The 72,089-nt window shown below is 40.0% G+C and overlaps 1 protein-coding gene across 1 annotated transcript; it reads left to right on the top strand.

The window, feature by feature from the left end:
• The first annotated feature begins 29,646 nt into the window (after window positions 1-29,646).
• LOC108038478 lies at window positions 29,647-69,821 on the top strand. Its single transcript, XM_044461080.1, is given in 6 exon segments — window positions 29,647-29,909; window positions 31,180-31,464; window positions 56,709-56,839; window positions 63,879-64,152; window positions 64,155-65,839; window positions 66,916-69,821. Coding segments are annotated over 3 exon segments (3,912 nt in total). The 5' UTR covers window positions 29,647-29,909; window positions 31,180-31,464; window positions 56,709-56,839; window positions 63,879-63,980; the 3' UTR covers window positions 68,971-69,821.
• The last annotated feature ends 2,268 nt before the right edge of the window (window positions 69,822-72,089 follow it).

Raw genomic sequence — 72,089 nt, 5'->3', positions numbered from 1 at the left:
CCTTATGAAATTCGGCATGTCGGATTGATTAGCCAAATACAAAACCCATAGAAAATCCCAACTTCCTAACTTTACAAACACCAAAGTTATGGAATTTCCGATCGTTCAGTTATATGGCAGCTATAGGATATAGTCGGCCGATCCCGGCCGTTCCGACTTATATACTGCGTGCAAAGGAAAGAAGGGTGTGTGCAAAGTTTCAATTCGATATCTTTAAAACTGAGAGACTAGTTCGCGTAGAAACAGACAGACGGACAGACAGACGGACAGACAGACGGACAGACGGACAGACGGACAGACGGACAGACGGACATGGCTATATCAACTCAGGAGGTGATCCTGATCAAGAATATATATACTTTATAGGGTCGGAGATGTCTCCTTCACTGCGTTGCACACTTTTGACCAAAATTATAATACCCTCTGCAAGGGTATAATTAAACGAAAATCTGTTTTTATACCCTTGCAGAGGGTATTATAATTTTGGTCAAAAGTGTGCAACGCAGTGAAGGAGACATCTCCGACCCTATAAAGTATATATATTTCATGATCAGGATCACCTCCTGAGTTGATATAGCCATGTCCGTCTGTCCGTCTGTCCGTCTGTCCGTCTGTCCGTCTGTCCGTCTGTCCGTCTGTCCGTCTGTCTGTCCGTCTGTCTGTTTCTACGCGAACTAGTCTCTCAGTTTTAAAGATATCGAATTGAAACTTTGCACACACCCTTCTTTCCTTTGCACGCAGTATATAAGTCGGAACGGCCGGGATCGGCCGACTATATCCTATAGCTGCCATATAACTGATTGATCGGAAATGCCATAACTCTGCTGTTTGTTAGGTTAGGAAGTTGGGACTTTCTATGGGTTTTATATTTGGCCAATCAATCCGACGTACCAAATTTCATAAGGATCGGCCGACTATATCTTATAGCTGCCATATAACTGATTGATCGGAAATGCCATAACTTTGGTGTTTGTAAAGTTAGGAAGTTGGGATTTTCTATGGGTTTTATATTTGGCCAATCAATCCGACGTACCAAATTTCATAAGGATCGGCCGACTATATCTTATAGCTGCCATATAACTGATTGATCGGAAATGCCATAACTTTGGTGTTTGTAAAGTTAGGAAGTTGGGATTTTCTGTGGGTTTTATATTTGGCCAATCAATCCGACGTACCAAATTTCATAAGGATCGGCCGACTATATCTTATAGCTGCCATATAACTGATTGATCGGAAATGCCATAACTTTGGTGTTTGTAAAGTTAGGAAGTTGGGATTTTCTATGGGTTTTATATTTGGCCAATCAATCAGACGTACCAAATTTCATAAGGATCGGCCGACTATATCTTATAGCTGCCATATAACTGATTGATCGGAAATGCCATAACTTTGGTGTTTGTTAAGTTAGTAAGTTGGGATTTTCTATGGGTTTTATTTTTGCCTAATCAATCCGACATATCAAATTTCATAAGGATCGGCCGACTATATTCTATAACTGCCATATAACTGAACGATTGGAAATGCCATAACTTTAGTGTTTTTAAAGTTAGGAAATTGGGATTTTTTATGAGTATTAAGAATGCATTATGAATGATTTTGGAGAATATAATTTGCAGAATATTCTGCAAGGGTATTTCAACTTCGGCTCCGCCCGAAGTTAGCTTTCCTTTCTTGTTTTTTTATGTAAAGTTGAAAGTAAGTTAAAGATGAATGACCTATGACTTAGAGCTGGAAAAAAATTCAAAATGCGATAGCATAATAGTAATATTTGTTATGATAAATTATAAAATGGATAAAAATAACAAATACACACCGAACTGTTACATCTTAAAAATAATTGTTTTTCAATTTAATTAATTTTAAAAACGTATAAAAAAAGAAACAATATGTTTCTCAACGAATTCTGACAAAATCAGTATTAACTAACTTTCAATAATTTATGCCAACACAGTTATGTCAATAATACTTGGCCGAAATATTTTTGTAAAAAAAATTGATTATCTTAAAGATTTTTCAATTTTATAGATCGTACATAAAGATCTATAAATTTGAAAAACTTTTTGGTCTAATTAATCAATAATGATTTTTGATCTTATCGTTTCCATGACAGTTGACCACATAAGAAATATAACTATGCATTGCCAAACATCTCGAATTAGCCAAGTAACACGATCAAAATAGATCTACATCTATGGGATTTCTGCCTGCCGAGTGGATGACGAGCTCATGTGGCCCACGTGGAGCATTAAACATTATTCGGAATTGTTCCCGGAAAAATTGACAACGCACAGGGGGAAAAGGGGATGCACAGAAATAATTTCCTGGTAAAATCAACAAATTCCACAGTTATGTAGAATGCTTCAACTGATAATTGTTGTTTGAATTAACCGAAAAGTCACTGCATTCAACAGTACATGTTACATATAATATTAAATTACTTTACAGTAAAATCAATCAACATTATAAGGAAAAAATGCTTGAACCGAAATGATTTAGATGCAAACTTTGACCAATGTTTTCAGTGAGCGAATATTAGTACAACAAAAACTTTAAAATTACCGCAATTACACTAAAATATAGCGGTTTATTTATGTAATTCCATAGTTGTAGTAAAAGTGTGTGTGCACTTGTCTTTTAGCTAGTGTAAAGAAATCTAAAGACTTATATAATATTAATATAAATCATCCTGGGAAGTCTCTTTCCGGAGTCTGCCCTTTAGATATTCCTGTACGGCGTGCAATAACCAGTTGGAATTACAAATGTTAAAACTTTTTAAGTTCGCTTAAAATTATTAATAGTAAGTGTACAAAATAACACGTACAAGTAAGTGACCAATAATAGTTCAGTCGTCAAGGCAGTACAAAATGTATCAACGAAATACCCCAACCATTATTTTACACTAAGTTTATGTAAAAGTTTGTTGATTCAGCCAAAACTATTTTTTCCGTGTGGATTTTCGACATTCTGCTGAAGTGCAATTGCAGTCGGTTACGGATAGCACACTGAATACTACGGAACTTGCAGCCGCGGAATCCTTATCAGTGCAGCCCCCGAAAATTCGGCTCTTGAATGGTCATTTACTTAATGTTCCGCCTAATGGCCAAAAGTGGGGAGCTCCAGGGTCGAGGTCTTTAAGTAGGCCGGCAATCAAGACCCAAGTAGACGCACGTGCGACACTCCAAGCGACTCATTAGCCCCACCCCACACCTCAACCCCCACCCCCTCTCCATCCCCTCTCCATCCCCATCCCACCACCAGAACATCCAAGTCCAAGAACATCTGTGGGCTTCGTCGTCGGATCGGCTACTTCCGTTCCAATAATAATACTCGCATTGGTTTCATCCCGACGCGATTAAAAACAAAGAGCACACTTTCGGATCTGGTGCATCCCCAATCCCATCCAGGCAAAAAGAGTGGGTCTGGAATTGGGTCTGGGGTTGGGGTTGGGGCTCTACGCTCTGGGGTCGAACTAACAGCAAACAGCAAACAGCGAACAGCGAACAGCACATTGAAATACTTTGGCTCTAAGTGGTTTATTACGATAAGCGAGTTTCCCGAGAGCACTCACCGTCCGCGTTTCAATTACCATTGTCAATTCCGCTGGCACAGCCTGCGGCTGCTCGACCTCTCGATTTCTCGATTCCTCGACTGCCCGGATTGCTGGGGTGCTGGGTGCTGGGCACCCCAACCCATCCCATCCCATCCCATTCCGACTCCAATTCCGATTCCAATCCCAGTCAAGTGGCGCGCGGACTTTGCCCAACATGTGAGATGATTGCCATGATTGCGCCAGCCACAAGGATTATCCTGACAAAAAAGGGGGCCTAAAGCAAACAGAAGTAAGCAAACAGCCAATTGTTGATCTTTTTATTACAGTTTTTCAGCTGGCAAGTATTGTGGGTTCGAAAAAGTGCCAACGTAGAAAGGTAAATAATATCTACGACATGAGGTCAGTGGTTTTTCTAAAACCGTTATAGATTTATCTTTCTAATGATTTAATGACATGGGATTTGAATTTTTCGAGAACTTAGAAACTAATGTTTTTTAGCTTCAATAAAAATGAAATAATTTAATTTTAAGCAGCAAAGCAAGCTGTTAATTGTTGTTTTTAAGTTTTTATTTACCACCAATTTTCTAAGATTTTTTCATTGCAATTCAGTTATTCAGATGTTTTTAGAACCAATATCAACATTAAAAGAAGTTGTTGTTAGTAATATTTAACAAACATTTTTTTGAAAACACATTTTAAGTTTCTATCTCTACCAACTCGGAAGATCAAAAATTAAAATTATTAAAATAAAATATAAAGAATTAATTTACTAATAAAAGATTATTTAACTTAAGGGGGTAGGTATGCTTAATTCGCTGCAAAATCGGTATTTTTACGAATTTGTATTATAGTCGAATAGTCTCAGTAAAATTTTTGTTTTCCCGTGTGGTAATACAACATTTAAACAATATGTGTGAAAATTTGCATTCAAAAATATTGACAAGTGAGTGAGTAAGGTGGTTAGCGGTGTACATCGTAATTAATCACAGAATCATCTGAATTGAAACAAGAAAGGAAAGCTAACTTCGGGCGGAGCCGAAGTTGATATACCCTTGCAGAATACTCTGTAAATTATATTCTCCAAAATTATTCATATGATGCATTCTTAATACTCATAAAAAATCCCAACTTCCTAACTTTAAAAACACCAAAGTTATGGCATTTCCAATCGTTCAGTTATATGGCAGCTATAAGATATAGTCGGCCGATCCTTATGAAATTTGGTATGTCAGATTGATTGGCCAAAAATAAAACCCATAGAAAATCCCAACTTCTTAACTTTACAAACACCAAAGTTATGGCACTTCCGATCAATCAGTTATATGGCAGCTATAAGATATAGTCGGCCGATCCTTATGAAATTCGGTATGTCGGATTGATTGGCCAAAAATAAAACCCATAGAAAGTCCCAACTTCTTATCTTTAAAAACACCAAAGTTATGGCTTTTCCGATCGTTCAGTTATATGGCAGCTATATGATATAGTCGCACGATCCGGCTCGTTCCGACTTATATACTACCTGCAATAGAAAGACAACTTTTGGGAAAGTTTCGAGCAGATAGCTTCAAAACTGAGGGACTAGTTTGCGTAGAAACGGACGGACAGACGGACAGACGGACAGACTGACAGACGGACGGACAGACGGACGGACAGACGGACAGACGGACATGGCTAGATCGACTCTCCTGGTGATGCTGATCAAGAATATATATACTTTATAGGGTCGGAAATGTCTCCTTCACTGCGTTGCAAACTTTTGACTGAAATTATAATACCCTCTGCAAGGGTATAAAAATTAAATTGCATTATTCAAAGGACAAATTTCTCCAGGTAACGCTGTAGAGTTTTTATTTTTTAATTTTTTTAAAGGCACTTGAATGTCGATTTTCTTAAAAAAATACCAGTTATTTGTTGTTGTAAAAGGACCTAAGGAATTTAGTAAAGAAGTACTATACAACATTTTAGAACGATTCGTCCAGTAGGTTTTTCAGGATTGTGTACAAAGACTTAGAAAATTGCAACTTTTCAGCAGAGCGTTTTAAAGTTTGGACACCCAAAAATCGAATATAAAACGAGCTAACTTACTTACGTTCAACTGCCCATAACTTTGGACGTTTTTCTCGGATCAATATAAAATAAAATAAACACAATATTCTTGAAATCCATTCAGAAAAGAAATAGTAGTATAATATTAATAAAATTTAAAACGTATTTATGGAATCGTAGAAAACGATTATAGGTCTTTAACGATTTTAATACAAGCTTTTACTCTTCGAAAGTTGTTTTTTTATTGAAAACCAATGTCTTCGTTAAATTGAAAACATTTCTTGTTTCTTCGAGAATAAAGGCTTTACATTACTGCATAGGTCACATAAGGCAAGGCTCTCTGATTTTAATGTTTTCAAAAGTAATTAAATGCATGAACCTATGTGGTTGTTTTTTGTAAAGATTCGTGGCTCTTTAAAAAAAACACATTTTATGTATTCAGTACGATTTTGTCGCAATTATCAGAGTCTTTGCGCTGAACCTTGGCCTCTTGGCCTTTTTGGGTAGTTGTTAAGTTTGGCTTTGTGGTCTTTTATCATGGCAAAGTACTCCCAAAAGCCCGAGGCATTCAGATCAAGACAGGGGCAGCCGGAAAAGCAGAAAGCAACGCGAAGCACATTCGTCCTATAATCAGAAAAGCAGCGAGCGGTTAGCTGCGATGCGCTCGAGCGTGACTAAGTGCGCCTCCGATGCGGTCTCAATATGAGGTGCGAGTGGTTCTCGGGCTGGAACTGGAGACGGGGGAAGGGGGAAGGGGGAGGGGGCGAAGGGGGATGGAGCAGCAGCGGATTGTGAACTCGATGGCTCCACCTGCTCGCTGGCCGTTGCATTAATAGCGAAGCAATCAGGGCGTTGCAAAGCGAGCGCCAAGATCATAACGAACGGTTTGAATATAATATATTAACTGGACTCATAATGCCTAGTCGCCGTCTTGCCACAGCCACACTCGCGAATCGAATCAAGGGAACACCTACCTATGGGTATTTGCAACAGGCACAAGGACACTTTGACAACATTTAGACTCAATTAAAGCTATTTAAGCTATTCAAATAATCTTTAAATAGTGCCAGATTTCTAGTTAATGTAAGATAATAATATAAAAATAAAATAAGATAAGAATTCATTGACATTTCGGATACTTTGAGAACATTTCTATGTTTTTTGTTCGCCATTAGCATGACCTAATATCACAAGAACTCGTCAGCTTTAAAAACCCATGATCTGTGAACTGCCCAAACCATATACTCTTTTTTCACCATAATAATAAGCCAATTAACTAGATTTAAGTTTAAAGCAGGTGACATACAGTAATATATCCTTAGGTGAAAAAGTATATTATATTAAGTATACTGCCTGTCAAACAAGTTCTCGTTAATGATGTAATTAATTAAAGCTACAAATTGTACCCGCTCAGTTTGTGTTTTAAATCGAAAACGAAACGATTTCTGTGCAAAAGCAAGGTTGAGTCAAACCACCTCAACATGACATTTTAGGCCATTTTCAACGTTTTGGCCACGGGCCATGGGCTTCACTATTGGCTTGGCTATAAGTAGTTGGTTGTCAGTTGCAGAAGGCCTAAACCCCCCTTCCCACTTAGCCCCCCACCCTTCCCAAACACCCCCCGCAACAGCGCCCCTGTCACTCAGCGGCCAGTGCGATTTCGTAGCCGCAGTTATTACTCTGCCCAGTCGCAATTAAAGCTTCAACGGCAGCAGCTAAGCGAGGAAAAACTGAAAAACTGAACAACTAAAAAGAAATACAGAAGAGAAAGAAAAACTAACGTCTTTGGCTCTGCAGTTGCCGTTTGTTTCATCGTCCTCACTGAACACGCGCATAAATTTTGACTTAATTAGATACGTTGGGATGGGCGATGGAAGGGGAGCCAGAAACACTATAGCCGCATATATATATATACATGCCATATATGCCACATGTGCGATATATGCTATATGTGCACCGCACTATCATTGGCATGTCGGTAGCAATGGCCGGCGATGTCTTTGTCATGCCACACTTGCTCGCAGATGTGGAGCCCGTGCCCCCGATCTGGTCAGCCAGCGGACTGTTCTTGCCACATCTCTCCGACTTCTTGGATCTTGAGTAATTGGCCTTCCAGCTCGCTGAACATCGTTAGGGATGTGTATTGAGATCGAGGCGGTTAATAAATGCTTTCTTTCGGATTGCGATCTACGTTGTTCCAATGCATAACATTCATTGTTTCTTGGAATAATAATTTTACTGTAAATCAAATTGACAATATGCATGGGGATGTTGAGAAGTTTTTACAACTTTCCCCCCTCAAAATCGGAATTTAAAGAATTTACCAAAATTATGGCTTTTGGCCATGCTTACTATGTTTTCAAATATACAAAGTCAGAGCATACAAAGTTTGCAAATCTGTATATCACACTATCATCAAAGAAGGAAATTAGGACTGAAGTATGATCGAACTCATTTGCGGCGGTGGCATTTATCGAGCTATAAAAGAAGATTATTATAATTTTATCCCCTTTTGAGTCGTTTAAATGAACATTTATTTTTCAAAAACGATTCGGAGAAGATTAAAAATTGTGGCATGGAGCAAAATTTTGTTTTTTTGTATTTTATTGTTGAAGATTAGTTCAATAAAAGCCTGAAATTGAAAATGAACTAAAAACTTATTTTCTATATTTCGCTGTTGTTTAGGGAAAAACTTCGATGTATCGCATTTTTCAGCTCTTTTACAGACTATTATAATTTCAGTCAGTAAAGGAGGCCTTTAAAAGTATATACATTCTTCATCAGTTCCAACAGAAGATTCGATCTAGCCAAGACCGTATATCCGTCTTATTCCACCAAAACTAATCTCTTAGTTTTTAACAGTATATATATCATATATTATATATATCATATAGCTACCGAAAATAAATTTGACAAAAATTTGACTTCCTGGTTTTTTAATTGAAAATATAATATAAAATGTATTTCTTCAAAAGCGCCTTACATTTCTTTTAAAATTGAATTACTTATATAAAAACGATTGAAAAGTTAACAGGAATATGCATAAGCACTAAACTTGAGACATGTATAAAGCCGTTAGTCATGATATTCTCGTATTAAAGAATTAAAATGCTAAATTATAACTGCAAGGGTATATAAACATAGGGATGCCAATGTTAGATGCCTTTCTTTTTTTATTTTAATAAGTTTATACAGAAAAAGTTCAAAAAGCGTTGGCTTGTGTTATTTCACTTTGTTCTTTACATATCATTTCTATTAGGAAATAATACGAAATCATGCTTTAAAGGTCATTCTACAAACTACAAGATTAACTAAGTTTAGTTTCCTTCTGTGTATTAAGTAGTCTAACTTATTTTCTTGGTTTAGTCGGAATACCTCAAAGTGAAAACTCCTTCATACCTCATTTCATTGTGTCTGTCATCGGGGTAAGCCGTTGCAGAGCTCCTTCAGGGCTCCATGATTAACATTTATGGCATGAATCTTACACAAACACTCGTGTGTGCCAATGGAACACTATCTACCCCGTATGTATGTACTTGGCTATCGATGGAGCAAAGGAGGGAAAATGATACTGCTAAGACCCATGTCCTTTCCCAGGATTGCGTAAGTGCCTGAACAATGGAGGAGGCCAGTGGCATCGCAACAATGAAAAATCGCTTAGGCACAATACAAATAATGTGCCGGGTACTCGCACTCCATTCTGTCTTGGGCCTCGGAGTGGGCCATCGCCATCGTCATCCGAATGCGGATCCGAGTCCGAGTCCGAATCCGAATCCGAACTGGAATCCAGGAGCAGCCAGCCAAGCAGATGGCGCTGGTTGTCTGTCCTCGACATTGTGCTCGTCATTAGGGGCTGCTCCTGCTGCTGATTAAGGGATCGCGGCAAGCAGTGGGATTTCTATTGGGATTATGACAGCATAATAATGGCAACTAGGGTCGCCGCTGATGATGGCCGAAGCGATGATTACACAATATTTATTTACAGAAATTATTATCATTTATGAGAAGGCCGTCTGGCGATGCATTGTCTGGCCGCTCCGGTTCATCGGTCTTATTCACAGGGGCTGCGCTCTTCACTCCACTCTAATGTTTTTGGGAATCGAGACAGTTGCTTCCTTGATTGAACCGCAGCCTGTCTATCTGCCAATTGTTTGCTAAACAGGATACACGCTGTGTTCGAGAAGGAGCCCAAACAATAGCCACATATCATCCAATCGCGGTGAGTGAATTTCAATGTCGGCTCCCTCTTCTTGTCTTCGACGACACTCGCCGGAACTCAAGGCTTTTGACTGATATAATCCATATTTTAAACTCCCTGATACTGCAAAAAGTAATCTGATTGACAGCCAAAGACAAACAACTTAATCAACGGGAATTGGAAAAAAGTGCCAAAAACGTATTACTCTTACAACTTTATTGTGTCGCCTTTAAAATAGTCCCCTACGAATCAACTGGCCCCCTTTTAAAGAAAAATGTACATAAATATAAAATACTATTCATATTTGAAAAATTTTAAGGAAGTATTAAAAAATCACAAAAATAACGTTAACGTTTTGCATTTAAGTGTAATTCAAAACGTTAATGTTGTTTTTGGATTTTGTAAATTTGCATTATGAATGAACAAGTTTAATATAAAACAAAAAAAAGCCTTTTTAAGCTCTGGGTATTAAATTGGAGACGATAATCGCAATCATTAAAAAAATAACAAATTATCTAAATTTGAGTCGAATGTTTAATATGATATCTCTAATACACTGATGAAAATACATTTCTCAATAATTAGATTATCGACAATGATTTGCCCAGCTTTGTTTCAAGAAACGGTTACAATTAAATATAAAAAATCTAATTTTCAAACAATCACTTTTTTTGAAATCAAATGGTATCTTTTTTTAGAGCAATTGGAAAAAACATTTTTTTAAGTTTTCAATAGTAAAACTTACCTTTTCAACAAGGAAATTATTTAAAAATTTAACTTCATAAGTCAATAATTTAATCTTTTTAAATCAATCATTTTTGTTGGAAATTTTTTTAATGCTTTTAAAATAATTTTGATCGCTCAAAAGTTTTTTTTTAATAAAAAGAAAAATATTAATTAATGTGCAGAACTAACTTTAAAAGACGGATTTTTTGTAGTTACTGTAACATTCATAAAACTTATTAAAGTGTAATATTACTTATTTGATTCAGTTTAACCTTTGTAAAATCTCTTTTACTCTTCGAGGAATCGCTTTATATGGTGTGGTTCTTTTGTAATTAATTAATCAAAATATTCAGGTAAAGATCAAGATTGACAGACCCTATCAACACGTAAATTCCCCAGTTGTGACAGTACGAGATCAGTCACCTCAGATCCCCTGGGAAAATCGGTCTCCAGGGAGTTGATGTGACACATTCCCCTCCTCTGGTGGATTCACCATGACCTTTCCCGGCTTTTTGCGATGCCCTTGGGCCTTTTGCATTGCCATCCGATTATCAATTCATGGCTGCGACGTTATTACTCGTATCTGGAAAAATGTGAAAAAAGTCAAAGCTGCAGTCTGTGGGGCAACCGATCTTAATTTAAAATGAAAAAGTTGAATGCTATGGGGCGACGGCGGTTAGGAATGTTATGTAAATTGAACTTGAAAATTGCTGAAACAATGGGAAAGGTTTTGAATATTTCTCTCGCTTAATTAGTAAACGCAAGGAGGCGAACGCAAATAATTCTCCCTATAAAGCAGCGCAGTTACGTCTCAAAGCAAACTCGCTTACACTGAAAAAAAGGCATTCACGAGCTATAAAATATAGGGTAGTTTTAAGTTAATGATTTCTTGAGAAATAGCATTTGTGCTTATTTTACACTTTAATTTTACACTTTTCATACAACCAAATAATACTTTAAAATTTTAAATTGCACTGAGTAGACTTATTTCAAATATTTGGATTTTCAAATGTACAGCAATTTGTTATATGATGAATTGGCCTGCAATATGGCCAAGTTTGTTAACATCTAAACTAATTTTATTATATCATGAAAAGAAAATAACATTATAAAACAATAATAAAAGTATTAAATTATAAAAACATCAATATTATTCGGTTTCAATATCGGCGCCTGTTAAATTTTTAAAACCATTATTTTGCCATTAGAAACACCAAGTGCAAACAAATATGTAATTTAAATAGCACAAATAAACAAGCTATGAAATAATCTTTCGCGTTCTAATTCCTTGTTTTCCATTTAAGATTTAGAAACTGAATAAGTATAAAAAGGCTCCTATGAATGCAAATCCTTCTAAATATTAATAACACATTTATCGTAAATAGAAATTAATAGTGAGGATATCTCACCATGAAGTATGAATTGGTTTGTAAGTTTCTTTCAACGAAACTTACTTTATCAACACTTAAAAACATGATTATTTTAGTCATATTAAATTATATTTTTGTATGTAATGTTTCTGTTTTTATAGAAGCCAACACTTGTTTTTGTCGATGAGCAAACAAAAAATAGTTGTACAAAATATTTGCAAACAAATATTTATGTCTTAAAAACTTTTGCTGGCTGGTAAAAACTTCACATATAAATTTAGTTAATTGTATTTTAGCCTAAACATGCGCATGGATTGAGTTGGTTAGCCAAAAAAATGATTTATAATTAGTTCCAGCTCTCAATGCGAAAGTAGAGGGGGTATTTCTTGCAGTGTGCCGTGGAGGAGGTGACGTTGTCGGCGATGGTGAAGGTGGCGCATAAATTATTTAACAACTGGTTGGCTAGGCCGGTGTGTCGTGTGGTTTGGCCAATCTGGCCCGGTGATCGGCCCTCCAATTGCGACTCCACTTCGACTGCGACTCGGCCCTCGGTTCGTTCCGCATTGGCGACGCAACGCAGCCGAGGCCCAAGATCGAGATCAGGAGGGACTGGGCATGAGCCAAGAAGTATTCCTTTCGTTCCAAGCCATGAAATCATCGATAAATGAGTGTCCAAGGAAGAGTTCACCTTCACCATTGTCATTGCTAAGTATGGCCTTTTACATGTCCTTTATGATTTGTAAACCCTTGCAGAGCGAATTCTAATTTTAGATGACAATTTATTCTTACTATTAAGTCATTGTCATTACCGAAAATGAAAAATATGGTTTTCATGGCAAATCAAAAGGTCGGAAATTTCAACTAAGAAAAACACTGTAAGTAATAAACTACCCAGAACAAACATTGGTATCTTTTTTAACACGTTGCCTTTAACAGAATTTGTACTTAACAGAATTTAACAGAATTTTGTACGTTACTTTTAATACACATTTATTGAGACCAGAATAATTTATTCAGATCAGAAATCAAGAACATATACTTTATATTGTCAATAACGTCTTCTTCCGTCCCTTTTCTAATTACTATTTTAATTCTAATTGTAGTCTACTCCCAAATTTATTTACAGCTCACGTTGCAATTATATATAATTGCTGGAACGACCAGGTGAAATTTGAAAAACGGCCTATTACAGGATTGTTTTACATTTTTGCATTGTCAGCAGGGGTATCTGAACCTCATCTAACCTAGGATTAAATGGGAAGTAAAACCCATTGGGTGCAAGTTCGTTGGCTATGGTCACCTGTGTTCAGAACATTCACTATGGAACTCAAGTCTGACTGGCGAATGGCATCTTTTTGAGGACGTCAACTAAGTAATGCAAATTGGGCCCGATCGGAATTTCCTTCCACTCCGCGGTGCACTCTACTGCAGGGAATGGGAAAGGAATGGGAATGGAATGGGTGCGGGTTCCAATGCGAACAGGTGCCGCAGGGAGTCGCAGTCGCAGTCGCAGTCGCAGTTTCGTCGGCGGTGAGTGCGCCGTGAAAATTGCTCTGGGAGACCAAAAATTTGAATCGTCTCCAGCATTGTTATGCAAATGATGTCGCTCGACACGCAAACGCCACCGCCACCGCCGACGTCGCCGTTGTCGCGGACAGATACAGATCCCTTTGTTGTCTCTCCCCGGGGCGATTGCATATTATCATATTATGCGACAGGGCCGCGATGTTACACTGGGCACGACGAATGTCAACGCACAGCGACCTAGACGAAATGCTTTCGCACGACAGCGGAGCATTGCCATTGCCATTGCCACCACGCCACCACAGTCTTAAGACTTCAGGCTTCGGAAAGCACCTCTTGATGGGGGGGGAGGTTCGTCTTCGAGGTTCTCGGTTCTTGGCTCTCAGTTCGCGGCTAACTACTTATCCACTTAGCAACTGGCCCAGGGGTTTCTTCAAAGACATAGTATTCGCGGCATAACGGCCTCAAATATGTGGTTATATATTTCTATCCCATATAATGTTTACTTAAATACAGCAGCACTGATCTCCCTTTTTCCTCTTCACTTTTAAATTTAAGAAATATATTTTATTGGAATTTGCCATACATAAAACATTTTTACAAAATGTAAGTTCGCCTTCTACTATTCGCATAATTTTGGGATTATTAGCAAGCCTCATGTGCATAAGAGCTTTATTTTTTTTATAATTACTATTAACTCCAAAACATTTTAAGACTATTGTCGCTTTTATATTAAGCATCTGATTTATTAATTATTTTTTTAAGCCTTGCAAAGATTCTTTCGATTTTCGATTCAACATGTTGACGGAAATAAAGGGGCAGGACTAGTTTTTGCAATTTTATTCTTCGCAGTTTATAACGTTTGAAATTATGTTGTGTTAATACCTAACCAATCGTTTCGCTTCCCTCTATTATTGATTTACTGGCAATTTCGGATTTTTCCGCCTTGACATTTTTTACGACTTATAGTATTGCTAAACGATATTTAATTTAATATTTAAAGATCAAAATATTTATAAAATATTTTTTCATTTATGCTTTTTCTATCCAAATATATCAGCAAATAATTACGGTTTTTTAAATAATAGGCTATTTTCTTATCATCATTCATAAAATTGTAAAAACTATAAATGATAGTTATTTTATTAACCGTTCACCTTTTTTCAAATAGTAAATACTAATTAATATAATAATATCCAATTTTTTTTATTGCAACTCTCACCATCATTTTTTGGGTGGTAATGGTGATTTTTTCCCAATATCGATAAAAACTGCATGAAAAAGACGTACAAAGGAAAATGCTACTAAAGAATGTATAAATAAAATGACTTTAATTTCATTTTTAATTTGCTACACTACAAGCTTAAGAGAAGCGATTACAGAAAATGTATATATGTTTTAACGATTCTATATTATTGTAATAGCTCGTAATCAGATATTTTGTAAAATTAATAATTTAACTTAACTATTAAATTTGATTAACTTTAAAGGGACCCAGGGAAAAAACCTCTGCTGCAGTTAAATCCAGTTACACATGCCAGCAGAATTGTCAATGAGCTTCTTTCTACTGAAACAAAAAAGTTAAAAATTGTTTCTCGCGAACCGATTGTGCGGGCTGCAGCTCCAGCTCCACATCATTTGGGATTGGACGAGCCTAATGTGCATCGCACACGCACCAATTAGCTGGAAAGTTTGTCAAACTGCGAATGGGAGCAGGCTTTTAATGACTTTTGATAAGGTCGCGACAAGCTGGGACGGAAAGTCCACCACGGCAATGGCTGGGGATCCCACCGGCATGACTGATTTGGCCCGATGATGGCCACCTATTGCTGCGAGCAGCCCCGATCGGTGATCTATGGCATTCGATCCGTGTCCATATCCATGCCCCTGCCCCTGTCCCAATCCCCATCCTCGCAACCAAGCCCATCTCCATCAGCATCACGTGAGTTGACTCCCCGCACAAGAGGCTGTAATTAGCGGTCAGGTCCTCGGCCATCGCATGACATTTGGGCACGATGAATGGAGCCAAATGAAACTACACGGCCGGACTGCTCAGGTGTTGCGTGTTCGTTAAGATGCACTCGCCGATAAGAGTCAACAAACAATTTTCGAATTGTAAACAATTTGCGATGGTGTGTCTAGGCCGGGTCCAACTCCTGATTCCCCGTTCCTAGGCCTAGACCCAGTCCAAGTCCCATTCCAAGTCGCAGTCCCAGTTCCAGATTCGGAATCGGAATCGAGTTCTGGCTGGAGTCGCAGCTCTGTCTGTGTGGCCGAGGCAATGGGAAAGTTTGCGGCGAGTGTGAATTTGACTCCCAGCATAACCGGGCTCACAGCTCACAGCTCACAGTCTTGGTCACATCACAGATCTGCTGATTCGTTAATTAACTTAAGTTGCTCCAGCATGGAAACTGTCATGCCGAATGACTAACAACACTGAGCCGCTAAATCGATTTGTGTTTAACCTCCGCGGATAGCTCCTACACTCCTACAATATTTGGGTTACTCCTCATAAATGTTATATGGAGAAACAGTTTAATTACGATTTTGATACCCATTAAAATTATATCAAATTATATTTAAATTTAAATTACCTACACGCCTCAAAACTAACTTTGTTTAAGTTTCAAACATGTAGTGTTAAGATAAAACCTTTATAATAAATATGTAATAATAACAACAACCAATATACCTTTTAGGCAATGTTTTTTTACATTATGATGATAATAAAAATCAACACACATAAATTACATTACAAGTAATTTGTAGCTAAGAACAAGGAGAAACGTGCCTCGACTATAAGATACTGGGCTAACCAATTTCAAAACAAACATTCCCCAGCTAATGGCGCATTTTAAAAACTTTAGGTGGCGCCATCTGCCGCCTTCATATTTACGAACTCCGTTTTTCAAAAATGCACTGAGGTCATATTTAATACCTAAAATTGCTTATATTGCTTGATATACCGCCAATGACTAGCACTACAAAGTTTCGCGAGTTTTGGGCGTTAGAGTGGGCGTGGTTAACTAGAATCTGCATGTCGAATCCCAAGACTTTAGCTGTGCAGTTCTCGAGATCTCGACGCTCATACGGACATGGCTAGATCGCCTCGGCTATTTATCCTTATCAAGAATATATATACTTTATAGTGTTGAAACTACCTTCGTGTTCGTGTTACATACTTTTCAATGAATACAATTTAAACACCCAATATAAATATTTTTGACTTTGTGACACTTTTCAGCTACTAAGAGCAACTAACTGGCTTATTTATTAATGCTCTTTTTTGTCTGAACTCTTCTCCGAAATTATCTCTGCGTCTTTAATTGCAATTAATGTCCGAATCTTACCGATTTACCTTGTTGATGCTTAATGATTTTAATTTGATGCCTAACCTGTTTTTTTTTTCTAAGAACTTTAGAGCAAGGCGTTTTACATCAAATAAATAATGAGAGCAACAAAAACTAATCTGACCCAGCAACTTGCTAAAGTTATTTTCTTTGTACTTTTAAACTAAGACACTTTGACGTTGAGTGAAACATAACACAGACTGATAATTGTAATAACAATTTCTTCAACATTTTATAAATGTAGTTCAAAATGGTTTTTGCAAATACACCAATCATAATGGGGGATCTCCACTATAACGTTCTTTTTCGGCTTATATGTGATCGGATTAAAATTATCTGTCCAATTTTAATGTTTTAAAAAATAGTGGAACATACATATATGAATATGTAGTAATGTTATTTTATATTTAATACGGGAGTGTCTTTGAAATCCCTAGCAACCAACATCAATGCAAAAGCAATTTTTGGGTTTCTTAACATTGTTAATGGTTTTTTTAGTATTTTGTTTATTACAAGCATTAAATAAAAATGGTAATTGTGCCTTTTTCAATTGTCTTTGCTGTCAAAAACCCAAATCGCATGTCAGTTTCCGAAAACCGGGAGATTAATTTTTGCTTTATGACTTGTGGCTAAGTACTCAGTTTATTCGATTGCATTTGATTTGCTATTCAGATTCGGCTTTTAGATACATAATAGTGCAATAGGAACCAATTTCTAACACTCTTGGATGTTATGTAAATTTTATTTGATGCGAAATATAATCCAAACTAAGAGGGAAAAACTTTACATTGGAAAGCAAAAGAAACATCTTTGAAGGAAGCCAACAATGGCTTTTGCATTTTCAAAAATGTATAGTGATAAAACTATTGAGACATCAATGTGGTAAATGATTTTAAAAATGTGCTTAAAAATTTGATGATAATTTGTAATAACCTGACACACTACACTACGATTATTATACTTTTATTAATACTATTTGGTATAAAATGTTACTTTTGTAACCCTTTCTTATATTTGACACTCAGTTAAATACAAGCTGAAGTTCAATCAATTTTTTTTAACAAAAACCCGAACGACTTTTGCATTACTGCTAATAGGCAATATAAGAGCCATAATTATATTGAGTAATATTGAACTTAGTTCGGCTATCCGAATTCAGTTTTCTCAATTGTAATTTGTATATTATTGTTACCAGCTTTCGATTTGCTATGAAACCCCGTTTAATGTTCCTCCTCTCACAATTTCCCTACCCCAAAACCCGGAGTTCAGATGAGCAGCATTGACTGGTGCCCGAATTTGGAGTCGCGAGTGGAGCATTTGGAACTGCGGGATAGGTGTAGGTCCGCTCGACCGGTGGACGTCCGCCCAGCCTCGAACCGCCCTTCATGAAAATAGACCTTGGGGCAGGGAATGGAAATGGGAAATGGGCGATGGGCAATGGGCAATGGGCCTGAGAACGGGGGACGCAAAACAAGACCGAGCCGAAACGAAACGAAACGAAATAGAAAGGCGTATTGTTCAGTCCGGGCGATTTTCAACAGCGTTAATTTTTGACATGAAGATAAATGTGCTGCGTCTGTGGCCCCCGCCCCTCCCCGCCCCGCCCCTGGCCGTTCTAATGTGGGGGAACCCGTACCCCCGCCTCCGCGCGGCCACAGCAATATAGCCACATAGCAATATAGCCACATAGCCGAAGCCATGGCTTAGCCATGGTGAGCTGGTGAATGTGGCCACGGCGAATGATCAAAGCCCAGGCCGAAATCCAAGTCAAGAGGCAGCGCGGAGATCGAAGGAGAATTGACCGCAATTATGCGATAAAGATAAAACAATGTGGTGTCATCTTTATGGTTCTTTTCGTCGGTCGGAAGGTCCGCCGCAGACCGGAGGGTGCGGGTGCGAGCGGGACGGCGCGAAGGTGATAATCTATAATTGCCCTTGCTACAACAATTGTTCCTTTAATTCCACCGCCGGCGACGACACCGAAACACAACGACAACACGGCCAGGGACAAAGGCAATCTGTCCCACTGTCGCAGCAGGAAGGCTGGAAGGATGGAGGACTGGAAGGCTGGATGGCTGGAAGGATGGGACCATCCGCTGGGTATCCTCTGGACGGAGGGTGCGAAAGGGAAAAGGGACGAGGAGAGGCCAAGAACCGAGAACCGAGAACCGAAAACCGAACACCGAAAACACAGACATTTGGTAACACGTGAAACGAATGCGTTGACAGCTTGAGAGTGTCTCCGAGTTGCGTGTGTGTGCCTGCGGTGAAAAAGTGATTAGGGATCAAAATATCGTTTATAACTCATAATGACCATGACAAATATTGCATTCATTGAGCTTCGCCTTAGAAGTCTGGCGGGAGGATCGGTTTCAGTGCTGGCAACTTGGCTATGTTTTTGGCCAAATATTTGCTAATACAATAGTGCCACATTTCATTTTGAATGTTTTACACGTTTTCAAATTTTTGAAAGAAAGTTAATGAAAATATTTAAGCATCTGAATTAGAAAACTTTTCTTTAGCTTGTTTGAAAAAGTTATTAAAATGAGTGCCCAATGGCCGAACTCGGTTAACTAAAACACAATATAAAAAGTAAAATAGCCATGATTACAGGTGAAACAAGAGAGAACGCTATAGTCGGGTGCCCCGACTATCAGATACCCGTTACTCAGGTAAAGCGAGTGCGAGGGAGATGGAGATAGAAACTTTGATCACGCATAACTTTTTAACGAATGGTCCGATTTGAAAAATGTCTTCTACATTTCGATAGGTATTAATAAACACAACAAAACTGCATTTTTACTTTTCCGAAATATTTAAATTTTTAAAATCGTATATAAGCGATTGTGGGCGTTAAAGGGGGCGTGGCACCTTTTTGAAACAAACTTGCGCTGCGTAGGAACTTCTAGAATCTGCATGCAAAATGCCAATCTTCTAGCTTTTATAGTTTCCGAGATCTCAGCGTTCATACGGACAGACAGACAGACAGACAGACGGACAGACAGACGGACAGACGGACAGACGGACAGACGGACAGACGGACATGGCTATATCGACTCGGCTAGTGACCCTGATCAAGAATATATATACTTTATAGGGTCGGAAACGCTTCCTTCTAGCTGTTACATACTTTTGCACGAATACAATATACCCTTTTACTCTACGAGTAACGGGTATAAAAAGAAAATTCCACTTTTAAAAATGATAATTATAAATTAAAATATTATACTATAATTAAAAATATGAAATTATAGGGGTAATTTTATTTATCTTCAAATTGTCGCTTAAAATTTGTATACCACTTTTATTTTTAAACAAAAGTTTAAGAAATATTAATAATTACTAATTTTTTTGTACCAGTAATTGCAGTATGCAATAAACCGTAAAACTAGCTCTAGCCTATTAATGTTAAAATGGAGTGCACTTGTGTGGAAGTATGCAAGTCCCTACTACAATAAATATCTTCTGTTATTTTGCAGTGTCTGACTTGTAGGAGTCGGAGCACTAGAACCCGTTGGGAATTACAATGCTCAAGAAAACCAGCACCAAAAGTTGAACTTTCAATCAATAGTTACATTATTGTAAGTTTCAGAATGTGAAACAGGAACAAAAATGTTGACCAGTTCCCATTACAGCAAAATTAAAATTATATTACTGATATATGCCAATTAACGTATTTATGTGGCTTTCTTTTACAGCCGGACTTGGCTACTTTTTGCAGCGTAAAGTGGGCACCACTGGTTAGCTGTGCGGTCAGCAGTTGTGGTCGGGCAAGTGGGCAGCCCGACTGACCCTCAAGGACCGAGAAATTGAGGAAAGTAGATGTGGAAAGCGGTGGTCAGGGAATGCACATCGACGCGGCCATATGGCACGGATCGCGGTCGAGGGCTGTTAGCGTCATGTGACGCGGCACACCCGAGCCCGAACCCTAACCCGAACCCGGACCGCTAATGAAGGTTGGCGATCCGGGAGGATGAGGATCCAAGGACAAACAGAAGGGGCCAGAGTCCGTGAAGTCGCGGCTAATGGGTAATCGTTTAATCGCTTATCAGAATTGCGCCCATCGCCTTGACTATATCGGTTCCACATTAAGTACAATTAGACTGGCCGTGCCGTCAATTAATTTATCTTCTGTTAATTACACACGTTTTTCGTATAGCATAGGGGTATATTGCATTCTCGATCAGCCTACCCATGTTATCATGCCGAATAAACGGCGAAGTTTTGGGGACTATAAAATTCCATAATCCACCACATTTTTATGTTTTTAATAGAAATAGAATAGTCGGCACATTTGGTTAGCCAAGCTATTTTGCAAAAGTACAGGAAGTCGAGGGTATCCCATAGCCGCGTTACTTTATTATATTTATTGACGTTCCCACCCCCAGAATCAGTAGTGCGGGGCGATTTCATGTTATCTATCAGTAATAAAGTTTAAAACTCAATGTGGAAAACAGTGTAGAGTGTATATTTCCTACACAGAGAGAACTATTTAGTTTCCCTAAAACGTATTCAGTGTATTTCTGAATCCTAAGGAAAAGCACAAATGTTAATGCTTAAACAAATTTCAGTTAAATCAGCCTTTCTAATTAAAACTACTCGAAAGATGCATTTTATTTGTGGGTGCAAAAAAAATTACCCAAAATTAATTAAAATTTAGAAAAATAACCTAACTCATTATTTAGTTTAATTTTTCGCAAAGAAATAATAGAGTCGAATAACTTAGATGTATTTGTTTTACAACTGTTTATGGTTAATTAGTCTTTTAAAAATGTGATAATTGCATTTAAGTGCTTCCATGGACTTTTGAACAATACATTACACCCCGGTACACAAACATTGTCTTATCGCTTTCTTTTCTTTATATAGCACATCCCACTGTTCAAACGGAGCGGAAGTGCGTACAGTGCCGATGAAAAGTTCCCAATCGACATTCTCGTAAATTTGCCAATTGCCGCCGTCGTTAACGTTATTGGGCCGAGAGATACGAGCTCAAATGCATCCACAATAGATGGGAAAAGGGAGTGAGGCGAGGGGAATGGAGTGGAGTGGGGGGAGAAGACAGGGCCCGTATGGTGGTCACTTTTTATTTACACTTATGCTCCGATTTTTAGCGTTGTCACCTCGGTGAATTGCGCACTTGACAGGTCGACTTGGCAGGACCTGTGTGAAGGGCTTAGGCGGCACAAGGATGCGCCACCGAGGCTGGCAAAACAATGAGATTGCCGAATTCAGAGAATGCCTGCCGTCCGTTTTACGGTCTAATCCCCTTTTGTGTGAAGCGAGACATGTGTGCGAGATCTTGCAGAGCCTTGAGTGCCCGATCCCGATCCCGATCCCGATCCCAACCCCGATCCCTAAACCGACCCTGATCCCGGTCCCAATGACAGCTAGGTGCGGATTTGTCATTTGTCGCTGGCCAAGTCAATCCCGGCCACTTGACTCCGCTGCCCGCCACTTGACATGCCACCACCACTCCTCACTCCACTCACTCTTCTCTCCGCCCCGCCACCACTCACCCCTCACCGCTCGTTTGGGCCCAGTTTTCTGGGATTCACTGATTCCCTGGGACTTGGCCCACAGCTCACAGGTCGCAGCAGATGCAATCGAAGCTGGTCCAGACGGAAATTCGAATCGCCGCGGGTCATCAGCTGCATGAGGTTCCAGGGTCCAGGTTTTAGAGTCCAGCCATTCGAGAGTCGCGGTCCCGGTCCCGATCCTCCCCAGAACCTCGATCCCCTCCCTCGCGATGCCTCCGCCGATAAAGCCCTCGGAGCCGGTCGATCGATCGGGCCCTAAGTAGCTTGCACCTGGTGCCACTCGGAGGAGTCGAGCTGGCCAACCACCCACTGCAATGGCCAGAACGAGATCCCGAGGCCCTCCTCCATGGTCGACCAGTGGTGGCAAGTCACATGGGCATACGCAACAGGAAACATTCGCCAAAGTGCGTTTTACACCCTTTCAGAAGTTATTACAATTTTAGCCAAACATTTGCAACGCACTTAAGGCGTGGATACAAATTATACTTAGAAACTTGTTTTTGTACGTACTGTCGAAAATTCTATAACTCGAAGCAAAGTGATTGGGAAAAGCTTTTGACAACTATATTCTTTTATTCTATAACTTCCTTAACTCGGACCAACTGTTTACCTTTTGCGCGGCTTTATTTCCATAAGTTGAATTTTTTCGAGGAAATACTTTTATTTGTGCCCCAAAAATGTTAGTGGTTGAAATTTAATTACATTTCTATGAACAAGAAAAACCTTTTTGTTTTCCTATAAATCGTTTAGATTAATGTTATTAATATTTGGTAATAATACTTAAGAATTGGAAAAGTTTTATCGCTGAAGAAAATGTAATGTTACCCTAACAGTTCGGTCCTGTTTTAAAACTTTCCCTTAATTAAGGAGAATGGAATTTTTTAAAGAAAACGTAAGCATGGATAAACGTATAAAAACATAAAAATGAATTAAAGAATAACAATATTTATTTCTTCTGTTTAACTCGAATTTGCATGTAAGCAGTTGGAAGTTTTAGGTTTGAAAAATAGAGTGAATATATTGTTGATTATAAATGTTCTGGAATAAATTGTTAGTGCATTAAAAACCGGTCGTCTGTAATCTATAGCTATTATAGGAACGATATTGATTAATACAAGTGTACAGATGCATAAGCCTAAAGGGTAAACAATCTTCGTCTTTCCGAAGAGCAATATCAAAACATTATAAAAATTTAAAAAACTTATTTAAAAATCAAATTAAGTAAATATATATATGTTTGGAATATTTTTAAGCTCCTTTTCAATGCACTACAATTTCCCCAGTTTTAGTGTTCATCTGGGGTTATATACAGCATAGTCGTAGCTCAAAAGCTTTTGAACATTGTTGCAGGGGGGCACAAAATGTGTAGCTTGTGCAGCTGGATATGTCTCCGTAATAACTTTCTAAGCCCCTTCATAATATCACACTGCGTACCGAGATTTGAAAATCAAAAAGGGTCGGAGGTGGATATATAGGTTGAGGATATCCTTAGAAGCTGAACTGCACCTCATCCAGGCCCCATATGAAATCTCCATTACCAGAGCCTTGCACATCTGCAAGTCCCCAGCTGGGGTCTCCACCGAGTCATCGCCGATCGTGAGAACTTGGCTTAATTGATTTCCACAGGCTTGGCGATGTGCGGCATCGGTATCAGTGTAAACGGAATCGAGTGCCACATATGGGGCAGCTTTGGATTGCACAAGTTCAAATGCCACGCATGACCGTCACAAATCCAATGCAATCTCCGCTGAGATTCCTCACAATGCGAATGGGAATTTCAGAAGTGGCTTAAATTAGTACATTCTAATTCGGCAGAAAAACCATAATTAAAAAAAAAATTGTAACAAAAAAATACAATGATTTTAAAATAGTAAAATGATTTCTCAGACGCGATAAAGAAAATGTTTATTAATAATAGATACTCGTAGTAGTAGAGGAAATTTTTGAAACCTATGGGGTGGGGTAAAATCGACACCATTCCATCAATTTTAAGTTACTTAATTATCCCTTAAATGTTATTTTAAAGATAATAACATATGACTGGCATAATTCTTGTTTATATTTATAATTTCAGTAAGGCATATTTTACATTTATTATTCGATTTGCATAAAAATCTTTTCCTGAGTGTATACAAACTTTTTGGAGCTACCTCGAATGTGGCTAGCTATATGCGTATCTGTGTTATCTGTAGGAAAAAAAGACTACGTTCTTGGCCCGCGGCATGTTCTTGCTATTCTTTCGTCCTCCCTAAGTGATCGATCGAAATTAAATAAGAAAAGTAAGCCCAACGCGAAGGAACCGAAGAAGGAAAATGCCCAGCCTCTGCGATCTGGTGCCACAAAAAGTGGCTGTGGACTGCGGAGCGCGATGGTTAATGTGCGTTTAGATACCAAAACATGTAATTTCCCAGCTTAAGCCCCAGCTTCAGTGGAGGAGCCCTTCTGACTTTGCTGGACACTTGTCAATTGCAGCTGGAAAAGATTACAGGACCGTGGACCATCCCACAATGCAGGGAAATCGGCCCAAGGACCTTGGCCGACCTACATTCAGAAAAAATATTGCCTCAATATTTTTGGACCGTGTTTTAAAAATCCATAATATAATTTAAAATAATTTGGACGGCTAACAATGAAAACCCTGTAGATCCATTATGCAGAAGCTGACTATTAGATTGTAAATGAAAGGTCTAAAATAATATCTTATAAAAAAGAACCAAAATAACATTTTTGTTGATTAAATCAACAAACAATATTTTTACAATATTTTTTTTATTTATAGAATTGGTTGAATGCATGCCTAATCTATAGCCAACAACTGTTGTTGTAAATTATTGTAACCAACCACGAATTATTAAGCTTAGAAAAGCTTAAGCCACGAAGACTTTTTAGATTGAGAAAATATTTTCTCAAGTGATGATATAATTAATTTAGTTTTTAAAGTCAATACCCGTAACCATATTTCTGGGAAAATATCCTTAAATTAATAAATATTTTTTTTTATGATGTGGCAATGTGTGTTTATTAATTTAGGAACGGATCGGAGGACTATCATATGGCTCCTACAGTAAGAATAGGAAAACTAAAAAAAACAGATATTCTTTGAGATACAGAGATTTTTTATTATTTCAGAATAATGTTGAAAATTTATAAAAATCATAAACAGCCATTTAAACGATCGAAAAATTGATCAGAAAATCGACAAAGCTTGATTATTTTTAAACATACAGGCAACAAAAATTAAATATTTTATAGAATTTTTATTTATTATTATTTTGCAATAGCTGCATGGGTATATAAACTTCGGCTGAAGCTGGCTTCCTTTCTGTGGTAAATAGATTTTCGGCTTACAGCAAATATGCATTTGCTCTGTTGTTTAAAAGCCAAAAGTTTTTAAAATATAAAATTAATAATTTTGGAATCGGCGTACAAACAAGTACGAATTGTATTTTAAAATCTTTTAGTAAGTCCGTTCCCCAAAAATAATTGCAAGCGTTTCTGGGAGGAACATATGGCATTCTTTATTTAAAAGTTACAAAAAGTAAATACAGTCTTACTTGTAAATTTTGGTTTTGATGTCTCATTATCTCCTTATTTTGGTGTTTCGTGGTAACAACGTTAAACTTTATTTTTCTGAAATTCAAATATTGTGTAGTGACTCGACGACGACCTTGGGTTACCTTAGATAAGCGTTACTCCCGGGTATTACCGCAATGATGGACCCGTGGCCCAATCGGATACCCTATCCTCTGGACTGTCCCCTCTGTGGCGGGCGATGCGGGGGTGTGTTGGGTGGTGCACTGCTTAGCCGACGGCGAAAGGCGCAAGATACCCCTGTGGGACAGAGACAGAGCGATGGACTTTCTCTCTTTGCCATGCGCAGCCATCCATTCCGCTTTCGACCAATAAAGCGGGGAGTAGGTGCACCTGGCCAAGAGAGCGGGAGCGGGAGCGAGAGAGAGCGAGAGATCGAGAGAGAGGGAAGGTCCTGGCGACACATTTTCATGTGTCACACGGAGTCCTGTGAACCCACTCCCACTCCCTCTCCCCTTGCCCTCCCCTTTCCGTTTCCTTTTCCCTTCCCCACGAGATCACCGCACTCTGTCGGACTTTGGACTTTGGATTGGGCGCTTGTGCGGGGGAAAGGGAGCGCTCTATGGACGTCACTCGGCAGGATGTGGGGCAGGTCCTTGGATAACGATTTGATCCCCCAACCCCCATCCCTCCACCCCCCTATCCCTACGCACACACAGTTGCAAACGGGCGAATATGTAGCGCCTGCATCTGTGTGCTTATCTTCATGTATCCAACTTCTACATGGGGATACACACTCGTATTTACTTTGGCATCCAATAAACAAAATGTGTCTACAAACCCAAGAACACAAATATCTATGTACACACACACATACATACATGGGATACAAATTTATCCCATTTGTATGCTATTGACATTTGGCTTCTGCCTGCAATTCTCCGGACGGGGCTCTTCAATTTTGGTTTGGGTTTCGGGTATCCTGCACACTGCATACTGCATACTGCAGCAGGACTTAAAGCTATTCAAATAATGTATGATTCCACACACTGCACTTGCAGGCAATTAAACAAACAATTTTTCTGTTTAAACGGTCGTCTGTATTCAGTGCACATTTCGAGCATCAACTAAACAATAAAATATCTTATATATAATAATCAAGATACACAATTCGGGTGCCATAGGAATCAAAAGAGGCTTGAAACCAATTAAAAGGGAGCCTACATGAAGCAAGGGAAAATAAAAAGAAACAGTTGTTTTCCGATTATATCCTTTAAAAAAATTATTTAGACTTTTGTGATTTCTGTGCAGCACCTCTAAATATTTAAAATAAAATCCACATTTTTATCATGTCAGAAAATTAAGAACAGTCTAAACTAAATATACAAGTTTGCATACTCCTAAAGTTGATATAAGTGCAGAAAATTACTATAATTTTTATTTTCTTTATATGTTTTTTACACAGGTATATATAAATAAATTAATTTTTTTGATACAATAAAATATTAAACATTTTTAATTCTGAAGATGTTATGCGTAATTGAAAGACTTTGATTGATTTTTATGACCATATGATAATGATGCCAAACATCTGTCCCCTGACCTTTTGTTTCTATGAACTGTATTGCTCATTTAAAAAAAACAACATGTAATTTTCAGAATTATATGTATATATATATTTTTTTAATGCAAATACCTTTTAAAAGTCTCGCAGAACGGTCGCTCCCAAATAAATGGCATAACTGGAAACAATTACATTCGGAAATTTCATAGGAGCCAGATTAGAAAAGAAGCTAACATTTGTCTTAGTTCTAAAATTGTATACTTAAAAACTCTCTAAATAGCCGTACATTTTAAAAGACAAATCTAACTTTAAAATAATTATTTTTTGGATATTAATAGTTGCTGTTTCAAAAATGACAATTAGTTTCTTACTTCAGAGGTCATGGTCACTTTTAAAGTAAGGGAATATTTACTTAATTAATTATTATAGTTGTTATGAATTAATAATAGTTAGGTGTTGCAAAAATAACTCAAAGTTTTCGAAAAGCTTCCCAGATTGATTACAAATCTAGTTTTGTACGTTTAAGTGATAAACCTTAAAGCCAATGCGCAGACCCTTAATGGCGTTTTTTCAAACAAATTGGTCCTTTCAAAGTGCAATTTACTTGTTCCGCCCCAATGTTAATGTATACAATATTTTCTAATACTGGTACGTTTGAAACCAAGCATATTAATCGAATATATTTATTTAGGAAATCTTCAAATGATAATGTTAAAGCCAGCCAACTATGCATGTATAATAAAAAAATATATGTATGCCTTGCATAGGGTATTTTAATTTCAGCCAAGACAGACTTTTCCCGATAAAATATATATTTTTTTGATCACTAGGAAAATAGCGCTATCCAATTCTGCTCTCATTTTTAAAGTTTTCCTTATAAAACTTTCCACAAATGTCTTATTTATATTACAGGTAGTTCAAAAGTCGGAGGGGACAGATCAAACATTATATATGATATTGCGCTACAGGAGCATTAGAAAAAAATATTGTAAGCAAAATAGAATATAATAGCCATTATTTACATTTAAAAATTTTGATTTTAAGCTTTTAAAAATCGGCAGACTGTATCATAGTGCTTTAATAGGAAAGAGCCCAAAATCAAAAGAAAATTGACATAGCTTCTTTGCTTTTCAAGATATACGCATGTAATTTGGGAATAAGATATTTTACAATTTCAAAAATGAATACAATTTCATATTTATGAAAACAGATATAAATACATATATGGCAGCAATATAAGCCATAGGAACAATCAAATAATGTATTGCAAAATACTATTTTTAAAATAATTTTAAACATATGTACATATATGCATGAAAATAGATATCCAGTCATTTAATTATATATTAATTTTTGCATAGCTATCAGGGTATATTAAATTCGGCTTGCCGAAGATTGACATTTTCTTGTTTTCTTGTCTATTGCTGGTCATCCCAGAACTAAAAGCTTTTGAATTATGGTCTCAGTCACCATTTTTACAATTAACAATAATTTATCAATCATACATACAACATAAGTGCCTTCCAACCAAATTCCCAACGAAATTTTTGGAATATGAATTCTATAGCACCTTTAAGTAACTTTTGCAAATTGAACATTTTGCCGCAAAAAAAGCATATGCACATACTTCATTAATCTAATTTATCAATTAAATTAAACAAAACTTATAAATTAAGTACTAATAATATTTGTTTTTTTTTTTTCAATTTGAAATGATTTCTTTTGTCTGTTTTTAGTTATGTAATATGTGATCTTAAGTAGTTTGCCCCCACTCCGACTGGACTCCTTAAATTACCATTTCCCACAATTTGCTTTCCATGAATAATTTCTATCGAAAAATAATTATACCCAACAAGAAGATAAGGAAAAAAAATAATATTCGCTACCGTCAAAGGACTCTCTTTTTAGCCAAAGAGAGCGCGGAGGTCTCTCTTCTCGGTTGCTGGCTCTCTTAGCGCTAGCACTGCTTATACACTGCTTGCTTTTGGCTCTCAACCTGGGCACTATTGTGTGAGCGCGAGGGAGCTGGCAATACAACACACACGTACACAGCGAATGGACAGCCAGCGGGCGCGAGTATGTGTGTGGCTGTGTATGGGGTGCACGGCGAGTGCCAGGGTGTGTGTGTGTATGCGAGTGTCCAGAGAATATCGCATGTAAATAGAGGCGCTGCGTGTGTGTGCGTGCTTTGTTTGGCTCCCAGATGTCTTTTTTTTCTTGCGAGCGGAGCGCCAAGCGGCAAAAGCAGCAAAAGCGACGGCGACGTGATTTCAAACAGTGAAGTCGACTTGCCGCTGCCGCATCGCATCGCACCGCACACCGCAATCGAATCGGTAATCGGAAAAAGCAAAAAGCAAAAGAATCGGAAAAAGCAAAAGAATCGGATCGGAATAGCCAGCGGTCGAGTTTTGTTTATACAACCAACAACAACAACAACATCGACGACAACAACAACAGCAAAAGTAACACCACACCTTTTGCGACGCGTTCGTTTTGCCGTCGCTAAAAGCGTTAGTTTATATTTTGAGTTTTGTATTTTTTTTTATTGTTGTTACTGTTATTACTGTGCTAAACGAAAAAAGACCAAAGATACAAGGATTCGCGTGTAATGGTATTGGTAAAGTGCTCCGCCCCTCGCAGGACATTGTGTGGGCGTGAGAAAAAGGTGGATGGGGTGGGAGAGGGGGAAGGGACCGAAGGGGACGGGGAAGGCGTCAGGATAACAGCGAATGTCCTGCTTCGTGTGCCTGCTATTTATTTAGCTTCTTTTTTTTATCCTCTCGTTTCTGCATTCCAATCCCCGAGTCTAGCCATCCCACTCGCACTCGCTGCAAAGTGTCGCCGTCGTCGTTTGTCGTTTGTCGCTTGTCGTTTTGTCGCTTGTCGTTGCGTCTTTTGGATTGGCTTCCTTGGTTTTGCACGGTGCGTTCGTTTTTTAACCACCCCACCCACGCCCACTTCTTGGATTGGATTACATAGCGCCCCGCTCTCTTTGATTTTTTCCCGTTTTCCCTTTTTCGTTTCGTGTCCCCAGCATCTGCCGACTGCGCTGCTCGCGTCGCAGTCGGCGGCGACGTCGTCATTCGTTTTTTGTGACTCGTTTTTTGCGTGCATGTGTGCGTGTGTGTGCGAGTGCGTGCCAGTGTGTCCGTATGCCTGTGTGTGTGTGTGCTCGCTAATATTGTCGTCGAGTGTCATTGGTCGAAAGGCAAACGATGGGGCCGGGGGGAGGGGGCTTTTATTAGAACGAGAGAGAGTGGGCAAAGGGGGCGTGGGCGAGTAGCCGAATGGGTTTTTGATTGTGTGTCGTCGCTGTGCGGGTGTCAGAGTGTGTGTGTTTGTGTGTGTGTGTACTGCTTGTTTGTGTCGCAGGGCGTGCGAGAACGAGAGCGCACCAACTGCATGTGCAGGGGCGCGTGCGAGTGCGAGCGAGCGAGAGCGAGTGCAAAGTGCATAAAAGTTTTGGCCAGCGAAAAATGGCGACATCGGGGCGCAAAAGCAGCAAAGGCGACGGCGACAGCGGCCAAAAGCAGCGCCAATTTCGTGTCGGTGTCGCGCGATTTTATAACCGTTTTCAAAAGCGGCGGCACTGCGACCTCCGCCTGTCGCTTGTCCTCTTCGCACGGAAGAAAGAGAGAGCCAAAGGACACCAGCCCGGACCCCAGAAAATGGTCAAAAAACCTGGGGCTAAAAGGCCTCGCAATGAAACCGAAACCAAAACCAAATCGAACTCAGTGCCGGGACTCAACAACAATATGCCTACTGTCCATATATTTTTAGCCGAGTTATGAGTTGATCATCATGAACAGCAGCAGCGAAAAAGAGGAAGAAACGAAGACGTATTCTAAAAAAAATAATATTTCAAGAAACCAAAATTAAACACGGAGAATTAAACAAGAGAATTTCGAGAACAAATAAATCTCGTGCACACGCACGTGGGGTTGCATGTGTGCGTGTGTGCATCTGTGTGTGTGTGTGAGAAAGAGCAACTAAAACAGCATCTACAACTACAGCCACAAAACTGCAGCAACGTATCAACAGCGACGCACACCAACACCAACACAGGTGAGCTAAGCTATGAAAATTCAACTCGCGGGGGAAGGGGGAAAATCGGGAAATCCCACTAAATTAGTCACCAATATTGGTATTAAAACGGCCTTTGTCCTTAACAGTTTTGCATTAAAAATATCACAATCGAACAAAAACTAATGGATATGAAAACTATTACTTCAATTTGATGGAAATACTTCAAGTTTGAGTTCTCCTAATCATATTCTTTTCGCTGACAACTACTTTGTGGGCTTTAGATTTATTTCGAATTAAAACAGGCACTTAACATCGAGTTTGAAAAACTTATCACTTCCAAAGATTACTGTCATTAATACCTATTCAATATAGTAAATTAACTTTAATACGAGCTAGTGTGCCAATAGTTTTCTACACTTACTCTGTTGATCTTAGAGTTTCTTATTTTTTCTACTATTAGGCTTTTTCACGATTAACATTTATGTATAGTCATTTTGGAAATTTATATTTTCTTGTAAATGTAAAAAATAAAAACTATTTGTGAGGTTATTTTTATACCCCGATCACTTTAAGAAAAAAAATTAGCATTGGCCAACTATATTTAACTCCAATTTAATTGTTATATTAGGATTAAATAAAGTTCACGTTTCGTATACGTAATTTTTGAATATCCTCATACAATGAAGCAATAAATTTTAAATACAATTTTAAAATATCGCCATAATTTTGCTTTATAAACAACGCTTCTCAATTCTAAAATGTTAAATGCGTTTTTGCTGTAAACTGAAAGAAATTTGTAAGTATTTGTAAAGTCTAACATGCGAAAAATGTATGCCTTTATGACCTTAACGGTCAACGTGTTTTAGATGAAAAATAAAAAATGTTGGCATATTTCGGTAATAAAAGACTTTCTAAAAGTCTATTTTTAATAATAAATATGGCTTGGCATGGTGAACTTTTCCTCAATTCGAGGCGTAAGGCTTCACGTAAGAGTCTGCAAGTACAAAAGTTCAGGTGAAGCGATTAAACGACTTGCACTTTCGGCTCGATCATTCTCATGCACCGTCTCCGTGTTCTCTGTCAACTTTTTGGCATCCAGTGCGTTTAATGAGTCGATTTGTGTGTGTTTTTAATTTATTAATGCCGGATTATAAGGATCAGTGTTTGACATAATGAAGTCCTTCCGTTTGTGCTGATCATATTGGATCAACATCCAATTGAAGTATTTGACAGTTTGGCGCAAATGATTATTTTGTTCACAACTATGTCCAAGATGTTTAGACATGGTAAAATTTTACCGACTTGTCGGGAGTAATTAAATTCCACAAAATTACAATACAATTATAGCAGACAAATTTTCAACAATTTTTTCATTTAGATCATCCCATTAGCACCGTATCAAACTAAATAGCAACATGAAATTATTTTTTGAAAAGTTTTAAAAACTTTGAATTTTAACATTGAACATTGAAACCTTTTTTGCAATTTTTTTTTTAAACATTATGGAACCTTGCAAGTTATTGTGTCATTTTTTCTTTTGAATCAAATCCAAAAAATGATAAATATGTATACTTTTCATATTATCTATATATTTTGCTCTTTTCTTGACAGTTGTTTTGCTTACCGTAAGTAAATGTAAAACTATGAAAAATGAAATTGTTTGGATTTTCTTCTACTTATAATTCCTAACTGGTTTTAGGGCACTAAGACAGACACTGATTGTGAAGATTTCAATCATTTCTGTAATCAGTCCTCACAAACTTCTACAAAACAATTGCAGTCCCACTTTTAAAACAGTAATGGACGATTTTAAATACGAATTTTACTGAAAATGCGGTAGCTTACCGTTTTTTTGATACGATTGTTCACTTTCTAAAATCATGGGTAAAAAGTTACTATTACTTAATGAAACACCATGGTATATGTAAGATTAAGTGATAGTTACATTTTGCCCATGACTGTTAGTAGTATTTACATTGATTTCGGCCATTTTACCTACATTTTGTAGATGCACAATTAAATTTTGTTCTGTGTATGCCAAGAAATTAATCATCACTTTATGTGGTGGTGGATAGATTTTGATACTCCAAGTTCTTGCAATTCTTCTGCATTCGGATAGTAATGTTTGCGAAACGGAGAACCGTACGATTTTTAAAAAAGCTCTTCATAGATGTAAGCATAGCATATAACTTGCGGTCCACATTGAAAATCAAAATATAGCTTCTCTTACGTAGTCTCAATAATGAAAAAAATGTAGCAGAAAAAAAATGTTTGCTTTGACCGCGTTGAATGGTAATTCCTCTTAATAAGCCTTAAACGCACACATTTTCTAGTGCCTTCGAAAGCTCTTTCGTTCAGCCTTGAGTTTCCCTCTAACGAACACTCCCCATTTTTTCCCAGCCATATCTTCCATCTGGATTTTCTCATGAATTAAACAGGTCATTTTTGTTTTATTAATTCTCTTTTTATTCAATCTCAAGGTCGGTTCCGCGCATATTTTTGTGTGTGTGCGCACGTGTATGTTTGTATTTGGTGGAGGTTTTGCCTAAACATTGATTTCCTATTCGCAGAAGTGATAAACAATAAGTGAAATGTGGAAATATCAGAGTTCTTCGCTCGAAAATGACAAATGAAGACACAAGAGCTTCAGAACGGTAGCAAGTGAATGAAAATGAGTCGAGTTTGCCGTGCCAGTGTGAGTGGGAATATACCTGACAACAGTTCCGTCATTTGCCTTTTGTCTTCTCGTTTGTCTCAACCTTTGTCAAATATATATAGGTATACGGTAAACATATATACAAGTGTGAATATATATTTGCGCGCTTGTGTGTGGGCGCGAGTGCCAAGTCACAGCGGAGGCCATAACTATATAGTCATATAATCGGTTGTTCGTGAGCAGTAAACACAAGCATTGTAAATTTACACCATGCTTATAATTAGCAATAGAACGGCAGTTGACTTTTCCAGCATTATTTACAAGTTCCCCCGCACCCACTTCTCTGCTCCACGAGCCGCACATTTCGCATCTTTTCACTGCAACCGCAATCGAGTGCAAACTTTCACGGGTAAGCGACCATTTTATCTTCGGTCATTTCATTGCAAATTCAACATATAATAGATCATTTTGTTAGGATATTCCGCGTTTTCCGTATATGCATGGTACATTAAAAGCACAAGTTTGACAACCAAAGTTAAATATGTTTATAAAGGCTTTTTTAAGCCCAACACATTTCTTTGCTTGGTATTTACGGATAATACTTTTTTAAGAAAATCCCTGCCGTAAATCGTTTAATTTCTGAGAAAATATAAAAATTTAATTAAATTTGGCTTTTAAGCCCCTTAAAGCACTGCACAATTTTTAGAAGAAAGTAATGTCTGTGATCAGTCTTCAGTCCTTCTGTTTCGCCATAATCGAAAAAGAGATTATATTCATAATTTCGAAGCTGAAAAGTGTATTCGATGTATCATTTTTTCTGAGTGCATTGGGGAAGGTGGCAAAGAGACAAAGACCTAGTGACAGGCCAAAGCTGCATTGAGCACCCCGTGTTGCCCCTTCCCCTTCCCCAGCACCTGGGATCATGCTTGGCTGACGGCTAAGATTGTCGCTCAGGCGTCTACAATGGGCGCCAGTTGAGGCTGAGGCCAATGCCTCAGTGCCTCCGACTCCGAGGGACCGATCCGAAACGAAAGCCCGCTCCAACCGCAAGGTAAACAGTGCTAAAGACCCTCTGACACTTGCCTACACTGCAACTAAATGCGTCTGACTGCAAATAAGCCGGATATTATAGGATCCATTTTGTCGGTTGGCTAACTTTATTCTTTTGTGACCAACAATCTTACATCACTTTAAAGAAAATAAAGAAATTCGTGTGATAAAATAGCGAAGTATTCGGAAAAAAGAATGAACGGACTTCAATGGTTTTTAGACGATTTTTTAAAGCTTTTGCTAAGCCTTTTACATTTTTGGGAATGGATATTTTTTATTGTAGGGTATTGATCTTTCAATTTTCTAAAGAATTTCCTCTGTTAGACATAAAACACTGAACTGAATCAAAGTTTTACTACTGTTGTATTAGTAGTTTCAAAAATTGATAGTTCATTTTAAGTATGAAATTGCTTCAAATTACGTTAAAATTATTTTTCTATGTAGAAAAAGAATTCGCTCTACTTGCAAATTACGTAAAAAATACTTTTACCTAAGCCTAGAAAAAATCTCCAACAAAATTAATAGTGTTTTTGTTATATCACGATGTTTAAAGAACGCATTGGTGTATATTTTCTATCACAATTCCTGAAAAACATAAAGTTTTTGATTTTAAAAGCTTTTGTTTAAGGATATGCCAAAAATGTTCACTTATTGAATTATGGTTAAAGAGTTTTTTTCTTTCCACGAACTTGAATCCCTAAAATGCTGTATTTGTTCTTGATCTTCAATAACATGTTCCCCGCATCGAATCATAAAGTCAATCAAAGATTTTATTTGATTTCAACATTTCTCCTTGAAGACATCACTTTCATATCAAGAGTACGCGATCTTGATTTTGTCGATTTCAAAGTGATTTTGAATCTTGCAAGGAGAAGAAACCGATGGTGTGGTTTATTTCTATACTTATTTATGGCTTTAAAATAGAACAACATCACACTGAACTTGTGATAAAAATACCACATAATATTCCATAGATGTATAAACAAGTTGTGGATATAAAACAAGTGTTACAGTATTGAAAGAATACTTGTGAACCAATTTTCGTTTAAAAACCGTAAAATTGATGTGTACAATACTTTAAAGAAAACAGATTGTTATATTTCCGTAACGCTAGAACCTTGTTTGTGACTTTGAGTTTAAAATTTCATTGTTTCAGTTCTTTCTTAATATTAAGATAGCAGGACACATCCATGTAAATGTTTTCTAGGCCTATAAGTTAAAAGGCAGATTAAATTTAAATATCAAAAAGTTAAGTTCATCTAAACTTTATCTTTGTATTCCTGAATTAAAATTACTTAACTGAAGAGCTAAAAATGAGATGACACTATCGATGTTTTTGATTGTTTTTCAAGATCGTTGTTTGGTAACACCTATTGTTTTTTTGACCAAATGTGTTATTCAAGAATAGAGATTGAAAGGTGAGTCAAATTTTATAGGGAAATATCGGTAGGTTATATGTCTTTGGTAAACAGTCTAAAACGTCGGTAGAGCCAAACATCAATGACTCTCCAGCTCTACTTCTCTGATTTTAACCAGTCGATCAGAAAGGTAACATACCTTAGGATCTATAGCGTCTGACCGTTCTGATCTTCTGCGTTCGACCCAAGTGCCCATCGCCGTCTATTAATTAGCATATTTTGCCAAAGTAGAGTCAGGTTAAAATGAGATGGAAAGCCCAGGCGAATGGGAAGTGGGGCAGATATAGATCCGGCGATCCCAGTACCTCCTCCACTCTCCAGGACAGTAATAATTTTTCTCGCCCTCCCCTCTTCGAACACACGAGGTATGACTCCATGGTCCCTTGCCTGCGGTGGCATAAAATAAGATTGCAAAGGCAGCGGCAGCGGCAAGAGCAAAACACACGAATGTGCAGATGCAATGGAGGACATGGGACATTGTTCTCACATCCACATCCCCATCCTCATCCACATCCCAGTCCGACCTCGTCATCGTAATTGTTGCTGCCCAGCGCCGGATCGTATAATCCGCCGAAACCGCTGACCATCCCACCACCCCCGCCAGCCATGGCGTATAATTGCAGAGCAGCCACCGCCGCCGCCGCACAGTGGTTCGGGATCAATTTATTACTATTTCAAGTTGGTCCATAAGTCACAGTTCAGAAACCTAACGAAAGATGTTGGCATTGTATAATGAAAATTGCACCTATGCCATGTGTTTTATGGCGTTGGATGGTAAAAATATGATGTTGACTCACATGAAGTTGAAACCAAAAAAAATGCATTACCTGTGTGTCTGCAAAAATATATATTTTTACTGATTTTACAATTACTGATTTAACAATAGCAAATTAGCCACTGCCTCAGAGCAAGTGAGTTTTTGAATCTAAAATATAAAAAATCTATAAAAATAGAAACCTCATAAAAAAATACATTCTGGGTTGCCTTAAAACCATTCTTAAAATATCCATAATTTCTTGAATTTTGTACTAGATTAAACATAAAAAGTGAATCATCACAAAAAGTATTGTTGGCCACCTAAATTTATAATTAATGCCACTTACGCTAAATCATTTAAAGCACTTGTCAAAGGAAATACGCTAATATGTTAAAAATATGTAAAATTCAAAATTTAATGTTGAAGAAAATTAGGTATTCAGATATTGTTTTAATGAACATTTTTAAAGTTAAGATAGGATGTCAGCTGGGAAAATATATCGAAATATTCTCAATATTTGGGGGATACAAATAAGACGAACTCATTTTGAATTTTTTAACTTGAAACAAAATTGAGATCATTCAGAATTGGTTTCCAAGCCATCCGTGACGAATGCGTAATCACACAAGATCCGAGGTGCAATTATGAGCCCGTAGCTCCATAGCTGCACATGGCCCAAACCAGACCACCGCATTCTCCGCAGTGAGCCCGTCGAGAACCGATCGCGAAGAGAAGAGGCCCACTGTGATCCAATGGGCCGCCGCCTCCGCTACCTCACAGCAAGCCACCAGATGTTCAATCTCCCGCTCGAAGTGCTCGATCGAGTTGGCAACAGTTTTGGCCAGATCGCAATCGGCGGGAGTGGGGACTGGGGAGTGGGGTCTCGGGACTGGGGACTCGGGTATCGAGTCTCGGTCTCGGTCTCGGGTCTCGATTCTCGGGTCGGGAGTAGATACTTGTGTATATCCGAACTCCAGGTCGATCTCCAGGTCTCTTTCGGGGCTGCGGCCAGCAGATGAAGACGACAACTCGGAGCTTATGTGTCAGGTGCGCGTCGTGCCGCGAATGTAACAATTTATTGCACTCGCTCTGGCAGTGTTTTCTGGCCTTTTGAGGAGCCTTTTTGCCGCTGCTCCCGCTGCTGGCACCAAATTGAATTTTCCACCGTCAGCGGTGTTTTTGGCCTGGTTGTGTTGTTTGGCAACAATACTGTGGCGGGCCAGGAAGCCTCGGTTTTGTACTCGACCGTTCGGCCACTTATTGTCCAATTTTCATTACCATAACGAACTCGGAAATAAGCCCGATTAAAGGGATTGTTGGACTGCATGGCGGCGCCCCGAAGAACATACGCAGAGAAGTGGCAAAATATAAATGTAATTACCAGAAGTAAGATCGATTCGGAGATGGAATTTAGTCTGAACATAAAGATTTTTCAAATTTGCCCTTCATTTTCTACTAAAACTTTTGTTTCCACCAAAAAAATATTATTGTTTATTGAAGGAAAAAATATTTTAATTCGCCGTAAATTAATTTGTTGGTACTCTAAATGCCGATATGTCCTTTGTAATAGATTTTTTTATAAAGAGCTTCTTACACATTTAACCATTAAATAAAAATTATAAAATCATGTGTATACAAAAACAAAAATATTCTAATCAAAAAGGATAGATATCATGTCTGATTTTCTTAAGCCAAAGAGCAGGTTAAAAAAATTAAGAGTAATTTCTTATTTGATGTGTCTTAATTATATTTGAAAAAAAAACTAAGAATATTTCCTATTACACATTTATTCATCCGATCCGTTTTAATTCTTAATTTTTGTGGATATAAAACATGACGATTGGGCGATTACTTTAAAGCAAAATGTTGTCTGTACTGCGTTTCAAGCTTTTGATCAAAGTTATAAATTATACAACCAAATAATAACAATTGAGCGAAATCGTAAAACAAAACTTTTGTATACTCAAAAAATGGTTTACCAAAATTTGCCATCTAATCGATTCTTCATATTTTCCTTTCCCCCTTTTGATTAAGCCATTACAGAGCTCAATGTGTATTAATAATTAAGGCATGTTCGACCTTGCCGACTGGCTGGTCAGAGATCTTTCTCGGCCTCGAGACTGGCCTGCCACTGTGATCGGTTCCCTCAGTTTTCAGACAATGGAACAATTTGATTTTCTTGGAGCGAAAGAAATATCTATAAAAGTCGTGGAGCCACTTATATGAGGTGGAATTCTATAATTTCGTGACTGCCATTGCGTCCGATTATTAGGCGTTCCTTTTAAAAATGTATTTATAACCTAGCAGTGACCAAGAAAATTCCATAGGTGTCTCAAAAAACAGAAGAGCATGACTTTTAAAGCAAGAAGATGAGCTGTAGTACGTAGTACACAAAATCCATTGGTCAAATTCACTATTCATAAAATAGTTACAATTCCCCTCGGGTACTGGTTAACTAACTAAAAATATATAAATTTTAATATCAAACCTTATATTACGTCTTCCAATCAAAATATATAATTAAAATAACCATTTAAAAATAAAATTCGAGGTGCGGGTGTATTTAGAGGGTTGGGAATTATATAAAAGTATGCAAAGTATAAAACAATATACTCACATCACGTAAGAGTCGATATTTTAATGGTATTTAACTATAAAATAGTAAGCCAATCAACAGCAAAACACATGTACTGCTACATGTGATGGACAATAACATGTATGTACCCTGTGTAGGGTAGATAGAATACCCATTTTTCCACCGCTTGTATACTTGTGTCCGAACACAATGAACCCTTTTTTTTTGCCGCATGAAAATGGGGTGGCCAGTTTAAATTGCAACGGGACTTTATGAGGTCGGAAACGCCCCACCACCTTCCATACATTGCAGCTAATACTGTGTATCCTTGTGCCGAGTGTATTTATTAACCAACAATTATACCTACACTATCGCGTTCATGTCGGAAATGCGACTATGGTGATTAGTTTTCGTACATGGAATTGACATCCAAATCAAGGCTTCGCCTTTCTTTGATTAAGATCCATTGCATCGTGTTCTGACACCTTTTTGGCGAGAAGGGGAGCGGTTCGCAATTCAATTACCATCAGGTGGCTTGTCCGACTGGCATTGATATCGCCATCTGAGCAGTGATCCAACAGAAAACTTGGGCATCTACACGATGGTCTTAACTCATCTCGTCAGGGCTTCTTTTCTCCATTTCTGCCCCTCGTAAAAGTCAATCTATTTGTAGCAACTGAGTGGCCAAATCGCACAGCATTGGTCATTTGAATAGGGTTTAAAGCTCAGCATTTCCTCAGACTTCATTTATTTTAAAATGGATGGATAGGTATTAAAGATATTACATTTTATGTCAAGATCTCTAACTTGTATAAAATCTTTCGAACTACGCAATTGAATATCTAATGCAGAAAAAGTTCAAATTGTAATTTATTGACCAAATATTTTAAAAGTATTATATTGTTTTTTACATTACATTAACTAATGCCTTCTTAACTAAATCATGGTTAGTCATATTTTAAAACAAAACATATTTGTATTAATTTTTTTATTTATATTTATTATGAGCATTACGAAGATATCCATGTATCGTAACCTGGCAGATTCGATTAATTTCGTATTCCCTAAGAGAATTATACTTTTTTAATTGTTGGCTGTGCCAACGTCATTGCTCCCGTTTAACCTGCCCGTTACCTTTTTATAAATTATGTGCCTATTCGTGTGGCGGGAGGTGTGCTTTTGTTTGTCGGCTGGCTGCTGCTTTGTCTCTATTCTGCTGAGTTGTTGTGCTTTGTAGCTTTTTGTGGGTTTTCTCGACTGATGTCGGCTGCGTCTCGATCTTCTGTCGTCTTCACTTTGCCTGGGCACGAAAGATTAAATGTTTTTAATTTCGGCTAATTTGTGACATGCGCGACCTTAATGGCTTCTTTTCACATAGTAAACCTCGGCGTGCTCGGCGTTTAATTGCTCTCGAAAAATCATTGTCCGCAGTCTCTTCGACTGTCTCCCATGTGCCAGCCCAAGTCCCAGTTGACAATTCTCTGGGAAACCCGGCTCTGGCTGGCCCGCAATGAATTAATCATGCATTTGAGCTTGAGAAATTAATGCCTGGACTTGGCCGCGCTGATGAAGTCGTCATATCTCGTTGCACCGCGTTTTTAATGTGCTTTTATATTCAAATTATCACGCATGCCAAGCAGTTTCCATGAACGCAGATGCCGTAAAAGTAAAGTTTTTTTCACACAGATAATAATGTTGGCCCTGATATTATAATATGAATCGAATTAATTATATGTATAGCTATGACTCTTTTTAATTTTCATAAATATCATATTGGCAACATGAAAAAGGGGCATACGTTTAAAAAAAGTACCCTCGACTCAATGCCCTGTTCAAAGAAAAGGTGTATTTCGCCTGCCATCAAAAAAGTGGGTATCAATGAGACATCAGAAGAGCATTAATGCTCAACCCCAATTCTCTAGATACTATTCTTTATAGGTATTTTCACTCTACTCTATAAATATAAATATACGCTCTTTCCGCCGTCCATATGGCAAATCATAGATAAGTTTGGGATTTGGAACGGAGTGGAGACTCGCTTTAACGAGCCATACTGATGAATGCCATAGGCTGGCGGCCGGCATTTATGTTTATGTTAGAGTCCAAGATTTTCGATTGCCCCGAACATCCCCCTCACTCAGCCACCTTTCCTCAAGACGAGGTCCCCGCTCGGAGCAAGGCTTGCACTCAGAGAAATTAGTGACGGAAAGTTGGTTCAATGTGAAATTAATAGTCTCTAAGTTTGACAGGCCACTAAAAAACTTATTCCAGTATAAGCTTCTCAAATATTTAGACAAGATAATTTCAAAAATTAAGACGAAATGTCAGCTCTCTGAAATATTGGACTAATTGATTTTAATGATTTGTTGTGTCAAAAATAGTTTTTTGGGAATCTGAAGTTAATTAGCAAGATTAAAAAAGTTTTCTTGTCAGTTAGGGGAGCTTTTGGAGAACCAAGCTTTTTCATTGATAGAGGAAGAGAATGTGTTTGTGTACATTTAATCTACCAGTTAAGAATTTGAAATTTCATTAAAACTACATAATTATGTTGTTTAATGGGCAGTTAATTGTATACTTAATTAGGGTTTTGTAAATTTATACAGCAATATTTGCAATGCAGAGGTAGTGGACTGATTATCTTATCGTAGTGATCCTTGTACGATCAAATAAAGTCTGTTCGCACTTGGTTGGCAACTCTGGTGACATCGGTGTACTCCAGCACTTAACTACAGCGCACAGTGGGGTAATAATGTTTAAAAGAAATTTAAAAAACATGGAATTAATCAATGCTTTCATACGTAAAAAGCACACGACCTTTTTTTTAGACTTTTCAACGATTTAGTACTAATTATAAGTTATATAATTTAATGCTTTAGGTTAGAGCTGCAAATCAATCAATAGTATTTCGATATTTTCGGTAATGTAGTTTTTTCGTCTTCTATAACTTTTTGGTACTTTTAAAAATGTTGATCATTTTAGTAAATTATAAAACTCTCAGTTATTTAGTTAATAGTTCTCTAACTTTAGACCATGTGTAAGCTTTTTCTTTACGGACAGATAATGAAAAGTCGGTACTTTCGGGAAACATCGACTGTGGTCAACATGGTTGGTGAAGTCGTCTAGATTTGATTTGATCTACGGCTGACTTGATCCACACTTTTGGTCCGTGTTTCCCACTGTGCAGCGCACGGTGCACACTCGTTCGCCTCCATTTATTGATGTGGACAATTTGTAATGGCATGCGATTTCCTGCCGACCTGCACAACCAGTACCAGTCGGACTCAGCTTTCGAGGTCTGGACCCAGCCTGTAATTGAACTCACGCTGGCAGCTGTGAGCTAATGACAAGCCGAGTCCAAGCAAAGCGTATTAGCTGGGCCCAACTTTGGCCCGTGATCCGCAGTCCACTCCTTTACCTTTCGCCTCCCGGTATTCCGATTCCCAGTCCCAGTTCCAGTCCCATTCCCTGTTCCAGTCCCTTTCCATTGCCTTTCCATCCCCGATCCATCCCGTGGCGGGCACTTTGCGCCATTATCTGCCGGCAATTGCCACACCGCATGGGACAACACACATTCGCAATTCGCGCTGATAAGTTGATTAGCCAGGGTTTCCATTTCGCTTCGATTTGAAATCTGGATCCCAATACTGCTCCCATTTGATGCGAAGACAGCTCTAATAACTGTTTCTTACTCTTTGAAACGATATCAGTGGCTTTGCTTACAAAAGTCATACCCAACTAAGACATTATTTCTGCAACCTTTGCGACAGTTGAGCAATTGAACTCTTTATTTTTTAAATAAATTTAATTTAATTTTTTTAATTTGTTTTTTTGCTTAATATTGATGAAACGATCAATATCCCATTACTCTAATAACTGACGAAACAACTATGTCAATAGCAGATGGCGCCACTTACGATTAAATTGGCACGACAAACAGAAAAGATGCGGCGCCATCTGGCGGTAAGGTATATTTTATCGCTGACGTCATTGACCATGCTTAACTTAATTTCTTAGTAATTTATTAAATTGCTCGATGCGGAAAAGTTTTCCTGTGTTTATAGATGTTGATCGAATAAATCAATTCCGCCCAAAAACATTTCTCTATCTTGTCTCTACTTATTTTCACAATTTGTGGGGACTATATTGGGCGTGGCCATTTTTGAAATAAACTTGCTCTGTATATGGATCAGCATGTGCTTAATGACAGCTTTTATAGTTCTTAACAGTAATTTTGCAAAAAATACACCTGCTTTTTTAATACGTCTAAAATCTAGAAAATCTTTAATTTAATATTTATTCCATTAAACCGCCCGTTTCGCACAGTGTGAATTGGCGATGGAGTAAGAAGAGTGACCGAAACAGAGTAGAGCGACAGCGACAGAAAAAGGGCCGATTTCTTAATTATATATATATAATGCATAGCTGTCATAGGAAGGATCGGGCCATCTATAAGGGGCGTGGACAAGCTTTTAAACAAACGGACAGACAGGAGGACATGGTCGGATGGCTTTTTGCGGTGATCAAGAAATACTAAAACTAAAATACCCACATTATTAATACCCCACATATAATCATCAGCATAATCTTGACCTGCCAACTTTTAAGTCATCTAAAAACGACTGATAATTTTGTTCATTGTTTGAGGCCGTTTTAACAAATAAGTAGCGATAGTGCGAATAAAACTATTACCGATGTTTATTTCATATGTGTAAAGGTCTTACTTTTTCTCCATTTTATCTTAGATCTTAATTTTCATGCAAAGCTGTTTCATAAATATATGGAATATAGCATTGCGTGTTTAAAAACTGGTGTTGGAATTTGCACTGGATCAGAAACTATAATGATAACGATGATAGGGCTTATTTTCAAAACAGAGAAGTGCGATTCGAGGCAGCTTTCGTCTGCATTAGATTCAATGAGCATCAGTCATCAAGTTCAGCCACTGCGGCAGTAACCAGTTAGCGAGATGGAGGATTAGGAGGAGGAAGATGAGGAAGAGGCGAAGGAGGAGCAGGAGGAAGGTGCATGTGGCATGGCCAGCATTCTTGACATCGGTCGGTGGATACTGTACGTTTTCGCACTGGCCGTTGTTTAATATTTACACCTCGAACAGGCAAATCCATCAAAATATAGCAACTCGTTATGTGCCACGACGACGGAGTGGATGGAACTGTGGGATTAGCGCTTCCCCGAGTGGAGGAGGAGGAGGAGGAGGAGGAGGAGGGGGGGGGAGGGGCGGAGCCCGAGGGGCGGTGGCGGGTCGCCGGAAGGAGAGGGCGGACACACTGGCGAACTGGGCAACTGGCGGGAACATCGGACCAAGTTCAGTTTCTGTTTGATTTTATTTAATGGCATGACAAGGTCAAGTCGCCACCACCACTACCACTTCGCAGACTACGCAGCCTCACCACGACCACAATAGGGACACGAAGGGCAGAGTCGCTGGAGGAGGATGACGAGGCGGAGGAGGATCGGGAGGAGGAGGATCGGGAGTAGGAGGTGGAGGAGGTGGAGGAGGGGCCTTTTGAGTGGAGTCGGCAGCTACCTGCCGACTAGCAATCGGTAAAGCGATGAACGCGCAAGTTGGGCCGGGCCATAAGTCACAAAGCAATTACAGTGAATTGCTTTTTACAGGCCCAAGTCGAAGTCGAAGTCGAAGTCGCAGGCCGGGATCCCGACTTCAGCTCCAGCTCCAGCTCCAGCTTCAGCTCCAGCCATCTTAAATAAATGGAGGAGCAATAGAGCAGAGCCCAGCGGCATGGACGGCGAAAACGGCCAGAGGAATATGGAGAAATGGAGAAGCGGGTGGAGTACACTAAACAAAATGCCCCGCTCGTCAGGGAACTTTCAATGGGGATCGTGATAGCCAACAAAAGGGATGTCACATTTCAAAATGTCACTTATGACATTAACAAAAGCATTGCACAAGATGAGTTTCATTTATAATAGTTGGCAGAAGGAAAATTTCTTAATTTTTGATATTATTTTCAACAATATTTTTGTAATAAGAGGACATTAGCAAAGTGTGTATAGATATTTTCACGATTTAGTGTCATTTTTGACAATAACAAATAGCTAACAGAATATATAGGTTATAGGATATAGTCTAATTTAGAACAGTGATCTTGCAAACTCAACATTAAATTCAACATAATAATTAAAAAAAACATTTTCTGATAATTCATTCAGTGTGAAAAAACACTTTCTTTAAGTAGAAAAAAAACTCCCATACACAGATTTAACACGTATAGTGATTACTGACTTTGCTCCAAAATATATAAAATTAAATAAAAAATATTTTCTCTCCTGGATAGCCATTAATAAGCAATTTAAAAATTTTTGGTTATGTGAACATCGACCATTTGTGATCTAAATAGTATCTTTGTTATATGAGGCAACGTGAAAATTCCCTAATAAATCTTTCCGGTCAACAGCGCTTTAAGCAAGTGTAATTATGCCTATAACATAACAATTTTATATGAAACTAACACACTTTAAAAATGTTCAAAGGCATTTACACAAATTGGAGGCACTTGAAAGTAGTATACAAGCGACATTACAAACAGCACCTGGAAATAATAAACTCAGCTGTAAGTGATTTTAATAAAATTCAAAAGGTGCTCATGAAATAGTATAATATCGCAGTTTTGATTAGAACGCCTCGGAGTTTATCGTTTTACAATAAAAGTTAATAAAAGGTATTTAAAATAAACAAATCATGGAACGTTGATTAAATTTAGCTACAATTGTTAGTCATTCCCATATTTATACCCTTCAGAGTATAATTTAATTTTACTCAGAATCTTGCAGTATCTTTAATCCTATTTAGCGTATATATTCCATATCAGCATAGTGTGAGTCATTTTCAATCTCTAATACGGCTGGAATTCAAGTTTGAAAATGGTTCTCTTAGCTTAAAGTTGTACGAATTCCCATATTCTAGATTCAGTAATGCCATAATGTTCAGGGTACAATGTTTCTGCAAACGCACTACGTTTACAATTCCCAAATCTTTATTTATGTATATTTCAACCATATTTCACTTGACTTACATTACACAACTATTAAACTCTTTACTAACATTAAAACTTACATATTCAGTTTCTTATGAACTGATTTCTAATTCGGGTTTGAAAAAGCTTTCTTCTACATGTTATTGTCTCTAAAGTTTAACTAAGCTCACTTTGTTTTCAATTTTATATTAAATGGTGTCAATATTTATGAGCAGAAAAAATGCATTAGATAACCCAACTGTTTATAAAAAAAAGTTCTGAATAAAAAAATTATCTAATAATAAGTGCATCAACTAAGTTTTAAATTTTCAGTTCTCAAATACTTGTTTCAAGCTTTAATATGAATTGACGTTTCTCCTTTTTTTAGTCTCTCAGCTGGTTTAAACAATTAAAATGGTATTTTACTGTTATGTAGATGCCCTAGGGTACATCAAAAACCAAATTGTTTTATTTAAATTATAAACATAACCCGCATAATTACATTAAAATTTATATTTTTGTATACAGGGAAACTTTTTTTTATAAAGTATTCGATTTTGTACGAATGGTTAGATAACTAATTAAAAACTGAATTATTAGCTCCGGGTTTTTATAAAAACTAAACAACTATCTCCTAATAAATGACCATGTAAATTGTTGTCTTCTAGTTTGCAGAAAGAAATCACCTAGAAATTTGTGTTTACTTGATATTGATTACTTGTTTTAAAATTTCTCGCCCATTGACCTGAATAATACATGACATTTTAATGACTGGCAATGCAATTGCAAGACAATAATGGTAAGAATTGTCGGGTCACAGTGGCCTGCAACATACCAAAACAGCATATGCCACTTTTTTCTTTTCGATTTCCGTACAGTGTTCCGAGATGGAACCGATTAGGGCCTGGGCATGGGTACCAATCCACCCACCGATCACCGAGCACCGGAGCACTCTTCCTTTTTCGAGTCGCCGCTGAAGGTGGCGACTAAAAAGCGACTGAAAAGCTGTGCGCGAACCCTGGGTTTCATAACACTATAAAGATGAAATTGAAACCGATTACCGCACTCTTGAAAAAACGATCAAGTACCACGAATGCTCGCGGACACATTTTACTCATGTAATTTTATTGCGGCTGCGAATGATTGGCAATTCTCGCTAAAAGATAAAGCGAAGGGGAAGGCTGGCCGATGGATGGATGGATGGCCTGCACTGGGATGGCTGTACAGATGGACGGATGGTGGACGGTGGATGGTGGATGGCCGAATGGTCGAATGGTCGGATGGTCGGATGGTCGGATGGTCGAATGGATGGATGGATGGACGGAAAACCAGTTACCGCCGTTGCACAATGGCGAGGCGATGTGATGCGACGGGTCCATGACTGCGGCTTGATAATGCCAAAAAAGGGGATTATAAAAACGAGCAAGAAAGACAATGGCAAACGAAATCAAACAGTTAGACGAGACACCTGCCATAGAGGCTGCTGCTCCTTCTCCTCCTCCTTCCCCTCCTCCTCCTCCATCTCCACCAGCCCCTGGACTCGGAGCAGGCCTATCCAATTCAATCACTCAACGGAGGCTGAGCTAGAAAGTATGGCAATCTCGGGCCATCATAAAATGTGCGAGTGAGAACTGAACCCGCCATTTCCTTGGATGTGGATGTGAATGTGAATGTGGCTCTGTGGATGTGGATGTGGATGTGGATGTCCGCACTCACATTCGCGTCCGCGAGCAGTGCCGTAGATCAGCAGGCATCAAAGGGGGCAAGGGGCAGGGGCAGGGGGCAGGGTGATCGGGGGGAGACAAAAGCACTTATCTTGTCTCAGGCCCAATAAGCCAACCTGTCAGCAGGAGCGGGAAAGGTAAAGGCCATGGGAATGCAGATGGACTCTGACTTGGAACAGGGACATCGGCATCTCGCTCTCATCTTTCCTAGCTGGCAATGAACCATGAGATTGGGAATGAGAATGAGAATGACAATAAATTTAATGCAGCATAAAAATAACAAGAAAAATCTAAATAGTCGAGTGCGTGGACCATAGAAAATATGTATGTACATCTTATTGGGATAAATATTATTTTTGTGATTTACAAAATGTTGATAAAAGTAATTTCCTCAATTAAAATCTATCATCAGACTTTCGAAGGAGTACAGTAAATATTTCAAAGCTCATGATAGACTCTCTTCACAGAGTTTTGCAAATTGCAAAATGCCAGGAGACTTCGCTCATTCTTTAATGAGTTTTATAAAAATGTAAAAAAAATGAAAGAGTTCACTCAGAATAGGGATGTCCGTCAGTATCGCCTAAGACTTTCACTTTAGAATTGAAAATATTGTTTTTGTGATAAGCATATCTGAAATTAATTATATAAGTTTTTGCAAATAAGTTTGTTTTTATATGAGTATGCATATTTCAATGAATATATAAGAATAACTTTGTCTTCTATATCAGTTACCCTTGCGGGAATTTTATCACTCATCTAACATTTCTCATGCCCTATTACCCGCTCCTCCACCTTTTAACTAGGGTACAAGACCTAATCACATGTATAAAATCCTATAATAATTGTAGAGAATTTTGCATAAATTTGGTTTACGCAGTGAGCTTATTATTTCCAACTTATTTTGGATACAAATTCATAACATCAACAAACAATCATAATAATAATAGATAAATAATGGGAATGTTACAATTTAAACTCGATGGTTAAAGCTGATAGTGCAAACAATTGAATTTAAATGAAATGTTTGAAAGCGTCAAAGTGTAAGATGTATATGATTTGTTTTTAAGTAGCTGGTACCACGAAGCGTATCCGATCCCTCGTATAACAAACTTCATTCGACTAAGTCGAAGGTCGCGCCTCCAACTGATCCATCGGTTATTTTGCAGGGAATAGGTGTCGAGCTGGACGACAAAGTTGATGCGGCTGCATCGGAATGGATTAGAGTGCCTGGGAGGGAATCGGGGAGCGGAGTGGGGGAAATGGGTATGGAAGTGGAAGTGCACAGCACCGATCTGGCAGGCAGGTGAGCCCTGGCCTGCGTCCGATTTCGCATTCTGCAGGGCAATGAGTTGGCACCGTATGAGGTCTCGTCGGAGGAGAATGGTCATGGGCCGAGATCCGCCTGCTGTTTTCGGTTCACAGCCCTCCTCCGATCCTCCGATCCTCCGTTCCTCCGCTCATCTTGTTATTGCCATCCTGGCGGTGGCGTCTTGGCTTTGGCGGGGCTCTCATTCTGGAAAACATGGTCGGTGATACTTTTACGAGCGAATATTACCCAATATGACGATTACAGACACCCATTGCCACGGCCATACGGCAATTTGTTGCCATCCTACTTTCGCATCCTATCGCTGACACTGCAGGGCTTTCGTTTTGATACTGCCGCTTGAGCCTGGCTGCCACGATCTCCACGGTCCGATAAAAGCGCTCTCGGAGTGGAAGATCATATGCATCCTCGGCCAGCTGCTCCCTGGGAAACCTTTCAGCTGCCATTCGTTTGGGAGAAGGCCAATCACTCCTCGCCGGATATTTCCGCCATCAGTGTATGCAAATCTATGGGCAGTTCGCCGAATCTAAGAGTCGTACGTTACATGCGAACCCGTCGGCAGAACTTATCGAATACACTCATAAAATTGTAACCTAGCATCGCCATCTATATGAGATATAAGATAGTGGTGATTAATTACCTAGGTGCCAAGATCAGTTAACTTTTTCAGATGGAATTCATTCTCGGGTCGATTTTTGAGAGTACATAAAAATAATGTTTTAAATAGACCTCTAATTTTATTGGATTTCTTAATTTTATATATTTTGATTTCACACTTAATGAAAAAAAAGTCTCCTTTACTGCATTTTTAATTTCTCAAAATATTTCGTAATATGTTTATATATGTAATATGTATAATCTGTTACAAATATGTCATACATAAGAAGCCAACCTCAAAGAGAAAATTTATAAGTATTGCATGGACTAAAGTATTCAGTTTTTTATTGATACTGAAGCATCATTGACTTGGTCCAATCCAATTGGTTAAGAACCGAACGCCTTATTGTTTAATCTTCGTTTTTACATTTAAATATTAAGATGGATTTATTCTTTCTTTTTTAACTGAAGAGATGTGTGTTAAATCAAAATTGGCTTTCAACCATCCACCAGGAATATGTGTGTGACAGTAAGAGTGTATCAAAGGTTACAAAGGTACGATGATGTCCCTTCTTCGGCTACACCTGCTGGCGGGTTTGGTTCTTAATCAAATCGGGTTGGTTACATTTCGACCAGTATGAATATCGATATCAGATGGAGAAGTCGAAGCTAAAACCAAAACGAAAAGGACACAGGACACAGGGCAAAGGCAAAGGCAAAGGCAGAGGCACTGGAACAGGGAAGATGAATGCTAACGCGAAGACGAGGACGAGAAATAACATAAACACAAGAGACAGACCAGACAGAAACAAGGAGAACATGCCCCCTAAAGTATGAAATTCGCATAATTTTCGAGACCGATCTCAGTGGCATGACAGAGCCAGATAATCATTTAATGCCCTCCGAGCGGAACGCCCCTGGATGGAAACTGGTACGAGAGCTAATAACGTTGCGCGCCGATCCAGCTCCGAGTGTCCAGCTCCATCTTCGGATCGAGGCGGGATTGGGACTGTGACTGGGACTGGGAATGGGACTGGGACTGCAACTCGGGCCTTTGCCTCCACTCCACTCGACTTGACGCTACCCTTGACTTTTTCGGCCGTCTTCTCATTCCCATTCTTACTCCTTTTGTTTTGTTTCTGCTTTTGGTCGGGGCTCCGTCCGCCGCCCATTTGTATTTACCTTATTCGCTGGCGTTTCTCTGCTTTCGGATTGACAGCTCTCGAGTGACTCTCGCAAGTGTTTTCGGGCGACACAATGCACCTTCCCCACCTGCAGCACCACCACACTCTGTATGGCATACTCCATACCACACTCCATACCACACTCCATTCCATACTCCATTCCACACTCCATTCCACACTCCATGCTCCACGGCTCCTTTGCGGCCTCGGATTGGATTGGAGGAGGCGACGAACTATTTCTCCCGTTAACATGTTCACTTCTCGAGTGTTTCCTTTGTGAATCGCTGACTTGACTGACTGGCTGACTGACTGTCTGCCAGTATGAGGCCTGGGCGCTCGCCCGGCCGGCAAAACTACTGACACCGCCATGACGGCTGCCTTTCAAAAGGAAAAGCAGAAAAAAAGCCCAAGCCCAAACCCAAGTCGCAACCCAAACCCAAAGCCAATGCCAGGTCCCCAATTGCAGTCCCACTTCCAGTCCCTCTTCCAGTCCCACTTCCAGTCCCACTTCCAGTCTCACTTCCAGTCCCTGTCCTTGTCGTTTTCCCTGTGAGCCGCAGGCCAGTGTTGACAAAAGACAAAAGAGTTAGAAGCCAGAAACAAGCTAAAAAATGCCATCATTAAGTTATACACAAAAGTGGTAAGATTTTTAACTGGAAGGAAGTTAACATAGCTCCGGCATGTTGCAGTACAAGCACTCTTGCAGTTTCATCAAAAACTTATTAAATTATACTCGTGGAGTTATTACTGGTTATCTCAAAGTTATTATTATATTATTTTTGTTTTGCTTTTTAAGGTTTGTTTTTGTCGAGATACTTAAATTGTACCTTGGCTTCTAAGATTACTCACATAGCTAAAACCCCGTTGCTTCACCGACTAAGATCGTGCTAAATATTCTTGAAATTTGAATAATCTCCTTGAACTGTAACTTTTTTAGTTTTCGATAGTATTGAAGGGTATATTTGCATGTTTTGCTACTATTTAGATGGATATTGATACAACCCAGTTGGAATACTTTTCCGTAAAAATGATAATATAAAAATATAATAATTTATATATAATACTTTTAGCTTTCCATCGTTGAAAACAAACTAGTGTTATAAGTGCGAAAAATAAAAAAATTAAAAAATTGGGCATTCTTTGCGTAAGATCAAATTGTATACCCACTATAGGTTTAAAAAACAAAAAGGTTACAACAGTTACGAAACGTAAGTCAAAAATATACAAGTATCAGATGGGCTTAGCTGATTTCCAAATTTACGAACACACAAAAAAAAATTCATTGGCTTATTTGACCAATAATATTGTCAGTTTCCCAGCTTATGGATAAAAGTTTAATAAGGTAATAGGTGTCGTCGAGGTTACCATCAAAAATGGTTATTTGGCTACAAAAAAAAAGATTTTAAAAATCGCCAGCCCATGGATACTATCTTAACAATGTTTATAGTAAATTGCTTTGAAAACAAAAATATTAATAGAATCAAAAAATACATGGAATATGTTAAATTACATACTATTTTCATAGTTGCAAAACAAAATACACACCTTACTTAATGATAGCACTTTTTACTGTACCTTACAAAAGTAAACCCCACAAGAACAAAAGTTACATAACTGTATGAGTTGGTAAATTCTACCGATCAAATCGATCCTGACTTTGGTAGGAAGACCACAAATACTTCAATACTGATTAGAGGCCATAATGCAGGGATGACCTGTACGGAGTTGTCAAAGTCAAGTCTTCAACGGATCAACTGCTAATGGGCTGCGGATCGGATCACTTGCAACAGCACCGGCAGCACACATAACATATAAAGACGGTGACAGGGACGGTTCACCAAAGGGTTAATGCCGAATTTCAAGAGGCCTTAATGAAAAGTTCAGCTGATTTGACGTCCCACTCGAGAAATCGCATTCAAGTCAAAGTCACCAGTGCCCTGTCCGTCCGTGTCGGACTGACTATACTATACTATACTGACTATACCCCACCATTTGTATGTACTATATGCGCCAAAAGCGGAGGAGAAACGACAGAAAGTCAACCTGGTCGAACGCGAAGTCGAATCCGTGGCACGACAACACGACATCGTTTTGTACGTCACTCAAAACGTTCGTGGGCTGTCAGGGAGACAGTTCAGAAATGAAATATGTATATACTCGTAAACATTATAACAAATTCTAAAAGGAGAGACACAGGCGAGCACTCGGCACTCGGCGAGGAAAGTCTGCCACTCAGACAGCCGGTCGAAGTCATTGATTGAGCATTGACGTTCGCGGAGGGACAACAACCATATCGGAAAACCCAAGCCGCTCGTCGGTGTCACAGAGTTTCCAGTGTGATTTCCGAGTGGTTCATAGGCCATTTTATTGCAGTGTCGGGCTGCTTATAGACATTTTCATGACCTACAATCGACACCGGCTTGGAGTTCTGAAGAGATATCCGGCATACCCAAAAGAATTCTCTAAGATCTCATCAGCGTTTTTGGGCGGAGGATAGAAAGGGGGACTATAAAAAAGAATAGGTTTAATTTATTATTTCCAGCTTATGTCAGCTTAGACCTTTAAACACCATTTGCCCCACAAATACAAAAGACTCGGATCAGAACTCCGATCGTATAGGAACTATTATGCTGATATAACAGCTGGGAACTACTCCGTTGTTGGATGTGGAGCACGGGTGGTATTTCTCTCCGTGTACGCATATGTGGAGTATATCTGAATGCCTACACCCATACCCAAACCAATACCCATACCCATACCCATACTCATACCCATCCCCAGTGGAATTCGAAAAGGGGGTCCGGCTCACTCTCAAGAGCCGGCGATGGTGACGTTGCCGTTCCCTGTGCTGAAATGCTGAAATGATGACACGATGACACGGACAGCGAAACGAACACGGACATGGAGGCCGAGACAGACATGGACAGGGGTCTCCATCTCCATCTCCGTCTCCGAATCCTCGTCCATGTCCATTTCCAGACGGAGACGGACTCGAAATCCAAGTGTCATTGTCATCGTCGAGCATTTTGATTTTATTATTGATTCAATTACATTGTCAACGGGGCGGCAGCAGTCGTGCTGGGCGGAAGGATCAGGACTGGAGGAAGGCTACGGCCAAGGATAAAACCACCGAGAAGGGAAACAAAAGCACCGGACGCATCAAATATTCAGTCGAAATGGCAGTTCATTAATCAATCAATACTTCAGCCGCACAACTAGTTTTTTCCGATTTCTGTTTTAAACTTAAAGTCAGTTATTATATTTTCGGGTACTTTTAACTTCTGGATAGTACCTAATTATGTAAGAGAGTCGTCTGCTTCCATGAACAATAATTTAAATATTTTAGTTTTGCCCGTATAAACTATATGCGCATTCAGATGATGCAACACAGAGGGCGATGCTATATATTCGATGCCGCTGATTTGCCTGGTTGACATGAGCTGCTGTCACAAATATAATACGTGTTCGGAGCTGATAATTCCGCTAATGAGTTGCACCAATGTTTGCGTAGTTAAAACTGTTAACTGTCCAAGACTTAAGCCCACACGATGGGTAAATAAGAAGGTCTGAGGGTGGAATGCCGACGCAGGGAATACTCTACATGCTCTATATATATATATATATATATTTACACTTTGGACCAAATCGCAGAGAGTTAGCTTACAATAAAAGTGTTATCTATATACAGGAAAATCTACATGGAGTAATCAATTTTCATAGATATAAGCTCTCGTAGCATTTTTGTAGGGTACTCAAGTATTTCACACACCCATCGCCATTGGTTTCCCTTGGCAAACGCACAATGGCCATAACTGACGATAACACCTAAATGGTACTGCTAATAAGCCGTTTAAATTTGTCTTCTTCTCTTTCCTTTGTGAGTGTTGTTGTTGCCGGTGCTAATGACAATAAAATGATTAGCTTGTTTAATTGGTTTTCTTTTTACGCTTTTGTGTCAAACGCAGTCTTGCCGTGTGTACAACACTCTACCACTTTGTCCCCTTTCCATAAAGTTCTTTAGAAATCCCTCCTCTATTCCAAAATAGGTTTACGAGTATATGTACAAATTTCGCGATTTGTTTTCAAATAAACCGGGTTTTAAAAACTTCAAGTACTGCTGTACGTTGTTAATTGGTTAGTTTGCATTATTATTTTTGAGGTGTGTCCCATTATTGTTATGTAACTCTTTCTTGATGATATTTTAATAAAATAATTTAAGAATAATAACGAAGGTCAAGTGCAGTAAAGAAAATAAATGAAGTAAAAAGGTTATCATTACACATTGGCCCCAGATTATAACTTCTCAAAAATTATACTTAACAATAAAATGGTATGAGGATGACAGTTTATACCTTTTTTTTGCGAACTTCTGTTTTTTTTTAACTATATGCTCTCATAACTGATCTACATGATTTGATCTGCGGTTTTTATCCAAGTGGAAACTTTTCCCTTGCTGTGGGTAAGCATAAGTTGCTATACATTAAGGGAACAAAACTCCGATGCTTTAGAGTATTAAAAGTCATTTGCATATTTTGCAATACGAACTCAATTATTTGTTTTAAATAAAAAACCCTTTGGTCTGTATTATTCAGAAAAGGAGGTTCATTAGTCGGCTTGATTCGATGCGACGACTTTTGTGTGCTGAGACACTTCGCACATTTTTCGTACCTTTTTAGAAAAGACTCGGATTAAATTTTATGGTCGTTTATTATATTTTGTCATTTGATTTAAATTAACACGATTTCTCGAGGGGGGAGGCGTGTCCGGGGGAGGGGTTGGAAAACACAAATAGCGTTGACTGGCGGCAATCCCGAATCGATCTTCGGGAGCTAAGAGACTTGCTTTTTGGCATTGATGTGTGAAATGTGTCGAATTGTTGATGTGTGCCCAAGAATTTGACATTTTGACGGATGTGTTGGCACAAATCATCAAAACTTGTTGTGAGATCGTGATCGGCCTAGACTATAGCTCACCACTCGCTTTTCTTCGCCTTCCTCTTTTAGATCTGCCGTGGAACTGCTCTGCACCCGCCAAGGCGAGACTTATATACAATATCCAACATATAATACAACATATATACAATATAACGCACTTCAGGAAGTCGGTCTGCGTCCACGCTCACGGCCCCAAAGACGTAAGTAGACATGGCTTTCCTTGACTTCCTCATACCGGTCACTCGTCTCGGCAGACTAATTTGTATATCTCTATCGCCCGCCGAGATGACTCCAGATTTGCTTTAGATACGGCCAGCACAATAGAGTCACAAAGCTATTAAAAACTGATATAAATCTCATTAAATGCGATGCTTGTAGCAGATGAACAAAGCCGCCGCTCGCCCAGCCTCAGTTCGGTTTTATCATCGGCTTTGGCTTTGGCTTTGGCTTCAGGTTCAGCTTCAGTTTCAGCCATAGTTTCTCAGCCGCGGCTGTGGCCACCATTCGGAGCCCAGTCTCCTGGCCTTTCCTTCAATCAATCGCTGCTCTTGCTCCCGGCAACAAACAAGAATGGCTTTTGTGGCTCAGTTGCGATCAGTTCGGCGCACTTTCGGCGGACCTCTTCGGCCAAAAATGCCACGGCCAAGCCTCTGCGAGCGATGGCCTGAATGGCCTGAATGGCTCGTCCGCATTTGAAGTCGCAGTTTGGACATCATCTTGGTGACGCCCCGAAACCGATAAGTAAATAAACAAAAGCGGCCAGATCGCGAGTGTCCCTTCGACGATCGCCGGGCGATAAGGGAGCCAAGTGCTGAGAATTTGCTCAATTGATGGACAAAACATTTGGCAAATATTGTTGCACCACTGTAGACTTACCAACCGTGTCGAGTGTCCATGAATTTATCTAAAAAAGTACCCTAGTATCGATGACAAATTTGAATTTATCTAAAAAAGTACCCTGGTATCGATGACAAATTTCGATTTATTTTGTTACATACTTTTCGTTTTTTTTTCACAAATATGGATGATTTATTCTATTGTTTTATTAAGCAACACTTCAAGACTATTCCGTTTTTATATTCGATTCTTGCAAAAAATAAATCGTTAATATATTTAATTTGTAGATATTTTAAAAATCAAATATTCTTAAAATGTAGCTAGGACATAATTAGGCGATAGATAGGTGTGCACCACTTTTAAAATCACACATAACATACTTTCATAAAGAGTTTTTGGGAAAAACGCACTTAAAGATTCTGCTACTGCTACCCGACTATTTTACTTGAGTTTACCTGATATTTTCACAACATATTCTTGATGTACTATTTATTTCGTATAGAAAGCAAACAATAGAAAACAATATAAAATCAACCAAAATAAATACATTAAATAAGTTTTTCATCTGTCAACAAGACTAATACATTCAGCCTTTTTTTGAGATCCCAAACTCGCACTAAAGATCGGTGGTTCTTCCGCCCAAACGCTCCCATTAAGAGGGTAATATTCGTTGAGGTATGCGCAGATGCTGCACAGAAAGCCCATAGATCCAGTAGCCCCAACATCACACTTCCCAGCGGATGATGTTGATGCGGCTTCGTGTCTGCGCTTGAGGGCTAACCGACCTATCCACTTAAAACACAGCCTAAGCCCCGGATTACGACCATTCTGGCAGACTTTTGCCAGGTCGAGGTTCCGGGGAGCCGGGCAGTCGGGCAGTCGGGTAGCCGGGGAGCACTTGGAGCTCTTGGAGCACTTGGAGCATTTGGAGCGGACCCCTGCCAGGCAGCCCGACCCAAACATCACGTCTGATCGGCTGCGACAGTCGGCAAAGGTCCCAAGTAGCGCCAGAGCGTACACAGAAACAAACTGCCAGCTAATATCCACTAATTTTACGGTTAAAGAGCTTACTGTAAGTAAGTGTAAGCAACAGTAATTCTACTGCGAATTATAGTAAGTGTACATTGTACCACTAAAACTGTCGGTGTTAAATACAATTGATGTTACCATTTCTAAACTTCAATTCATAGAATACGGTTTTAAGGTCTGGAAGCCTGACGTTAAGTGAAAGTTACAAGTGGTTTATTTGACCTTCAATATAGTAAAAAAATTCAAAAAGCAACTACACGTTTCAAATGCCTAATACATTCACTATAATATTTTATAAATAGATTTAATCCTTGAGTAAAATGGTTTATGCACTTCTTTACCTTTAACAAAAAAACATATTTTAGCAGCAACAGCGAACAGCTATTAAATTATAGTCGGCCCCTTTTGACTATTGATTTTCTCATGATTTTTATATATTTGCCTACCTATTCAACATATCAATTGTTTGTGTAAACTTTGTTTTGATTTTGAATCTTTAATCTTATCTTGACGCTTATTTAAAGCAATTTTATGTTAGTTGATACTCGGGTATTTTATACTACCTCGTTACAGTATATTAAATAAACAAAAGTGCTTCCTCTAATAAGAGGGCAAAAGAAAATAGGTCAATTGTTTTATAATTTCATAACGAAATTTAGGTAAAGGTTAAAAAAACCCCAATTGAAAGATTTTTTTATTTTAGCAATTGTATAATTGTTATATTTTCGGTGGAATGAGTTTGAACTAACTAAATCTAACCAAATCGTCCTGTATGTAAAAATGCAATAATTAAATTATATGTCTTAGTCGATGGAATCCAGTATAGAGTTATTTCTCGCTTTTTAATGAAACCTGGTCATTCATATGAAGGCATTTGAATGCTAGCTCCGGAACACGTCAATCTTTGTTTTAATGTGGCAACCTCTTTGCAGTTTAGTATTTCTGAATGTCATGTTAAGTTTTTAGTAAATTGGCGTTTTAAAACAATTCTTTTCTGTTTATATGTTTATCCGATTAAAAACTAGGGCAAAGTTCTAGCTAAAAATTACTGGTTGGCAAAAGGGACATCGTAAATAGATTTAGGCTTTTAGTCGATCTCGATTACCAATTTGTGTGAAAGCATTTATTGGTCGATCGTAAGATTACCATCACATTGTTCCCGAACAAGTTAAGCTTATCTTAACTTTATTTTGACAATTTATTTGAACAACTGAAACACTAACATAAAAACACATATCTTATGTTTTTGTACTCTTGCGGAGATTAATATAATTTTAGTAGGAAGCTTATAACGCTGTGAAGAAGAAATTTCCTACCAATTGAACAAGTATATATATTTTCTTGATCTGGATCATCAGCCAAGTCGAGTAGCCAAATAAGTCTGTACGTTTCTTCGCAAGTGTCTCAGTTTCAAAGCTATTTAAATAAAACCTTAACAAAATCGTCTTTGTATTACGGGTATTATACAAAAAGTGAGATTACTGATTAACTTATTTTCATTAAACGGCTTTTCGTTGGTTAACTCGCATATCATTTGAGTAAGTGACTAAAACTTAAATAGTCTTTCAAATCATGTTTTTTCATGTTCTTAAATCATTTTCAATTTCCTGATTGTGAGCAAAGTATACTATTATAATATTACTTTTAAATATGAGCTGACCTATCTTCATAAGTTTCAAAAACCTAATTTAAAATTTTGAAAATGTTTTCTCTGCATTTGTCGCCCAGTGCCATTGGCAGAGCCTGTTCCTGTGCCTGATTTGGGTCCGAGTTGCAGTTGAAGTTGGAGTCCGAGTCCATGTCCATGTTCGTGTCCTGCCATTGAACACCGCTCGATGTTGGCGCTCTCTCTGCGGCTTTTGGTTTTCTTATTTGCCGGCGGGGCGACCAGCGGCTTTCGTCAACGATCCCACAGGGGATTTGCATATTAAACAACAAAACGAGAACAGAGCGCAGTTTCTGTTGGAATCACTTTGTTAAACCCTGTTCGGCGGCAGTCGGTCCGATTCAGAGGCGTTCATAATCAGAACTGAAGTGGTGCCACTGCCACGGTGCGGGACTCTTGGAGATGGAGATGGGGTTAGGGATGGAGATGGGATGGGAATGGGAATGGAGACCTGGAAATCGAGGGGCTATGACAGAGGCTGCGCAGCGTTTGCCTCCTCCTGCGGCAACTTGCCAAACATATCTCATGTGCGGCAAGCCGTGTTGACACTTTTAATGTGTTTCATAAATACACTTTTACAAAATAGAGGGCCTCGGACCGGGGTCTTTGTGATCGGTGGGATCTTTGGGGTCTCTGTGAGAAAGCCGGGACGTTTAATGGTTGACATCTGAGGTTTCTGTTGTTCTGTTCGACTTTAACACGCGTTTATGGCCGCTGCTTTATGGCTTCGGAAATGCGTTAAGAAAATGTGCCTTATGACGGCTGCCGCCGATTCTATGCGATAAAGCCAATAATAATCATGATTGGTGTCTGGAATGCCATTTTTCTCCTCCTTTGTTCGATGGGATACGAGCGAACAGCGAACAGCGCACATCTCACATCTCGCAGCTCGCAGCTTAGCGGCAATTTTGTTATGAGACGAAAATGAGTTTCATGTGAAATCCGAAATTAAAAGTAGTCCTCATCTCGGACAGATTCTCGTCTGTCGGCCGGCAAGACTGGCTTCATAAATGCCGATGAAACTTTGGGATACAAATTGGCCAACCGCATCGATTGAGGCTAACGAAGATGTGTATGACCAGTGTTTTTGCAGAGCCGAAGTTTAGTGAAGCATCAGTCAACGAATGATCTGAAAACAAAATAAAATATGATACAGTGCACCTACAGTCAATGGCTCATTTAGTAAAGTCTGATACTCCACATATTGTTAATAATTACCTCAATGAAATGGATTAAAGAATTAAAAACAGAGTCATTTTTAAATTCTTACCTAAAAACCTTGAAAGACATCGAGAATTGAATTAACCCAGTTGAGGTCATATTTGTTGGAAAAGTGGTAAAAGAATACAAATGGGGCACATGAGGGATTCAAGTTCAAGTTGCAGAAGAACTGCTTCCGCAGTCGGGAAATTGAGGCTGAAAAGCGGACTATGGACCCTAATTATAGGCAGACAACAAAGCTCCAATAACACTCGCAGCAAACTGTCACTTTTATGCAATCAGTGCTCACAGCAGATGGGCTCATACTCATACTATAGATTCAGATTGAGATTCAGAATGAGATTCAGACTCAGACTGAGATACACACACTCGCACTTGCGATGCCGAGGGAAACTGGAAACTGGTTTGGTCAGAAGCGAGATTCGGAACGTGTCAAATCACAAATGCACGAACAAAATAAGTAAGAAAAATTAAATATCAGCCGAGAGCAATTAAAAGCTGCCGTTGACGAGACTGTCGCGTCGTGCATCTCCGGGCTAAATGCCGGCAAACGACAATGCCAGTTCCTTATCCAGAGTCGAACAGAACAGAACAGAACGGCACAGAACTGAAGCGTAATCGTAACAAATGTCATTACAACTGCAGCCCGAACAGGTGGCAATTAAAAAACAATTTGTATACCATTTAAATTACTTGCCAAGATGACATATATCATGCAAAGTTCCCCGATGCCAAATGGCACAGGGTCCAAAGGCAGGCGAGGCATTATAATGACAATAAAAGTAATACTAGGAGTAAAAGCTTTCATAACTGGAATTCCATTGCCATAATTGTCATTTACCAAAAGAAAATTGCTTCCCAATACATAGGCTATTTTGTTATTTCGAGAAGACAACTTTTGTTGTTGAATTGAAATTCTTTTTCAAAGAAGAAAATTGGTAGGCCATTAAATAGGTAATTGTGCCACATACAATGCAGCGAATACAGGACACTCAGGTACTTAACGAGTGCCAAGTACAAAGCGGTTTGGCCGAGGCCATCAAAAAGGTAGAAGAACACAGATCTTCGTCAATCAAAGTATTCGTCGCAAGCGGCACCACTCATCAGCATCGGATCATCAAGAGGTCGCGTAATGATGGCGATCGCGATCGCGATCTCGGCCTCGATCTCGATCTCGATCTCGTTGGAAATGGAAGTGGAGTTGAGTATCACGATCGGCTGTGAGTCGGACTGGGACTGGGACTGGGACTCGGATCTAGTCGGGTCGGATTGGATCGCATTGTATTGGATCTTCGCTCTTCTTGACTGGCCATCGAGATCGGCTCTTGTGTGGTGGTGTGTGGTGGTGTGTCGTGGTGTGGTAGTGGCACCGAAGAATGTGACATGGGGACTTCAAGTGGCCGTGGTCGACAGCGCGAAGAGCGTCTTCTGCACACCGGCACATTGTCATGTCACGCCGGGCTCTCCAGCTTTCCAGCTTTTCAGATCCTCAGCTCCCCGCCATCCAGTCATCCAACCATCCAACCAGTCTACAAGTGTCCCTCTGCTCGCCGACTCCGACCCTCCAGACATTGAAGTGACCACTCAGAATTTGTCACATCATTATTCTTATTTTTATTTTCAATAATCATCTGTACTCGTGTATGCACGGCGTTCCCTGATGTGTTTCTGGGAGGTCTGGGTGGCCACTTCGTTAGGCGGTTTCGGTGGAAACTCCTTGACAATGTCCGAGATGGAAGATAGTTGTGCGAGGCGATGTTGAGGTGCGGATGCCACACACCCCGTCACCACAAAGTCGGCCAAAATTAATTCCAATTATGGCGGCATAAATATGTAGCAGTTTGCACGTCGCCTTCAATTCGAAAGATGAAATGGAGGCAGAGTGTCGAATGCGATACTAATTAAATACTAATTAAATAGATAATGGATAGTGATATCGAACAAAGTCAAAGTCTATTGAAAATCGTTGGGCTTTATTTGATTTTGTCTTCCTAGCATTTAATTATTAATATACTTACTACTAAAGTGTTACTATTATTGTAAATAGGGACATTCCGTGGAATAAAAAGTCTAAACATAATCTTGCGAAACAAGAAGTCATAGAGTTTTTAGCGAAAATTCATCTGAGGTGGCTTTGATTTTAAGGTATAATCAATTTAATTTCTATAAAATGTAAATCATTTTTAATAGAGAACAAAACAAAAACTGAAAGAGCGCTTTTTCCATTACCATTTAGTGTTTCCATCGCCAGAAGTGAATTAAGAGTAAGATATGTATTGTATTCTATAGCTCTCATTGGTTATATTTGGATAAATAAGTACATACATTTATTGAAGAATTAATTTTAGATTTATATCATATATGTATATTTTGAATACATTGTTTGTGATCTGCAGAAAGTAAATCACCGATTTCCATTGAAGTATTCTACCGACATTTATAGCCACATTCTCACAGTTGTTTTCCCACTTTCTCCGTTCTTGCAGTCTAAACACAACACGGATCGAGTGAATCACCTTGCCGCAACTAGTCCCATGCATCGCAGAAGTCCACAGGTCAAAGGTTAACTGTCGTTCCTAAGCCGCTTGATGAATATTGGCCACGAAAAGCATCCGCACTTTCGTCCGCATCCTCAGCTGCAATCCAGCAGTCGCGCCGCAGAAGCACACCGCCTGGCCGCCCGCGGCTCGGTCAGTCCGTCGAGGTCGTACCTGCCCACACCTGCCGCCCACCGCCACCCCCTGCCAGGCCATGAGCGGCGCCACCACCCGCACCCGCACCCGCAACACCACCCACTCCCCCGCATCTGCCTCCCGCCGACGAGCGGTCTGGAGCGGACCACGACCACCTGAGTCCCGAGTCCGGTCCGATGGTGATGACCCCCAGCCGCCGCAGCTCGCCGCCCCTGCCGCCGCTCTCCCTGTCTCACTCGCACTCGCACTCGCACTCGCACGCCCACGGGCACGGGCACCACCACCCGCTGCCCCTGGCGCTCCCGCTGCGCCACCCCCTCGCCCTGAATGCGGGCGCCGGCGGCCAGCAGCAGCAGCAGCACTCGCCGTCCCGCTCCAGCCAGACGCCGCAGCCGCCGTCGCAGTCGCAGTCGCAGCCGCAGTCGCCGGCGCAGTCGATGAGCGCCCACTTCTCGCAGCTGGCGCACGCGCAGCTGCACCTGCAGAGCCAGCTGCAGCAGAAGCTGTCGGCCAGCCGGAACAGCGGCGGATCCGGGAGCGCCGGATCCGGGAGCGGCGCCTCGCCGGACAGCCTGAACGCCCTCAATCCGCTGAACCCGCTGAGCGACCTACAGAACATGCAGCCCTTTGACTTTCGCAAAATCAGCTCGGCCGCGCTGAGCGCCTTCGCCGGTCCGCTGCCGCTGCCCCAGAGTCCCACGGAGTTCGGGCACCACCACCAGCAGCACCACCAGCAGCACCAGCAGCACCAGCAGCACCAGCACCACCTGCACCGCAGCAACCAGTTCTTCAACGCGATGGCCATGGCCTACCACCTGCCGCCGCCGCCGCCACCGCCGCCGCCCGAGTCGCGGTCACCGCCGCCGCCGGGCGTGGCCCAGTACCCGCACCCCCACCCCCATCCCCATCCGCACCAGGGAGGATCGGGAGCGGGGTCGGGATCGGGGACGGGAGCCGCCGGCGAGGAGTGCGGCGGCAAGCGGGGCAGCGACAAGGGGTCCGCCTCGGGATCCGCCTCCGGATCGGGCTCGTGCTCCAACTCGGGCTCCAACTCCGGGGCCGGGTCGCAGCGGATGACCCGCCTGGCGCTGTCCTCGAACATGCGGGCCAGCCGGAAGACGCACTCGCCGGGCGGGAACGGGGCCGCCGGCGGGGGGAACAAGCGGCAGTGGGGCTCCATGCCCGCCAACCTGGGCACCCAGTTCATCAACCCGGTGACGGGCAAAAAGCGGGTGCAGTGCAACGTCTGCCTGAAGACCTTCTGCGACAAGGGCGCCCTCAAGATCCACTTCTCGGCGGTGCACCTGCGCGAGATGCACAAGTGCACCGTGGACGGCTGCAGCATGATGTTCAGCTCGCGCCGCTCCCGCAACCGGCACAGCGCCAACCCGAATCCCAAGCTCCACTCGCCGCACCTGCGGCGCAAGATCTCGCCCCACGACGGCCGCAGTGCCCAGCCACATCCGCTCCTGCTCCAGACGCCCAACGGGCTCATGGCCGGACTGGCGCCCTTCGGCAGCTTCCCGCTGCTGACGCCGCCGCCGGACCTGCGCCACCACGCGATGGGCGCCGGGTCGGGGTCCGCCGGGGGCGGCGGGGGAGCGGCCGGCGGGGTGGGGGCCCTGGAGCTGAAGCACGGCCAGGACTACCTGCAGCGGTCGTACTTGGACGCCGGCCGCTTCGAGGGACAGCGGCACAAGATGACGCTGGACAACGAGCACACGGAGGACGAGGACGACGACGAGATCCTCGAGGTGCGTAGTTATTCTTATTTCGCCTGTTTTTGCTTTTCTATTCTTTTTTTTTTCATTTTTAACCAAGTACCTATTTTTATACCCTTGAGGAGGATATTAAAATCAAAAGTTTGCAACGCAGTTTCAGCATTAAGCCATGTCCGTTTGTCCGTCCATCTGTCCGTTTCTACGCGAAATAGTACCTCAATTATAAAACAGTTTGTTTAAAACTTTCAAAAGGGTCTTCTTTTTGTTGCGGAACGGGCCAGATCGGCCTACTATATCATATAGCTCCCATAGGATCAATCGGGAAAAAAACTTTGTTGTTCTTATCATATATCCATATACTCAAGAATATAGTATTTTTTAACATTGGGAAAATGGGAAATCAACCCATATACTCCGAGATCTGGTTATTTTTTAACGGTTTCAAAATTACTATTTTAGTATATCATATTTCTGGCATAGGAACGACAAAAAATACAAATTTTAATGTTCCTTGGAATGTACTTTATATTTTCATTTCGCATTACAGTATGTTGAGGATACTTCATTGAAATTTTGTTATTACTACCGTTTTTTTGGCAAGCTTTAAAAAAGTCAAGGGTCACCAACATTTTTTGAATGTTTAATGGAAAATACAATATTACGTGGGTGTCTTATAAATCTTTTTCATCGATGAGAATGTGACGAAGAGATTTCTATGGCACTTTTGTAAAAACACTTTTAAAATATGTTTTTGTTTATCTTTATGACTTTTGTTTTTAAAAGCTTGTCGGATATCATTTTGTAAGGACATTTAATAAAAACATAGAAGGCTTAATGTTAAAAACAACAAATTTACCCATTCGAAAATATATAAATATATAAATGTTCTTCAGTGCATTAGATGCACTCTTATAAGAAATAACCTTTACTCAGTTCCAGTTTTGTATTTAATGTTTTAAAATGTCTCTCCGATTTATTGAGACAACATTATAGCTTAAAATCGCTTATAGTGTCTTGTATCAAAAACTATAAATATCCAATGAAAATGAGCTTCGAATGATGTGCTTCCATGACCTTTGACATTTGCCGCTTCCCATTGTCCATTGCAGGTGGGCATCCACATGGCCGGCGACGGCGACGACGACGACGACGAGGCTGACGAGGAGGACGACGACGATGACCCCGATGGCATCGTGGTGGTTGGCGACGAGCTGGACAGCATCAGCATTCCGCTGGACCACGAGAACGACAATGAGAACGACGAGAGCGACGAGCGCTCCACGTCCGCGGTGTCTAGTTTGAGTCAAACCAAAGAGCAACCCAGTCCGGGCAAGGCCGTTCAGTCCGGCCTCGAGGAGTGCCACACGCACGCCCACTCCTATGCCCACTCCCACGCCCACGCCCACTCCCATGCCCACCCCCATGACCACGCCCATGCCCAGGCCCACGCCCACGCCCATGCCCACGCCCTGGCCCAGATGGCGGCCAATAAGCGAAAGCGCAAGAGCCAGAACCCAGTGCGATGTCCGGTGCAGTCGGACGAGAACTCCGGCGAAAACTCGGTGGACTACGACGTGGCCGCCGATCTGTCCATAAAGAAGGTGCGTCTGCCCGCGCAGGCCGCCGCATCCGCCAAAGAAACGGAGGTGGGCGAGTCCACCAAGTCGATACCCTCGCCACCCCTCACGCCGTACGGTGATCTCAGGCCGGTGGGTCTCTGCATCAAGACGGAGCAGGATCAGGAGCAGGAGCAGGAGAAGGAGGAGGAGCCCGATCCGGACCCGCAGCTCAAACTGGAGCAGGGAGGAGAGGAGGAGGGAGAGGGAGAGGAGCAGGAGACGAGGTCAGCTGGCAAGGCGCCGGATGCAGAGGCGGAGGAGGCTGTGGACACCACTCTGGATCTCTCCCGGGCAGCGGCCGCCATCAAGCTGGAGCCGCTGGAGGAGATTGGCTACGAGGCGGACGAGAATCGCTATGTGCGCATCAAGCAGGAGCTGATGGGCGGCGATGAGGAGTCCTTGGCGGAGGAGTCTAGCGCCAAGACTGCCAACCACAACAACAACAATGTGCGCCGGCAGAGTGGGAACGGATTGGGTGCACTGGAGGAGCTGGAGGAGCGGGAAGCGGATCAGGAGCAGGAACAGGAACAGGAAACGGAAACGGAGCCCGAACCGGAGCCGGAACCAGAACCCGAGCCGGAAACGGAGGTGCCCGAGGTGCCCATCGACAAGGAGAACCCGCTGAAGTGCACCGCCTGCGGCGAGGTGTTCCAGAACCACTTCCACCTGAAGACGCACCACCAGAGCGTGCACCTCAAGCTGCACCACAAGTGCAATATCGACGGCTGCAACGCCGCCTTCCCCTCGAAACGCAGCCGCGACCGGCACAGCTCCAACCTCAACTTGCACCGCAAGCTGCTGTCCACCAGCGACGACCACGGGCTGCTCCACGCACCCGGCCTGCCCACGGATCCGCTGCTGGAGCTGATGAGTCTCAATTTGAACAACAACAAGGGCGGCGGAGGCGGTGCTTTTGGCCACTCCACCGCCGTCGGCTCATCCGCTGGCATGGGCGGCGGCGTGGGCGTGGGTCCGGCGGTGGGCAGCATCCAGGCGGAGATCCTCGCACGCATCTGCGCTGGAGCCCATGCCCACGGGCTGAACGTGCCGCTCTGCTTCGAGGCGCTGCAGCACCGCTTCGCAGTGGGCCACGGCCACGCCTATCCGCTGGTCGACGGCTCCGCCCCCAATCCCCGCCTGCTGCTCAGCCACGGCGGCGCCAGTCCGCTGCTGTTCGCCGGCCTGCCGCGCCTGCCCCGCTTCCCCCAGCTGACGCCCCACATGCTGGCCGCCGGAGCCGGGTCCGCCGGACTGGGTGGCCTGGGCCAGTTCTGCAGACGCACCTCCTCCGACTCGAACTCCCAGCACTCGGTCACGCCGCCGCCGTCGGCGTCGAAGAGGTCCCGCTCGCGGTCCGGCTCCCCGGACTGCATTCATCCGCATCAGCATCCGCATCAGCATCAGCATCCGCACTCGCATCCGCATCCGCATCCCGTGGAGGCGGCCTTGGGCATGGGCATTGGCGTGGGCGTGGGCGTAGGCGTCGGAGTGGGCGGAGGCGTGGAGGAGGCGGGTCAGCGGCAGAGCCCCGATCGCATATCATGACCATGTACCTCGTACTATGCCAAGGCGTTGGCATTTTATCACTAAGAGCCCTCATGTCATGCAGCGCACACACTTTGGAAGTCAGATGCAGATGTACACCACACATAGATATAGATGCATTGCTCATGGTCACGTCGAGGATCGAAGATCGAGGATCGAGGATCGCGAGGGTCTTGGTTCGTCTGCCGCTCATTAATACGAAAATACTTTCACTTAGGCTAATGCTAAAATAAAATATTAGATGGATCAACTAGCATTTTTTTTTTCTATACTTAAATATACATACAATATATATATATATATATATGAGTCCCTTTTTTTTAAATTGTACTTATGAAAACTGATGTTCTGTGTACAAGCGTCGTGTTGTAGAGAATTTATAAATGGCAAAGAAATAACAAGTACTAAATAAATAAATAACGATACATATTGTTAGTGATACTCGATTATGTAAGTTAATAGCCACTAAGCAGCGCCTACTGGTATCGTGAGTAATTTTTTTTTTTATTCTAACTGAAATATTAAGTGTGTTGTATATGATATGCCGATGGCAGTGCCGATGCAAATAGAATGAGTCAACAACGACGAAGCGCTTGATATAAGGAACGAACAAAATTTGATTGCAGATCGCTGATTGCAGATTGCCGTTTACCGAACTGGGTCTCCCAGGATCACTCATTAAAAGTCCTCATGATCCAAATCGAAAGAGTTTTGTTGTTTTTTTTTATTACAAGAAATCCTAAAGTAATTATGTAGTCGGTTAGTTAGTTCTGAAACAGTAACCAGACAAATACCTTCAACTCATATTTAAGCTATATATGTTTGCAATAAAATATCTGAAAATTCTTAAATCTCTTTTTTGTACTTGGGTTGGTTAGGGATGCAATAAATTGTGGAAACTTTCAGTATATATGGACGGGTTGCACTTCGTAATGAGCTCTACACGACACTATTTTAAAAACAAAACACGTCGGTACTAAGAAAAATCACAAAAACCACAAATTAAAAACGAGAAACACTCTGTTCTCACCTCCATTTATTATGGAGGTTCCATTTGTTTGATTATCAGGGATGGGGGTTCCCATTATGGGATGGTCAAAAATTGGAGAAAACGCGAATGCGTAGTGCATGGTCAGCCCTTTATATCACAGAATTTATTTGTCAATAAAAGTCTGATAAGTTCAAATGTCTTGTTTCTCGAGAGTTATAGTACGAATAGCATATGAATGGTTAGGAATTGAAAATTTTGTTTGAACATTTGTCACGTTAATTCGCAAAGTTAATCATCATCAATGAAAATTGATGAGCTACACCCTACTTGATTTCTTCACTGTAAATGACTATGATTTTATCATATGGCGTATAATAAAATAAATGACCATTCCAATATTTATATTAAGTGACCTGACTTTATAGACATTGACTACTCCCAACTTCTCTTTGACCTTAACGCGTTTGTAGTTGGATGATCAATTTGCATTTATGATTATAAATTTTGCTTAAATAAAACAAAAAACATAAGAAAGCCTGGTTCACAAACAAAAATCAGACGACGTGATAGTTTCAAAAACTTGGAAGGCAGTTTAACTGAATACCGACCAATTTTGCCCATTCTGCTGTTTATCTTCATTATAGTAGGACATATACATACTTGACAAATCACTAATCCTATGGAATTCACTATTAAACGATAATTAATCTGGGTGATGGCACATTTTGACAGTTTTAGGTGGCGCCATCTGCGGAACTGCAGTGTCAACACTAGATGTCAAAAGCGAGCAGCACTCCCGCCCCCGCAAACAGTTCGTTCGCTCTGTCCCGCTCTCCCAAATTTGTGAACTTTGTTTTTTAAATACGTGAAGATATAAAACAAACTTAAATTCATAAAAACTAATCAAATTAATAGATCGATTTTGCATGTTTATTCACCGACCATACCGTAAGCTCTATACTTGTCTTTACCACATCTCTTCGGAATTTAGCGATGTATGGGCGTTGCAGGGGGCGTGGCGAACTTCTGAATAATACTTCATATGTGTTATGTCTGCGTTTTCAATCTCAAATCTCTAGGTCTTATTGTTTCCGAGATTCATTAATATATATTCTTTATAGGGTCGAAAATCTGCGTTGAAAACTTTTGATCGACATGATAATACCAAAGACCAATATAATTATATTGGTCTTTGATAATAAGCTATTCAAATGTATAATAAACCAATTGAAGCCCAAGTATTTATTAGACTTGCTAAACGTAGCTGGTTCGCAAATGAATAAAAACATTGTCTCGATTAGAATACGATTATTCGCATCAGACCACCACTTTTATCCTTATGTTATTCGTCTCCGGAATGAATTACACATAATAATTCATAAAAGTGCTCAGCAATTTCGGATAAAACCCTGAGTAACAATTGATTTACCATTACTTGTAAATAAAATATTTATATCCATATACAACGAAAATTTAACATATTAAAAAGTCGTCTCATTTCCTCTTATACTATCTCAGCAATTCTCTTTTAATTTATCAAATTCTCCAAATTTAGGAGTTTTTGAAATATAGATAGTACAAATTATGTGTTATCAACTATTATATTATCAGTTGATTACAAAATAGAGAAGTTATTATTATGTTGGAGCAGAAATAACTTTTTTGGATGTTGATCCCGGCAATCAAAGTGCCTGGCCGTTTTACTAACACAATCAGTTTTAAATAATTTTTTTTTTGTAAACCATTCTCGGCACAAACAAAATATAAGGAATTTAGCTTTAACTATGAAAAGAAATAAAGCTTATTATTTGAGCCGAAATTTATAAACCCTTGCAATTATAGGAAAAATAGTTACAGTGAAAAGACTCCCACCAACTTTTATTTATAAAATAGTATAATACCCTATTTGTTGGTTTATATCAAACCAGATACGATTAAGAACATTAAAAAAATATAGTATATAAACAAATTTTGAACGTTAAAAGGCGGTCGTCATAACTTTTCCACATCTCAGTAAAAGTCATAAAAAGTCGTAAATATAGCACTTTTAAAACTGCTTTTTTTTGTAGTAAATAGAAAAAGATGTGTTAACCAGATACACAAATTTTAACTATTTACGACAAAACCA

Source organism: Drosophila rhopaloa, unplaced genomic scaffold (genome assembly GCF_018152115.1).
Source record: "Drosophila rhopaloa isolate 14029-0021.01 unplaced genomic scaffold, ASM1815211v1 contig_3, whole genome shotgun sequence".
NCBI classification, from domain to species: domain Eukaryota; kingdom Metazoa; phylum Arthropoda; class Insecta; order Diptera; family Drosophilidae; genus Drosophila; species Drosophila rhopaloa.
Note: the sequence above shows the minus strand (reverse complement) of the source record. Positions and strands in the feature narration are given on the sequence as shown.